Genomic DNA, 72089 nt, shown 5'->3' with positions numbered 1-72089 from the left:
TAAGACCATCACACTTATCTCTTGTACATAAGACCATCACACTTATCTCTTGTACATAAGACCATCACACTTATCTCTTGTACATAAGATCATCACACTTATCTCTTGTACATAAGACCATCACACTTATCTCTTGTACATAAGACCATCACACTTATCTCTTGTACATAAGACCATCACACTTATCTCTTGTACATAAGACCAGCACATTTATCTCATGTACATAAGATCATCACACTTATCTCTTGTGCATAAGACCATCACACTTATCTCTTGTACATAAGATCATCACACTTATCTCTTGTACCAGAGGTCGGCAACCTTTTGATTCGGAAGAGCCAAAAATTACAATTTCCATTTTTGAAAGTTTTTGAAGAGCCACAAAGTTTTTTTGTTGCCAACTATAAATAATACTCGCATAAATAAAGTTCTTTGATAAAGAAAATTGAATCTATTTATTCATAATAAAATATCTATTTATTTATATATGATTAGTGTTTTTCACAACAAATTAGATAAAATATTTATGGAATTATTAAATAATTACTTATTATGTAAGTAAATTAATTAAAAGAATTAACTATTTACATACAACACTAACTTGTACTTCAATAACAAAATAATTGAGCAAACAAATTCAATGGAAACGATGGCTTTAGTTTTAGAAAGTTTGGATACATTTGGCTCATAACTTGTTGTTTTTAGTTTCAAACAAGACTCTACATTTTCATTTGTTAGTTGGCTTCTTACTTTAGGTTTAATTATATTCATGTAAGAGAATGCTTGCTCGCATGAATATGTCAATCCGAATATAGTTAGCACTCCTATTGCCAAACTTTTCACTTAACTGTAGCAATATGGAAGACAGTTCCATGTGTCGAATATCTCGCGGCATTTCTTGGAAAGCTGTCCACTTTTGTTGCGTTACGTACAAACATTTCTGGACCTCCAACTCTTCCAGCTTGCTTTTCAAATCTGTAAATTCTCCACTCCAAAAAGCTTTACTTTTTAAAGTCCAGTATCAATTCCAAATGACTTTATGTGGATTTCGTTACTATTTGTGTTGATGATATTTATTATGAATGCTAGAATGGTTTTGTTGGTTTTGAGATGCTCCAATCTCTCAGCAAATTCATCTGCATTTAAAAAAAAAAAACCTTGCTAAAGTAATTCCTGTCAACTGGTTTTATCGCGATATTGCTTTAGAAAGTGAATATGTAGTAACTTGCCGCTCTGAATAAGTAAAGTTTCCCTTTCAGACCTTGCGATCTATAGGGCAGATGATGTAAAAGTCATCTCGTTCTGTTGTCCACGGTTAACGAGGGTGTCATGTGACCAACAAAACGACCAACCGCCTTTATTTTTCCCAACGAATGTCAGGTATCCATTAGAGCTGGATGGATTTAGAAGCGCCTAAAAATACCCAGAGATTAAAAATCCCAGTCTTCACCAAGATTCTAACATGGGACTCCGGTTTGGAAGACAAGCGCTGTACTGCTCAGCCACCGCTCTGATCTTCTACCAAAACATCGGCTGGGTTTCATTTTCTTGTAGTTTTAGATTCATCTTATTTACATTTGCTGATATATCCATCATGGAGTAACATTTGTGCAACCTTTTGTCGCCCTCTAATTCAGGGTGATTAATACCTTTATCATTTAGGAATGTATTTATTTCATTCAAGCACAAAGCTGGAAGTTTCAACAGCATACCTGTAGAAAGCCATCGCACATTATTGGAAAGAAGAATGTCGGAATATTGAGACTCCATTTCGTTTAAGAATTCTTTAAACTGACGATGGTAGAGTGCTATTGACCTGCACTTCTTGCTGGAGTAGGCAGTGAAACGTAAGAAATACGTGGAGACTCGCAGATTCTGCTTTATTTTTTGCTGTCATACTTCTGGCTCCATCAGTTGCTATTGAAATAAGTTTATTTAAATCGATCTTATTGTCTTCAGGCATTTTTGAACGGCATTCGCTAAATCTTCTCCTCTAGTTTGTCACGAGAGAGCTAGCAATCCTTGGGAAGACATATACAGGACAGAAATCCAACTTGTGCCGTGTTTTTTATGTCGCAAGACTTATCTATATCATTGATAAGGCAGAAGAAAGTTTAATATCTTTCACCTGCAAATATGTTACATTTGAAGACATGGGAAGGGGTGCGATGAAAATCAAGTACAAGTGTCTGAGAGATAGAATCGGTGCCAAATCTTACTTAATCGATTCAATTTTTTTTTCGATGAAATAAATAATATTTGGGTATGGAACTAAAGAGCCGCAGCTTAACTTCCAAAGAGCCGCATGTGACTCGCGAGCCGCAGGTTGCCGACCCCTGTCTTGTACATAAGACCATCACACTTATCTCTTGTACATAAGACCATCACACTTATCTCTTGTACATAAGACCAGCACACTTATCTCATGTACATAAGACCATCACACTTATCTCTTGTACATAAGACAGTTAGATGGTCTTATGTACTAATTTTTGATAGAATCGCAACCTTGATGCCGCTATTTGCGAAAAAACCAAAGCTTTCTTTCAAACCTTTGTATTTTATTTTTCGTTATTTCCCCAAGAGGCCGCAGTCTACAGGTTAAGCATTCCGTAGTTGTAAAGCAATTTGTTTCTTTTCCCCAAAGTCTTCTTAGTTTTTAATGTGCTTTACGTCACTTCCACTTACTTTTAGACGCGTCTAAATAAAAAACTTTAAAATAAAAACAAAAACACTCCTTATAGCATTAATAAGAGATCTTTTTCTTTTTTTGAGAAAGAGAGAGAGAGAGAGAGAGAAAGTGAGTGAGAGAAAGAGAGAGAGAGAGAAAGGGAGAGAGCAAATAATGGTACTTAGTAACCAGTGGCGTAGCTAGGGGGGGGAGGAGGTTAGAATTTTAAAATTCTCCCGCCCCCACTTGAGGGTGCTCCCAATGGAGTGTTTTATTTTTATATTTAATATTAAATATTACACAAAATGCAGGGGCCCCCAAAGAGGTCAAGCCCCTTCGCGGATATCGGTTGGATTTAGAAAGCGCCCCCCAGTGAATCCCCACCCCCACCGGGATAAACGAGAAACAACTGGCTTGCTTCGTATACTGACAAGATCAACAGATATGGCAACATTTAGTTTAATAGTCAAAGGGACATAAATGAATTTTATTGCAAATGGTAAAAGTGGACAAAAGATTTATCTGCAGGCCTATTGAGAATTGACTTAACGTTTGTTAATGACATTTGATCTTCTGTTGTAGATTATTTCTAAATATAGATTACAGATGGGTCATGTGACCAATCTTTACGACCCTTATGACCAATATTTACGCGGGGCGTCATGCACTGGTCTTAGCACGGAATCTGGATGGTCGAGTGGTGTGTTCTCTTAGTCTTATCTTGCTGTCAGGCGGATATGTCGAACAGGAGGGACACACTGTCCATTCTTTCGCTATGGACATTGACCATTTTCTCCCACAGTACTCTCACTATTACGTTGGTATCTAGTACTGCCTTTAAACATGTTAAACATGTACATTATGATTATATGCATTAGCCTCTCCTATATACAATCTGGATAAGAATGGATACATCAGATACTAGAAATGGATAATGTCATGATACAATAACGTACGTAAGCTCCGTCCCAGCCTTGACACTCCCTCATGGCGTTTGAGTGTGTGACGGGGCCACTATGGGGGGTGGTGACTGTGCTCTGACGTACCAGGATTCTTCCAACGCCGTCTCTGTATGTGTACCAGGCATAAGACCTGTTCTCAATACTGGAGGAGAGAGATGAGTGTTTTAATAGAGCGACTTTCTTCATTACATTGACAAGATAGTGTGCTGCTTGATTGGCTTATGTCAAGTTTGTGTATGTCTTATGTATGTCAAGATAGTGTCGGTCTTATATACATGTCAAGTTTGTGTATGTCTTATGTATGTCAAGATAGTGTCGGTCTTATATACATGTCAAGTTTGTGTATGTCTTATGTATGTCAAGATAGTGACGGTCTTATATACATGTCAAGTTTGTGTATGTCTTATGTATGTCAAGATAGTGTCGGTCTTATATACATGTCAAGTTTGTGTATGTCTTATGTATGTCAAGATAGTGTCGGTCTTATATACATGTCAAGTTTGTGTATGTCTTATGTATGTCAAGATAGTGTCGGTCTTATATACATGTCAAGTTTGTGTATGTCTTATGTATGTCAAGATAGTGTCGGTCTTATATACATGTCAAGTTTGTGTATGTCTTATGTATGTCAAGATAGTGTCGGTCTTATATACATGTCAAGTTTGTGTATGTCTTATGTATGTCAAGATAGTGTGATTGTCTAATGAACAAACGATAGCGCGATTCACTTATGTACAAAAGATAAGCGATTGTTTACATTTCCGGATAAGTATTTGGATATTTTTGATATTTGGCACATCGGCACAATTTAGGCCATGTCGTGTCACTAATCTCTCAAGCATTACTTTCCCTACCTGTTGAAAATAGGTCAAGCGCTGATGTACAAAAAGTTCTAAAAATATTTCTGAACTAATTGCTGCAATAACTTCAAAATTTATCACTGAATATTATGTAAGAAAGATAATCCAAACTGAATAAAATAATACTTCTAAAGCTGAGAGTTACTGCCCATAGTTTGTAATACAACGTGATTGGTGTGAACAAGCAAAGTAAAAAATAATAATAATAACAAAAAAAGTTTATCTAAGGGGAGGAACTGTATATTTATAACCATATCTATCAATACTGTAAGACTTATTTCCTCTAATCAGTACCAAACATAATTCATTAATTTCTTAATTATAGTTCTTCTTACAGACCTTGCGATCTATACAGAGTGTAACTCAGATGACATCTGTTTCTTTGGCTCCCAGTTACCGAGGGTGTCATGTAGCCAGCACAACGACCAACCGCCTTTACTTTAACCCAACCAATGTCAGGTACCAATTAGAGCTGGGTGTACTCACAGGCACCCTAAAGAACCCCAAAGTAGAAACCCCACCAGGATTCGATCCCGGGACGTACTGTTTAGAAGCCAAGCGCTTTACCACTCAGCCTCCAATTAATTACCACTTATTAATTAATTAATCAATAGGTTAATTTTGTGATTGACTCATATTTTGTTAGCAACAAAGAATAATTGCGCAAAGTTTCAACCTATTCCGAGAATTGGAAGCGATAGAAAAAACATGCACAAAAATCGTACAAGACAGACAGACAGACAGACAGACATAGTCAGTTGATATGATCTTTCTTTCTCCTAACGGACAGGCCTGGATCTGGAGCTCATCACCCTACGTCCTCAGTGAAGGTTCCACAATGAAAGCCACAAGTGGTTCGTACCTTATACATAGCTCACGGACAGCTTTAAGTGATGAAACTGTGCCAACACAGGAAATTTCTTCCCATTTGTATTTGTATTGGCCACAAAGCCTTGGATGGACCGCCACTCCAGCCGACGGATACAAATGGCGGTCCTTTTGTAGAAATGCGTTGCGGATTTGGTGGGTCAGCAGGCTTTTCTTCATACTCACCTCGGAATTCGCTGGGTTCGCTACCTGTTGTTCGGTACCTGTTGTTCGCCTATCTGCTTACACTAGCAGTCGTAGGTGCCATGTTGAGGTCAAGGGAGCTGGACCTGAGATGAACTCCTATTGAAAAATCAGAGCAGGTAGGACTCAATCCTCCCGTAGTGCTCTGGCAAGAAACTGGGCTGTCCGGCTTAGTGCTTCATGGCTACCATACAAGTCGAGTGACTGCTCAGACACGTCCCCCCTTAGCTCTCGGAGCCGGGGACACTCGTACAAGACGTGCGACACTGTTTCGACGCTCTCTCCACAGTGACGGCATCGGGAGTCATAGTTCGGTCGAACCGGGCAAAGTATGCCCTGGAAGCTGGACCAGATCACGTTACTCCCAAGTCAAGTCTGAGGGAACAGCTGGACCACATCTTGCTAATCAAAACTTAATACAAAGATATATTTAGTGTAGGGACAACTTTATTTACAGGTACTTAATTTCATTCCTCAATAATACCCAACACAGATGTATGATAATTTAATAAGGCATTTACTATCTTCAAATAACAATTTAAAAATTGATTCACCCATTAGCATATCGATGTGGCATCTCTCTTATTTGCAACTCTGATGCCGAGAGACTTCTCTGTGGGTTCAAGGTTGTGTCAGCTTTCTCTGACTCAATCAACGCTATAGGAAACAGTGCAAACATAAACTCACAATTATTAAGTTAGATCCGACATTCTTAGGTATATCTATGTCTGTTTAACAAGTCAACAGAGAATAATATCTATCTAGCCATGAAAAAAAATCGATTCTCGTATTTTAAAAATAGTGATTTCAAATTAGTAGGAATATAAAATCTAGCTAATGCATAATTTATGGTTTTAGAATAAATGGCAAGAAGGTCTATAAATACCACAGATACAGGAAGGTAATCACAGATGCATTACGTAATAACCAATCTTAATCTAAATATTTGAATTGTAAAGAAAAACGTGTACGGATGTGACGTCATTAAATGTGTACCGATGCGACGTCATTAAGCTCGTACTGATAGTGGAAGACATTTATAGATCAGCTCTACCTGACTAGTGTACAGGCAGATCTTATAAATCGCGAGGCCCAATGTATGCTCGCGAGGCCGCTCTTCTAAAATTTCTTTACAATAACAAGTATTACCTTTCAATAGATCATTATATCAACATATATATCAACATGCAAAGGAAGCAGCTCAATTGCTATAGGCGCCGCGACAGTGGGTTAATTAACTTTAAGTCCTACATCTTTAAAAGCCTGAGACAAGAGTCATAAGTGATAGTAATATGCTAAATCTAAACTGCGGGGCCCCTGACAGGCGCGGGGCCCAAATTGGAGTAATCGGTCTAATGCCGGCCCTGTTAGTGTGTAACTCTAGATGTTAAATATCATATTGTAAAAAGTTAAAATAGAGGACCCAGTCTCTTTTGTGATATTGTAAATAAGCTCTTGTGCTGTCGTTTCAACTTTGTAAGAACTTATAATCTAAACAATAGTGAAGTGCATAGTGTAGTGAATAGTGTAGTGAATAGTGAAGTGAATAGTCTAGTGAACAGTGAAGGGTTAGGGTTATTGAAGTTTAGTGAAAAAAGAATGCCAGTAACTGTCAGCTTGTATTTTTATTAAAAATACATATAGAAGGCTTGTAAAATGTTTGTAAAATGTTTTACATGTTTCGGATGTTCCTTCAGAGTTGAAGATAATTACTTCCTAGTCCAAACCTCCCGCAGGACGACGGGGGATGGGAGCGGGCAGGGTTTGAACCCGGGACCATCGATAAATCTGAACGACAGTCCAGCGTGCAAACCGCACGACCAGGCAGCCATCCAAGGCTTATCTCCAAGTCCAAATATCAAGGAGTTATGCGATGACCAAACTGTGGCCTACACATTTTGCCTTACCCTAAGAAGACAAAATCATTGTCTGGCGGTGCTTAAGTTATCTTTTTGTCGTCTTTGTCTTCTGTGATAGCTTTTTTTCTATGTATATCCCGCCGCCTTTGTAAAAAATCTGCAGCTGTTTCGGAGGCCATTTGGTGCAAAGTGTTCTTGTCTATGCAACTTAAAGAAAGCTGACAGTGAGCTCATTTTTATAAAAGATTGATTTGATTTTGCATGCCATCGTATCAAATACGGGAAAGATACCCTGCCCAGCACAGTTATCGAACAGCACATAGTGCCTCGACACTGCATATTGCACTTTTCCAGCACTACATCGCAATTTGTAGTGCAGTCTTATCATTGTACGTCCATGGCCCCATTGATAAGACGTTCTGTAAGCCTTGGTTGCTTTCTCTATGGCATCCGTGTGTCAGGCTCATACAGACGTGAAGACAAAGCCTATGATTAGAAGACAATGCTTTTTTTTTTGCCGCCAACAAAGAAGAGTGTTTCGGAATTGATCTGAAAATACATCGATAGGCTTAGTCTTACTACAGAAGTGAGGATCTAGATTGAACATCATCATCTTTTCATTGCGTTCCTTATGGAGCATAGGGCCTCAGTAAAAAAAAAAACACACTACTCTCCACGGTCTCTTGCTATTTTTTTGAATGTCTTCCCAGCTCTTTCCTGCGTCGCCACGTTCTTTTTGGTCTTCCTCTGCGTCTTGTTCCCCTGGGGTTCCACTCTAAGACCTGCCTAGCTCTGTTCTTCTATACTGCTGTATCTATACTATCTGTCGTCATCGTGAAGTACATAGAAGTCTAATTCACAAAGCGCTGGTTGTGAATGTGTATATATGTGTTTCATGTGTAAATGTTGGTTCGTATTTGCATCTATATTATTATTCTTACAATAGTTACGCTGAGGTGGTCAATTTCAAAATGTAGTCAAACTGAATTTACATTTGATTAGACCAATAAAAAATGATCTTATCTTATCTTATACTTTTAGATATAGCTCTACCAGTACAAGCTAAATTAAAAAAATGGGCTGCTACTTCTAGTGCACAACTTACCCCAGTGGTAGGGCCAATTCTGTCTGTTATCTACATTATGAGCCCAGCCACGGGCATTGTATTGGTACAGGGGATGGATTCGTTCCATGGTCACCAGATCTTGATTCTACTAAATAAATATAAGAACAAAACAACAACAACATAAAACAAACAACAAGACAGACACAACAATGTAAACAATAGCGATACTGTAAGAGTGGAGACTCGTTTACTCCAGGCACGAAATAGTGCACTATCATTTTTTGGATTTCCCGCTGGCATTAAGTGATACTGATAGTACTGATAGTACTGATAGCACTGATAGTACTGATAGCACTGATAGCACTGATAGCACTGATAGTACTGATAGCACTGATAGCACTGATAGTACTGATAGCACTGATAGCACTGATAGCACTGATAGTACTGATAGCACTGATAGTACTGATAGCACTGATAGCACTGATAGTACTGATAGTACTGATAGCACTGATAGCACTGATAGCACTGATAGTACTGATAGCACTGATAGTACTGATAGTACTGATAGTACTGATAGCACTGATAGCACTGATAGCACTGATAGTACTGATAGCACTGATAGTACTGATAGCACTGATAGTACTGATAGTACTGATAGTACTGATAGCACTGATAGTACTGATAGTACTGATAGCACTGATAGCACTGATAGCACTGATAGTACTGATAGTACTGATAGCACTGATAGCACTGATAGCACTGATAGTACTGATAGCACTGATAGCACTGATAGTACTGATAGTACTGATAGTACTGATAGCACTGATAGTACTGATAGTACTGATAAGTAGTTTTTCCTATTATCGCGTGAACTGCCGTTCTACAGACAGATTCTTCACCGCGATCTTTGTTTGATTTCAGCAACATTTCTAAAGTCTTTTTATGGCTGACGCGGAGTGGCCTCGATGTGCAGTCGAGCGTAACACTGGCGGATCCGGGGAGGTTGTAGGGCGGTAGGGGCGATCGCCTCCCCCCCCCCCACTCGGCCGACCCCTTCCCGTAGGTGGGGGGGGGACGGGCGATTTTTGTATAGAATTCACAAAATTTTTATACGAATTTATTAGTTATGTTAATAATACACACTAATTATTTATATTTCAACGTATTTTTAGATTATTTCCCCCTCCCCCCACTCTAGTATGTTGGCCGATTTGGTGGGGTGGGTGGGGACGATGGTTTCAATCCTGCCCCCCCCCCCCTATAAACTTTCGAGTGGGGGGGGCGGTCCAATTTATTACTAGAAATCACAGCTTGTTAACAGAATCAATTAAATATGATTAAAACTTGTTATTGATATTTTAACCGATCATTATATTTGATCGTTTCCCTGTTGGCCGAATGGCTGGGGTGTGTGGGGTGAATACATATACTGCCCTGTTAATCTTTGATAAAAATTTTTTTCTTTTAGTCAGAAAATGTTATTATTGGTACAGATAAATGCATGTCCATATTCTATAACACCAATTAAAGTTTATGAACCCAAAAATTAAGTTAACTTAATGGGGTTAAATCAACGATGGTATCAATAATCAGCAGAGAACGAGTTGATACGATTTTTGTTGATTCTGAGGCGCTTTATTTATCGCGGGCATACCTTAGTATAATCCTTGAGAGATAAATAATCCACCAATTACTTATCAGGCAAATATTAACCTAAAAAAGCTAAAAAATGATAATAAAAAGGTCATGAAATAAAATATTTTTTACTTCATTCAATTTCTGGAAAAGGAAATAGTTTTTAAGAGACTTTTAACATCTAATGTTTGGTAAGAGTTAGGTGAGGTACTTCTTATGGTGCGACAATTACGCTGGGCAGGGCACGTATCCGTATGGGAGACGAACGTATGCCAAAGGCAGTCTTTTTTGGTGAGCCAAAAGGTGGTTGACGTAACTGAGGCGCCCCACGGAAACGCTTCAAAGACCAGCTTAGGAGCCAACTTGCCTTAGCTGACATAGAAGAGTGCACCTGGTTGCATGCGGTCTCAGAACGAGACAGCTGGAGGTCTGGTGTGTGAGAGCGGGGGGGGGGATGTGGTCGTGGCAGTGTGGGTGATTGTAAAAAGGGTCGCCTAGCTTAAAAGGTTGGGAACCGCTGCCCTAAGCGCAAACGTTTTTAATTTTTATGCTTTTTATTTATTTCCCCCTTTTTAATTTTTTTTTTAAAATAACCGCAACTTTTGTATGAATTCACAAACATTTCTAAAGTCTTGTTCATGAACAAATAGGAGTTGCCGCCTTCATTTCAAAGCATTTCCTGTACTCTATAACGTACCTAGATGTAGCTTTCTAGGCAAATATTAGACGAACTTGAGCCTAATTTTTTTTGTAAAAGTAATTCGCATAATGTATTTCAAATAAAGAAGTTTTTTTTTTAAATCATAAGAGTAGAAGTTGTTTCATAACAGTATTTTCTCTCTATATCTACATTTAAATACTGTACAAATAAGTGGGGAATGCACAGATTGGACCCTATAGCTTTGGTCGGCAGTCAGTCTCAAAGACGGAAACTCCGATATAAAGCCTACGACTATCTGTTGTTCACAGCTGTCTCAGACTCCTGTGCCACAGTGAACTGCATTTAGTGTAAAGAGTGGTTTTGGCCTGCGCGAGCCAATTATCACTTTAAAAAAATTTTGGGCATTACAGGAATTTATATAACCAGCCCACAAATAAAACAGAAGTTAAAAAATGTAAAGCTTTAAAAATTAAGATAGAAATATTTTATTTAGCTTCTTTGAATTGTTTCGATCGACTACATTATTATTATAGCTTTTATAGAGCGCTACTTTCATGCTTATAGCATGCTCAGAGCGCTTTATTCCAATCTCATTTGTGGACCAGTTGGGGGGGGGGGGTATCTAGGAGTTGGTTTTCCGTGCTGCCTTTAGGCGCTCAGTAAACACAACTCTGCCCGAGTCGGGTGTCGAGCTTCGAGCCACCTTCTAGGTAGCCAAGCCTAGCCAAGTTCAAGCGCACTTGGCCTCTCGACGACGCTTCCCACATACTATTACTAGACTCGATGTACAGTCGAGCGTGACAAAAGTAAAAAGAAATTAATGTTACTACGCTTCACACAATAACCAGGATCTAAATACGTCACCAGATGAAAGCTTTTTTTTTTTCTCGGTTCAGGTTGAACATTTGCACAATTATTTCTTCTGCCTGACAAAACTAGAATCAATAAAAAAAATTATTAATTAGTTAATGAAATTTCGGTAATTAATTGATTTGTTTGGTATCAAAAAGGGAAAGAAATTGTACTTGGCTATTGAGGTGGTATAGTTGGATTAGTCCCTTTTATACGTTGTAGTAAGAAATAGGTCGCCGCTTTAAAGTTTGAAACTAACAATAGATAACTATAAAACCTTCTATTTTCATAAGTGCTTCGCTGGCAGAGTGGTTAGTATGTTGCCTTGAAGAAGCTTGAACCCTCGAGTTCGAATTCAGGTCGTTCAACTATTTAGTTGAATAAATGCATTTAAAAAGCGATTAAGGTAACTTTCATAAGATACCCCTTCTATATCTCCCACCTTTTCTATATCCCCACTTACCCTTTTCCAATTGGTCCAGACTTACGATAGGGTCATAGCTTAGTGAGAAAGCTAAAAGCATAAAAAAAAGCCATAAACAAAAGAAATTGCTAAGATATTCTAATTGCACAGATAAGTCTAGAGCTATTGTGAATGCAATTACATGACTTATCTAAACTGACACAAATGTATTGAATAGAAGCTTTGTAATTTTTTAAAAAATATTTCCTGTGTTTTTCTTGTTTAAACATTGGTGTAGTTCAATGTAAATACAATAAATAAATAAATTATGACTTTTTTTATAGCGCTACTTTCATGCTTATAGCATGCTCAGAGCGCTTTGGTTCAATCTCAGTTGTGGACCAGTGGGGGGAGGGGGTATCTAGGAGAAGGTTTTTCCGTGCTGCCTTTAGGCGCTCAGTAAACACAACTCTGCTCGAGTCAATGAGTTATCAGTTTAAAAAAATGAAAAAGTATGTTATGTAAAATCGGGATTTTAAACCCAGCTTGCTAACGTATTGGCTCAATCTGTAGCTTTGATAAACTTTTTTTTTTAAAAAGACTACGAAGCTGTTTTAGCTTAGCATTTTTGAAGATCAAAATTAAAGAGCTATCTCTGAGCTATTAACATCACTGTAAGATAGTACTTGGTTTTGATGGTCTCAAATTGAACTGGATCTCCAAATTCGACCTTGAACGTAAGTGCGTTATATGAACCTCAAATATCATTCGCAAAATAGTAATGAAAATTGTTGCTTCCTTCTTTATTTGATTAAATATTATATAAATAGCGCATGCTAGACGCTAGGAGAACGCATTTCTCATCTCTGACAGCAAAAAAAAACAAAAAACAAACTGTCCGATATTGGCCCAAAACATGGCTTTTTACCTTTTATTTTTACCTACATTATTTTTTCTGTGATTAAAATGAGTTGTAGACGCCAGTAGAATGAATTTCCAAAACGTTTGATAACACTTGGTGCCGGGGCCCCGCCCAGGACCCGCAAGAGGAGTTTAAAGCAATATTTAGACATCCTTGATGGCTAGAGAGAAAATGATGTCTCTCATTACTGTATCTTGAAAGAAGCTCTTGTAGTAGATAAAACACACACAGAATTAACATTATCCATGAAAAACAAAAAACAAAAACAAAAACAAAACTAAACGTACTAGCGTGGATAAGCTTTTCTTCTGCTTATTTGGAATCAACATAATTGTAAATATATCACTTTCATCTATTCCAAAGTCTGTTTAAACTGTATGGGCACATGATATGTCGCCATTTCTCTCAGCCTTTTATAAGGTTATATATGCAAAGAAAATCCGGGATTGTGTAACAAAAACATTTTTTAAACATTTTCTTTAAACTCTCCCGAACACCCTTAATGGAAGCCTACAGCACTGACCCTGACCTTCAGTTGGCTAAGGTTAAGGACGTGGCGAACGATTTTTTTTTTCTTCTAAAAGGGCGCCAATAGTAAAAGTTTGAGAATCATTGACGTGCACTATCGGGAGGTGGAGAGTGACAGATCTGAAAGACCTATGCGCCTGGCACCCTCAAAGCGCCACTGGTTTGCTACCAGTGCATTAAGTCTAGATAACTACAGGTCTATTATTACATAGTTCAGTGTGTGAATACTCAGTGGCTGTGTTAAAAGGATTAGTTTTCAGCTTCAACAAACAGGCTTGGCTAGCATACTTGAGATTTATGAGCGATCCAGGCTAACTACATCAAGGTAATAGATTCTAGCACAAGCAAGCTTGTAACATTTTTAAAGCTTTTTTTTTTCTTATCGAGTAAACGCAATATACGCACCTGACCCAAATCCACTGACAATTACTTTATTAAAAAAAAAATAGAGTTATAATCGTACACGCTATATATGAGATTTAATTATCGCAGCGTAGGAATACAACCGAGTCATTGATATATATATGTGGGACCAGAAGTAGTGCTTGACTAGTTGAAGCACTCTTACTCATAAGTAAGTTTCACATTCGTTTGATACATTGGAGCAATGTAAGTGATGTACTATTTAGAAAAACCATTTTTTTTACTATTTGTTATATTGTGTTGTGAAAATATTTTAACCAAAATAAATCATCATCATCAAACTCCATTAGAGTGAGGGCCTGAGAGGCTCAAATCCTCTCTAGCAAAAGCCCTGGACAGAAACCCTGCTGTCTTGCGTAGTGCATACATGTCGCCATACAGGTCGAGAATTTCGGGTTTCCCAGACCTGTCGAGACGGAGATCAGCAAGTCTGGGGCAGTCAAAACCAAAATAAATAAATAAATGTATTAATTTAAAATTGGTAGCTAGCCCCAACGAAACGTCTGTGATACCATAAGAGTATAAGTATTTATTTGTAAGATTTTTATGCGTTTACAATAAAATTAATTCAATACGCATACTTCATTCATTTCCTAATTTGGTTTATTTATATGTATCTCATCCCTCGCTGACGTCAAGCTTAGCCCTGAAAGTCAACAGGTTAATGAATTAACAACTTAATAACTCTGCCAAGTCGTTGGTTTTGCTGGCTTTTTTAGGCAACCCATTTCATCCTCTAATGGCACTAGGGAAGAAGGAGGACTTGTATGAATTTGTTCTAGCGTATGAAATAAGAAATGTGCCTCTATCTTTGTCTTTCTTAGTAGGCCTATTTCATTAAGGGGTTAACTCTTTCTCTCCTAACTGACGATACCAACGTTGATTCCACCAGAACGTGTTAAATAATAACAGAGAGAAAGAGTTAATGCGCATCTGTAAATTAGGGCTTAGTTACTTTATTTCTTTGTTTGTCTGGTATTTACCACATTTGTCGCTAGTAATTGTATATGTATCAAGGTTTCATTATATCTCTAGTAGCGTTCAACCTTGAACTCTTCGGAGCCCACCCTGCTTTTTTCTTTCTTTATTTAACTGGTATGGAAGTAAATTATTCATATCAACATTGACCAAGATTTATTTTTGTTTGTTGGCTCTTTTAATTTCCCTAGTCGTTATAAGGGAAACATTGTATACTGTAATGTACTAGTTTAGAGAGTAGGTTAGTTTTGTTAGTTAAATATATTGTGTATAGTTTTAGCGACGGTAAAAGTAATGACGTAGTAAGACAGACTAATGACGTAGTAGACTTAAGCGAACGAGAGACCAACATGGCGTTATGTTAGAAGTAGGTTGTGTTTTGAATAGTAGTTGAATAGTAGTTAGATATAGCGACGTTTTAGAAAGACTGGACGGATTTCCCAGTGGTTAATAAAGTCTCATTTTATAGAACTGAATGTTGTTATCAAGTATATCTATTTTGTAATGTTCTGTGGCTAATGTTAAGTAATTATTGATACATAGTCGAAGTCAGATTAGATTAGCCCACAACAATACTATGAAACACAACTTTTTCGTTCACTTAAGATTTTGTTTTAAGACTAACTGATAATAAAAAAAAAATCTTCAAAAGCATTATCAGTGTTAAAGAAAGTTGGTGATTTAAGGCAGTACAGACTGTCGGACTCACAGTGCCTAAATTGGGGGATAACATAAAGTCAAATTTCTTTATAAAAAAATGAATAATAAAAACATAATAATAGCCAAAATAACATAAAATCATTTTTTAAACAAAAAGAAAGCTTATCTAAAGGGGACGAACCCCGCCCATAAAACTATATCTACCAATAATGTACAAGCTATTTCCCTTATTCTATATAAAACAAAATAATTAATTACCATTAATAATTTTACTAATTGTTTTTCTTTTTATTTATTTTAGTTGTTAGGTACCATCAATAAGTGTTTAAAGTATCGACTTAATCAGAGAATGGGTGAGGCAGAACTAGCGTTAACGATTACTGAGCCATATCCGCGAATACCTACTAAATAGTGTCCGTTGTTGGTATCAAACAAAATTATTTTTTTACCAATAATTTACTAATTGTTTACTTTTTTATTGATTTATATCTTGCCAGTGCCAGTGAATGATTGTGCCAGATTGGGTGTTGGGGAATTAACGTGTACACACTTTTTACCAGACAGACAGAGAGACAGACAGACAGAATGAGGTGATATAAGCATTGTAAGCATTAAAATGAGATTTCCTCATATGATACATTCTTTCCCAAACTCATAAATGTAAAATGCTTTTTCCTTAAACTTATTATTATTTAATAAGGGAAAGAAGGGCCTCCACAGAGATCCCTCCCAAGGGCAAGGCTTTAGTAAATACAAATCCGTCTCTAACAACTAAAACTATTTTATGATAATCATTTTTTAAATTTATTTTATTCTCCTTTTTGTTGTATTTTAATGTTCTATATAATTTTCACTTTTTTTTTTCGTAACCACTTTGCATTTTTGAAATCCTTCTTATCACCATCCAAATTCTTTATCGGTTCCAAAAATCCCTATTTCGATTTTTTTAATGTGGGTGGAAATGGAAGATCTGGATTAGTGTATATGCAATTCAGAAGGAGCATGGGCGTAGACAGAATTTTGTTTTCTTTATCTATATCAATCTAAAAATATAGATATCTGTGTGTGCCTTTGTACGTAATTAATCTTTATCACATTCGGACCCTTCATTCTTTCGAAAGACGTTTATTGTACCATAGACTATGTTCTTTTTGGAGTTAGTGTAAAGGCTTTAGACAAGCGCCCTTGAAAGGCAGGATGTGTAAAAGAGCGCTGCATATTCTCAGGTATCTACAGTGCATTATCCTGCTATTAAAAATGTTAATTCAATAACCAAATCTGCTATTAACTGCTCTTAATTAATAGACACCTACGACTGGTAGAAATTAGTTTTCTAGGATTTTACATGTGATGCTGATAAATGATACTGGTCTGTAGTTTCCAGAGTCTGATTTTTCTCCTTTTTTAAATGCAGGGGTGGCATTAGCTTCTTTTCAGTCCCTTGGCACTCTTGGTCCTGGTTAAGAGATGCCTAAAAAAACTTTTTTGAACACTGATGCTAGCTAATTGCTAAGTTCTTTGAGTAATCTAGCTGGAATACCATCAGGTCCAGATGCTTTATTAGGTTTAATGTTGGCTAATAGTTTTTGGATTCTCTTTTCCTGTACTTCTATATCTCCTATGTTGTCTACTTGGTTTAAATTAAGTAATATGTCTTTGTCTCCTTGGGCTGAGAATGCTGATGCAAGGTATTTGATTAGGATGTTTGCTTTAGTTTCATTATCATTATGTATTATGTTATGTTCATCTTTTAATGGCGCTATGCCTGTTGTTTCCATTTTCTTAGACTTAATGTACGACCATAGATTTTTGTTGTTATCTTTAGATATTACATTGTTTATGTATTCACTCTGCAGCTGTCTGCTTACTTTGTGCGTTAGGTGTTTAATTTGTATATACTTTTTATAAACTCTTTCTGCCTTAGTTTCTTTAAATTTGTAATTTATTTATTTTGTTTAATGTGTATTTAGTTGGTATATGATTTTCTATAATGTTTTTAAGATAGTTTTTTTATGAAATTCCAGAAGTCATGTTTTTCTGATAAGAATGTTTGTTGGAAGTTTAATGCAGCTCGGTGTAGTTGTGTTAGGTTGCATTTGTTCCAGAGTAATATTTTTCTTTTGGGTTTTATATTGGCTACTGCTTCTATCTGACTGTCTATTTTTATGATCTCATGGTCTGATAGACCAGGGATAATATCATAATCTACTACTAATCCAGGTGTGTTGGTTAAGAAGAGATCTTATGTGGTGTTAATCTAGTTGGCTTTTAAATGATTTGATCTAAACTTAGGTTGTGTAAAGTTTCTATGAAAAGCTCATTTATGTCCTTAAGGTTTCGGTGTTTTTCTATGGTTAGTGTTTTCCAATTTATATCTGGTATTTTGAAATAACCCATAATCTAAAAAAAACTACATTTTTATTTGTCTCTTTAAGTGTAGTAAACAGATTACATAGTTCTTGCTTGTATTCTAAGCTAGATATTAGTGGTTTGTAAATACTGCCTATTATTATGGATGTTGAGGGGGTATTAATTTTACAAAATGTTGATTCTATATTTTTTGAGTTAAGTAATCTCTTCTGCAATAAGAGTCTTTTTTTATTGCTAAAAGAAAACCTCCATGATTATTATCCCTATCGTTTCTAAATATTTCTTAATTACCATTAAAAATTTCTGCATTATAAATTTCAGTATGTACCTTTTGTTCCTGCAATTATGTCTAGTTTCTCACATTCTTATAAAATTTCTAAGTGTGCTGCTTTGTTCCTAATGCTTTGAAAATTTATTACTAAGGTTTTAAGGTATTTTGGTATTACTTCTTTAGTAGGTTTGTTTAATGAGGGTGTTGTACTATTTTTTAGCAGATTTAACAGGAGTGGATATGGCTAGTGGTTGCTGAGTTTGGTTTGAGATGGTGTTTAGGATGTTGTATGGGTTAGAAGTGTCTGCATCAAAGGAATCAAACAGTCCTGATGTAAACTGAGGTAACCCACACGGCAAACAGTGCCACGATGTGTCTTTGTTGCCTAAGGCATAATACACAGGTGTACTCATATGGAGACATGATGCGTGGTACCATTTATCACAGGTGTCACATTAAATGGCTTTCTGTTTCAAGTTGCATATTTTTTGCAGATGTTGTATCTATCTTTAGATCTAAGCCTTAGATTTGATTTTGGGGGAGGGGGTGAATCCATCTACGCCAATGGGATGAAATTTATTTTTAAACACAAGCCCCATCGTAAGGTATCCAATTGGATTTTGTTACACTTTTAAAAATAAGTGTACTTAAAAAAGTTAACGCGAAATGGATAAGGGTATATGAATGTATGTTTAAGTTACAAATATTTGAACTCATATAATCATTATTGGTATATATGTATATGCATAATCTAAATACATTCGACTAACTTATAACTTTTGTTGTTTTATTTCAGATAGCAAGAACGCCTAGATATTCTCAAGATGGAACCTGACATGGCTCAACTATTAATTGCTGACAAAGCACTGATTGTGATCTTCATTCTTCTAATCTGTTTGATCAACGGGGCACTCATCATCACCCAAGTCAAGAAACCAATGTTTTATCAGAGCGTCAAGTTAATGATGATTATATCCTTGGCTATAGGAGACATCATCTTTGCACTCTTCCCGTTAGTAGTGCTTGCTAGAGGATTTTTTGAGGCAAATCCAACCTTCATGACCTGCAGGTTAAGCACAAATACCACAACCTACATGTCATTCTTGATTCATTTCGTCTACGGACTTGGTCTTGTGGTACTGGCAGCTGAAGTCTTCCTCAGAAACAGGATTCAAAGTATACACGACAACAACTATAAAATAATTTCTGCAGTTGGTGCGAGTAGCGTCCCTTGGATCTTAGGACTAATTATAATACTTCCGCTTTGCATGTCAAATGTAGATTATGAGAATTACTGCATAAACAGCCAGTCTTTGGAATCCATGTTTGGGGTATCAGTGTTTCTACCGGTCTCACTCTCAATAGTAATCAGTATTGTTCTCAACTGTGTCCATGGTCCTACATTGCAACAGGGACAGGTTATAGGCACTGACCTGCAGCCCATAATTGTGTCTCAACAGACTGTTTCACAGCAAGAAAATTTTCATTATAATCCACTGAACGCAAATCCATATCCACAGAATGCGGCACCCTATCCACCCCATTATCCATATCCAGCAAACCAACAGGTTATGAACCAGTCCTCAACGGTGAACATCAACTTAAACCAGGGAGCCAGCACGATACAAGTGATTCCCATGAATCAACGCGCAGAGGGTCAAAGGTTGCTTTTAATATCCATTCTCTTCGGTTTGATGGTAGTTCCCATTGCAGCAATTACTCTTAGAGCAGCCGATATTTTCTGGGTCGACTCAATGACAAAAACTGTAGTAACACAATTTGTCTTTTGGCTTATGGCGGCACGATCATGCTTAACGCCCCTGATTATGATTGGCTATTCTAATTTGTAATCTGTGCCTATGCGTTTAAACAAGGTATATGTCAAAACAAATAGAAGCACCTACAAAGAACGTAAAGTTCAACCTCTTCTTCATGTATAATAACATTTTTGTTATTTTTTTTTGTTTTCTAAACGCTTGAGTTCGAGAAGCATATAACAATTGGACTTGTTGTCTATTATATAAAATGATATAATTTCACTAGGTTGATTGCCCTAATTATTGTTTGATCTATTTACGTGTGCATTGATTGGATAGATTAAGAAATAGCTGCCAACTTCGATTTATGAATACAATGAGTTAAAGCCTGGAGTAAAAGTTATGGACTAGGAACATGGAGCAGAAGTAGATCTACGTCACATCTCTCTGTGCTTCTCAATGAGAACAGACTTTGTTAAGTTCGATAGCCAAGGTAGAGTGCAAGTTGTTTCGGAGACCCTCTGTTTCCTGCCAATACATATTATCAACCAATCTTAATGTTTAAACACACACTTACAAATTTATTCATAAACATGAAGACTACAATTTGTTTAAACCCCTCCCCCCCTTTTTTTCCCTTTACGTGAATAGGTGTTGTATCTTCAAAAGTTAGAAATACATTTTTTTTTGGTTAAAAGTGTATTTTTTGTTGCATGCTATTAACGCACGCACACACACACACACAGAGAAAGAGAGCGAGAGAGAAGGAGAGAAAAAGAGAGGGAGAGATTATTCTCACAAATCATCAGAAGGAAATATCTGTTCCTGTTTTTCTGTCAAGGGGTGCTACTACACATTGGACAGTTTGTTTTCGTGTTTCGTACTTACCTTTAGAATTGAATTAAATTAGACCATAGTCCGAACTTTTCGCTGGATGTTGGGGTGGGGGGAGGTAGAGGGCAGGTTTTGAATTTTCAACTATTGTCATGACAATCTAGAAAGCATACCACACGACCTTTGAATCATTCTTTAAATATTTAATGGCTTATTAAGAACTAGCCGACCCGCGGCGTAGCATAAGCCGCTATTTGGTGACTGGTGAACACTTCTTTAGAGACACTGTTCTCCAAATGGGGTGGGTTTGAGCAAAAGACTGTGTGCGGATGCCTGAAGGGCGAGGAAGGCGCGGGTGCATAAGGAAGTGGGCAGGATGAGGGTTAGAGATTCAGCGTGCGTGCGTGGTGTTCCGCATGGTTGGGCGACGTAGACATGTTTTTCCCCTTCCTTTTTTTCTGAGCCGCGCTCTCTGTCGCGCGAAAGTTGAGTGAGTTAACAGTAGTCCAACTTGCAGAAATGAAAGAGTTATCTTTCCATGACTTTTTCATCAAGGGTTAGAGAGTCGGCGTCCCGCTCGTAGAGAATAATATATATAGAAGATACTGAACTAGTGAAATATTGACTAAACAAGTGAAACAGTGTTCTATTTTAAATCACATGAGGTTCATAACAATATGTTATTCAATATGTTACTCAATGTTACTCAATATGCTATTCAATATGTTATTCTATAATATTCTATATGTTAAACAACTGCTGTTTTGCTTCTGCTTATTTTGATTATTTTGTTATAAAATATTTTTTTTGCTTGAATTTTATATTATATTATTATATATAACTTTATTTGTTCCCTCTATCTTTTTAACCAAAGCCTATATTTTTCTGGTACAATTTTTATACGCAATTTTACACAACTATTCGTAGTATCCATAGACATAAATAAATATAGACTGGAAGTAGGAAGTTATTTTTATTTGGGGGGAATCAAATATGTTTTATGTACTATATCTATGTGAAAAATAAATGGCGGCAATTGAGCTATAAATTCTAGGACTAACATTTCAGCCAATATATAATTATGATCTTTAGTTTTAAAAAGTACAAAACTGCCATATTCCCAATATTTTGCTTCTGTTTCATAATCATAGACATAGGCAAATATATATATAGGTTTGTGATGTGGATCTATGTTTGTTGACATGGCTTCTTTATTAATGTATGGCGGTCGTTTTATCGATTCAAATTGTTAGAATTAGTTTTTAGTCAAAGAAAATGAAAGGAATGGGAATGACAGAAAGACAGTGTGAGCTAATAAAAATGGAGCTCAGGTGTATTGTTTTGTAATAAATAATCGTTTAATAGCTTTTCAGGTACTGCTAGTTAGAATGCTATTTAATATTATAATGCAGTTTGTAATAATTATAATTCATTGTGTTATATATTTGTATTTATATTTATTTGTAAAGAATTCAGTTACTCTGTAATATTAGATATAATTTTAGGTCTTTCTGTGTTGCAAATATATTGCACTATTATTTCATTCCTAGCAGTAGATTATGTAGTTTATTGAATGATATTAAAGAGCTTTCATATATATATTAATGCTTCTGTACTTGTTATTTCATAATAATAATAATAATCTTTATTATCCAGGAGGAAAAGCATTTACATTTACAATGTGAGAAAAGTATATATTTTTAGTAGCAGGATAAAAGAGCTCTTAACATTATACTCTAAAAAATGTATTACACTTGCTTATAGCTATAAAAATATTTGATAAGATCTTTTGGAGAAAATAATTTTAAGACAAAACTTGAGATTCTGTAAATCACTAAGGGCAAAATATTACACAATTCCATTAAAGAGATTGTAATGTAGGCTTATATACTTGAATAGGACTGTTGCATTTCAGCATGTCTGCTACTAATAGTGTCTGGTCAGCAGATGTGAAGGATTTTAAAATTAAAAAAAAAGTGCTTTTCTTCTTCGCTCTCATTTTACATGTTGGATTGTTCAGATCAGTAATCCTATATCTGAGATGAACTGCGCAGTGGTTTCCAGATTAGAAGTTGCTTTGAAGGACATTCTCAGGTGAAAAAAAAGCCTTTTTTTTGCTGACGAATCTCTTGAAATATATGGAGTAGACTCTTGCTTATGTTGGTTACTGAACTCCACTGTCTCTAAGAACCAGTTATCCAATAATTGTGTGCTAGTAATTTTGTTATTATAATCTTGTTTAGTAGCCTACTAGCCCGATTTTGCATTTAGTGTGATGTCATAGGCAAAATTCAAGTTAAAGCTGAATACATCTATTAACGGATTTTCTCCAAATAAGCTACAATGAAAACATTTTATAACAAAAGATAATCAGAATGCTCGCCTGACAAAGATTTGGTAGGCACGATTAGAGATATAATAATACAGAAGGGGTTTTATCAATTATATAGGTTATGGCTGAAAAAAAACAAAACTATAAATACTTTTAATTTTACAATGCTCATAATTGCTGTATAACTCATACAAACTTATCTTTTCCCAAATGTTTCCCAAAATAATTTTTACTTTATCGTCCAGTCTATATATATATATGTCTATGGTAGTATCTAACAAAAGATGAATTAATAAAACAAAAAAGCACCATCGCTTTGAAACTTGTGAGATGAGTTTGTATTTTTAAAGTCCTATGATCAACATATCTCACTCTTCATTCCGCCAATATCTTAAAACCTTATAATTTTACAATGCAGTAGAAAGTTAATTTTAAAAAAGTAAAGGTCTCCCTTCAGAACATGCGAGTTATGTGGCAGATGATGTAAAGGTAATCTGTTTCTGTGGCTTAAGGTTAACGAGGGTGTCATTGGCCATCACATCGACTAACCGCCTTTACTTTTCCTCAACTAATGTCAGTTATTCATTTAGAGCTGGGACTCAGAGGCGTCCTAGAAGGACATAAATCAAAATCCCAGTTTTTTTTTTACCAGGACTCAAACCCGGAACCTTAAGTTTGAAAGCCAAGCGCTTTACCATTCGGCCACCTCGCATCACAGAATATCAATGCAAAGCATATTACGCTTAGATGAGTAACTGCTTTTTTTAAAGATAAATAAGTAGGATTATTGCTATTCTTCCTGGATCTATAAGTGACTTTGGACCAATCGCCTATGTGACCATCTGAAGGAGAGGTATTTGAAAATTTCCTTGATGCATTTGTGCACCATCTGAAGGAAGAGGTATTTGAAAATTTCCCTGATGCCTTTTTGCACCATCTGAAGGAAGAGGTATTTGAAAATTTCCCTGATGCCTTTGTGCACCATCTGAAGGAAGAGGTATTTGAAAATTTCCCTGATGCCTTTGTGCACCATCTGAAGGAAGAGGTATTTAAACATTTCCCTGATGCCTTTGTGCACCATCTAAATGACAAGTTATTAGATTGAAAGTTTCCCTGATGACTTTGTGTTATGATTTAAGTCAGATGTAAACGCCAGTAGAAGGAATTCCCAAAACGTTTGATAACACATGGTGCAGGGGCTCCGCCCAGGACCTGCTGGAGGAGCTTAAAGCAATCTCCAGACACCCTTTATGGCCAGAGGGAAAATGATCTCTCTCACTACTGTGTCTTAAAAGAAACTCTTGTAGAAGATAGATTATAAATATATTACTTTCACCTATTCCTAAATCTGTTTGACCGTAGGGGGCTGCATATATGATCCGTCGATCGTCTATTTCTCCAATTCCTCTCTGTATTTTGCCTTGTAGAGAAAATCTGGGAGATTGTGTCACAACTGAATGGGTTTTTTTATTATTACATTCTTAAAATTCCTCGGACCCACACAGTGGTAGCCAGTTTTCAGCACTGATCCAGACCTTTAGTAAGCTAAGGTTGAGGAAGTGACGAACGATTTTTTTTTCGTCTAAAAGGGCACCACCAGTAAACGTTTGAGAAACATTGACGTACACTATCGGGAGGTGGTAATTAAGAGACTTACTGCTCTGTGCGCCAGCCTGGAACCCTCAACACGCCAATGGTTTCCACCATTTGTTACGGTTGCAGTAAGCCTAGATAACTACAGGTCTATTTCTATATAGTTCAGTGTATAAATACCCAGTGACTGTGTTAAAAGGATTAGTCTTTAGCCTCAACAAACCAATAGGTTTGGCTACTATACTTTAGATTTATGAGCGATCCAAGGTTAATTAACTCTTTCTCTCCGTAATTATTTACCAGATTATGGAGGTATCAACCCTTGTATCGTCAGTTAGGAGAGAAAGAGTTAGGTACATCCAGGAAGTAGATTCTAGAATAAGGAAGCTTGTAATATTTTTATGTTTTTTTTTCTTATCGAGCAAACGCAATATATGCACCTGGGAGAAGTCCACCGACAATTACTTTATTTAAAAAATAGAGTTATTATCGTATACGCTATATGAGATCGATTAAATTATAGCAGAGTATGAATACAACCAAGTTATTAATATATATGTGAGACCAGAAGTAGTGCCTGCTTAGTTGAATCGCTCCTTAGTCTCACAATTCCTGGATACATTGGTGCAAGGTAAGTGATATACTATTAAGCAAGCCATTTTATTTCATGTTTTTAGCGGCCCCCGAAAGGGGAAAAGACGCTATTAGTTTTGTGCAAATTGTCTGTCCGTCTGTCCGTCTGTCCGTCCGTCCCATTTAGATCTCGTAAACTAGAAGAGATATTGAAAATCCGACTTCACAATATTTTAGACCATTCAAAGTTCTGATGCAACGGCTACATTTTTTTCCTGAAAGCGAAAATTCTAATTTTTAAAATTAATTATGCAAGCAGTTTTTTATAAGAAAAAGCTAATTAGTATGCATTATATGTTAGACCTAATTTAAAACGAATAGTAATCTTATAAACATCATTTTCGTGAACATTTTTTATATATGGCGGAAATTTTTTTTTTTTTTTTTTTTTTGAGGATTCGAATATGAGATTGAGCCTTTTCAAAACAATTAACTTATTTAGTTCGAACCGAGGGTCCCGGGTTCGAATCCTGGTGAAGACTGGGATTTTCAACTTCTGAGTCTACCCAGCTCTAATGGGTACCTCACATTAGTTGGGGAAAAGTATAGGCGGTTGGTCGTTGTGCTGGCTACATGACACCCTCGTTAACCGTAGGCCACAAAAACAGATGAACTTTACATCATCTGCCCTATAGACCACAAACTAGTTAGGCCAGGTTCACATCTAACTTCACATTCACTTTCACGTATCCTTTGATCTGCGGGACGGTTGGGGCACTACACAAGATCTGTTAACCTTCTTTCTCCATTCTTATCTCTCATTTGTCTTTGATATAATTTCATTCGGATTTTCTTTCTGAAAATATTGAAGCCTACCTGGGTGGAGCACTGGTCGTGCGGTTTGCGCGCTGGACTGTCGTTCGGATTTATCGACGATCGAAGGTTCAAACCCTGCCTGCTCCCATCCCCCGTCGTCCTGCGGGAGGTTTGGACTAGGAAGTAAACTATCTTCAACTCTGAAGGATTATCCGAATTATGTAAAACATTTTACTTCGGGGGCCGATTTTGAGTTTGTGTTTCCACACAAACTGTCTTTTGTAACCTTGTTTTTTATTGTGTTGTGAAAATAATTTAAACCAAAATAAATAAATAAATAAAATAAATTAGTTGACTACAATTTGTAGTTAACCACAATGAGACGTCTGTGGTACCATAAAAAATAAAGATGCTTTTTGTGTAGGATTTCTATGCATTTTAATAAAATTAATTCAATATGCATACTTCATTCATTTCTTTCCTAGGTATATTTTTATGTATTTCATCTCTTCTCAGAGTTAACAGTTTTGTCTTATATAATAGTGACGTTACTTCAAAATGTGTCAATCTAGTTCAGGGGTTCTCAACCTGTGGGTCACGACCCCCTTGGGGTAGATTGACGATTTGCGAGGGGTCTCATAAGACTATCGATAAATGGATTCTTATTATCAATTCTTCTATTTCTGTGTAAGTGTGGGTGGGTGGGGTAGCGGAAGAGTGGGGGGGGGGGGTTGTAAAAAGGGGTCACCGAGCTTAAAAGGTTGAGAACCGCTGATCTAGTTAGACAAGTTAATTAATTAACGACTTAAACACTCTGCCAAGTCGTTGGTTTTGCTGGCTGATTGAGGGAAACACATTACATTCTCTAATGGCCCTAAGGAAGAAGAAACATTTGTACGCATTTGTTCTAGCATATGGGATAAGAAACTTACCTCTATCTCAGTGTTTTACTTAATATTTAATTATGGGTTTATGCTGCATCTGTAAATTAGGGCTTAGTTAATTTATTCTTTGTTTGTCTGGTATCTACCACATTTGTCGCTAGTAATTTTATATGTATCAAGGTTTCGTTATATCTCTAGTAGCGTTCCAATTTGAACTATTCGGAGCCCACCCTGCTTTTTTTTCTTTATTTAACTGGTATGGAAGTAAATTATTCATAACAACCATGACCAAGATTTTTGTTTTGTTGGCTCTTTTAATTTTCATAGTCGTTATAAGGGAAACAATACTGCACACTAAACTCAACTTGTTCGTTCACTAAAGATTTTGTTTTATGACTAAGTGATAATTAAAAAATTGCTCAAAAGCATTCTTAGTGCTAAAGAAAGTTGGTGATTAAAGGCACTATTGGACTAAATTGGGGGATACCATAAAGTCAAATTTCTTTATAAAAAAATGAATAATAAAAACATAATAAAAACCAAAATAAAATACAATCATTTCTTAAAGAAAAGAAAGCTTATCTAAAGGGGACGAACTCTAATTAGAACATAATATCTACTAATATTGTACAAGCTATTTCCCTTATTCGATATAAAACAAAATAATTAATTACCATTAATAATTTTACTAATTGTTTTTCTTTTTCTGTATATTTTGTTAGGTACAATAAATAAGTGTTTGAAGTATAGTAGTGGACCTAAGACTGTTCCTTGAGGTACGCCTGAGTTTACTGTTATTGGTGTTGATTTAGAGCCATTTATTATTACAGTTTGTTCTCTCCCTATCAGAAAATCCTTAATCCACTGATGCAATGGACCATCAACACCAAAATATTTTAATTTTTTAAGTAAACTATGGTGGTGAACTTTGTCAAAAGCTTTAGAAAAATCTAGTAAAATAGCATCTATTTCCTCACTGTTATCTAAACCATTTAAAAAATCATCAATTAGTCCTATTAGTTGTGTTTCACATGATCTATATTTCTTAAAGCCATGTTGGTATGGGGTGAGGACATTATGTTTGTCTAAGTGGTTTATGATGTTGCTACATATTATGTGTTCTAGGATTTTACATGTGATGCTGATAAATGATACTGGTCTGTAGTTTCCTGAGTCAGATCTTTTTCCATTTTTAAATACAGTGGTGACATTAGCTTCTTTCCAGTCCTTTGGTACTCTGCCCTGGTTAAGAGATGTCTGAAAAACTATTTTGAACACTGATGCTAGCTAATTGCTAAGTTCTTTGAGTAATCTAGCTGGAATACCATCAGGTCCAGATGCTTTATTCGGTTTGGTGTTGGCTAAAAGTTTTTGGATTCCCTTTTCTTGTACTTCTATATCTTCTATGTTGTTTACTTGGTTTAAATTAAGTAATATGTCTTTGTCTCCTGGGGCTGAGAATGCTGATGCAAAGTATTTGTTCAGAATGTTTGCTTCAGTTTCATTATCATTATGTATTATGTTATGTTCATCTTTTAATGGCGCTAAGCCTGTTGTTTCCATTTTCTTAGACTTAATGAACGACCATAGGTTTTTGTTGTTATCTTTAGATATTACATTGTTTATGTATTCACTCTGCAGCTGTCTGCTTACTTTGTGCGTTAGGTGTTTAATTTTTATGTACTTTTTATAAACTCATTCTGCCTTAGTTTCTTTAAATTTTTAATTTATTTATTTTGTTTAATGTGTATTTAGTTGGTATATGATTTTCTATAATGTTTTTAAGATGGTTTTTAATGAAATTCCAGAAGTCATCGACTGGTTGGTTAATGTCTTTTTCTAATAAGAATGTTTGTTGAAAGTTTAATGCAGCTTGGTGTAGTTGTGTTAGGTTGCATTTATTCCAGAGTAAGATTTTTCTTTTGGGTTTTATATTGGCTACTGCTTCTATCTGACTGTGTATATTTATGATCTCATGGTCTGATAGACCAAGGATAATATCATAATCTACTACTAATCCAGGTGTGTTGGTTAAGAAGAGATCCTATGTGTTGTTTAATCTAGTTGGCTTGTTAATGATTTGATCTAAACTTAGGTTGTGTAAAGTTTCTATGAAAAGCTCATTTATGTTATTTAGGTTTTGGTGTTTATCTATGGTTAGTGTTTTCCAATTTATATCTGGTATTCTGAAATTACCCATAATCTAAAAACAACCTACATTTTTATTTGTCTCTTTAAGTGGAGTTAACTGATTACATAGTTCTTGCATGTACTCTAAACTAGAATTTGGTGGCCTGTAAATACTGCCTATTATCAGGGATGTTGAGGTGGTGTTGATTTTACAAAATGTTAATTCTATACTTTTTGAGCTAGGTAAGGTAATTTCTTCTGCAATAACAGTGTTTTTTTATTGCTAAAAGAAAACCTCCATGATTATCATCCCTATCGTTTCTAAATATTTCTTAATTACCATTAAAAATTTCTGCATTATAAATTTCAGAATGTAGCTTTTGTTCCTGCAATTATATCTGGTTTCTCACATTCTAATAAAATTTCTAACTGTGCTGCTTTGTTTCTAATGTTCCATTGAAAATTTATTACTTAGGATTTAAGGTATTTCGGTATTACTTTAGTAGGTTTGTTAAAGGAGGGTGTTGTATTATTTTTTAGCAGACTTAAAAGGAGTGGATCTGGCTAGTGGTTGATGAGTTTGGTTTGGGATGGTGTTTAGGATGTTGTATGGGTTAGAAGTGTCTGCCTCAAAGGAATTAAACATTCCTGATGTAAACGGAGGTAACCAGCACGGTAGCCAGTGCCATGATGCGTCTTTGTTGCCTAAGGCATAATACACAAGTGTATTCATATGGAGACATGATGCGTGGTACCATTTATCACAGGTGTCACATTAAATGGCTTTCTGTTTCAAGTTGCATATTTTTTGCAGATGTTGTATCTATCTTTAGATCTAAGCCTTAGATTTGATTTTGGGGGAGGGGGTGAATCCATCTACGCCAATGGGATGAAATTTATTTTCGAACAGAAGCCCCATTGTAAGGTATCCAATTGGATTTTGTTACACTTTTAAAAATAAGTGTACTTATAAAATTATAACAGGCATTGTGTACAGATATATGAATGTATGTTTAAGTTACAAATATTTAAACTCATATATTCATTATTGGTATATATGTATCTGCATAATTTCAGTACTTTAGACTAACTTATATTTTGTTGTTTTATTTCAGATAGGAAGAACGCCTAGATATTCTCAAGATGGAACCTGATAAGGTTCAACTATTAATTGCTGAAAAAGCGCTGACAGTGACCTTCATACTTCTAATATGTTTCATCAATTGGGCACTCATCATCACCCAAGTCAAGAAACCAATGTTCTATCAGAGCGTCAAGCTGATGATGATTATATCCTTGGCTATAGGAGACATCATCTTTGCACTCTTCCCGTTAGTAGTGCATGCTAGACAATATTTTGAGGCAGATAAAACCTTCATGACCTGCACATTATTAACCAATACCACAACCTACATGTCCTACTTGATTCATTTCGTCTACGGACTTGGTCTTGTGATACTGGCAGTAGAAGTCTTCCTCAGAAACAGGATTCAAAGTATCCATGACAACCGCTATAAAATAATTTCTGCAGTTGGTGCGAGTAGCGTCCCTTGGATCTTAGGACTAATTATAATACTTCCGCTTTGCATGTCAAATGTAGATTATGAGAATCAGTGCATAAACAGCCAGTCTTTGGAATCCATGTTTGGGGTATCAGTGTTTCTACCAGTTTCACTCTCAATAGTAATCAGTATTGATCTTAACTGTTTATATGGTCCTACATTGCAACAGAGACAGATTACAGACACCGACCTGCAGCCCATAATTGTGTCTCAACAGACTGTTGCACAGCAAGAAAATTTTCATTATAATCCACTGAACTCAAATCCATATCCACAGAATGCAGTATCCTATCCATATCCAGCAAACCAACAGGTTATGAACCAGTCCTCAACGGTGAACATCAACTTAAACCAGGGAGTCAGCACAATACAAGTGACTCCCATGAATCAACGCATAGAGGGTCAAAGGTTAATTCTAATATCTATCATCTTCGGTTTGATGGTAGTTCCCTTTGCATCAGTCGCTCTTAGAGCAGACGATATTGTCTGGCCGGACTCAATGACAAAAACTGTAGTAACACAATTTGTCTTTTGGCTTATGGCGGCACGATCATGCTTAACGCCCCTGATTATGATTGGCTATTCTAATTTGTAATCTGTGCCTATGTGTTTAAACAAGGTATATGTCAAAACAAATAGAAGCACCTACAAAAGACCTGAAGTCCAACCTCTTCTTCAATGTATAATAACATTTTTGTTATTTTTTTTTTTTGTTTTCTAAACGCTTGAGTTCGAGAAGCATATAACAATTGGACTTGTTGTCTATAATATAAAATGATATAATTTCACAAGGTTGATTGCCTTAATTATTGTTTGATCTATTTACGTGTGCATTGATTGGATAGATTAAAAGATAGCTGCCAACTTCGATTTATGAATACAATGAGTTAAAGCATGGAGTAAAAGTTATGGACTAGGGACATGGAGCAGAAGTAGATCTACGTCACATCTCTCTGTGCTTCTCAATGAGAACAGACTTTGTTAAGTTCGATAGCCAAGGTAGAGTGCAAGTTGTTTCGGAGACCCTCTGTTTCCTGCCAATACATATTATCAACCAATCTTAATGTTTAAACACACACTTACAAATTTATTCATAAACATGAAGACTACAATTTGTTTACCCCCCCCCCCTTTTTTTTTCCCCATACGTGTCATGGGCGTAGCAGGATTTTTTTCGGGGAGGGTTTTGGGGGGGGATTCCCCCCCCCCCGTCTCCCTCTTCTTCCGCGGTAAAAAATTATATATATATATATATATATATATATATATTTATATGTGTGTGTGTGTGTGTGTGTACATAATTAATCTTTATTACATTCTGACCCTTTCGGAAGACGTTTATTGTGACCTAAAATTGGTTCTTCCTGGAATTAGTGGAAATCTTGTAAACTAGCAAGGGGGTCTGAGGGAGCTCGCTGTGCTCCCCCAGCGCGGGGGGAGCCCCGCCGCCTAGCACTAATTCTGGTATTGAAAGCCAACAAAATGCATATTCTGAGGTATCTACAGTGCATTATCTTGCTATTAAAAACCTAATGTGCTATTCTTACTGACTTAGACCCTCTCGCGCCGTTCGGGGCATTTTCCGGCAAGCTGTTTTCGCAACTCTTATTATGCGTAATTCATTTTGTCGGAGAAATTGTCACAACGTTACTAAGGGTTCGACTCCCAGTTCAGCATATGATTTATTTGATTTAGACCCTGTCTCTATAACTGACTCCTAAAATCTGTAGATGCCATCTTTGTTGAGCCACATTTAGTGTTTTTCAATTTTGGCAGATGACTATTCACACTTTATTAATGGAGCCCCGCCACTGGTAGAAATTTGTAACCTCTCTGGACTACGCTCTTGGAATTACATGCCTGTATTTCGCTTTAGATTTTATATTGAAAAGGAAAGTTTTATTGTCAAAATCATCTGTTGAGGGGTTTTAAAATAAAAAAATCTCTGGAGTTTTTTTTTTTTTTAAATTCAAAAATCAATTTAGCTATGGTCATAGAATTTGGTGACTGTAGTTTGCTTTAAAATAATATTGAAGAGAGAGGTTTTCAATTAAAAACGCTCTGTAGAGGAATTTTAAACTCAAAACCATCTGAAAGGGTTTTTAATTTTTTAAAAAGCCATCTGGAGGAGGGGTATTTAAACTCAAAACACCTCATTAGTTTAGCTAGGCTCAAAGAATTTTAGTGTGCAACTCGCTTATTATTTTGAAGAGGTATTTTTTAGCATCAAAACACTCTGAAGGGGGATTTAAACTCAAACCCCCCTTTGGTTACGCTCATAGCATTTTGAGTACGTAATTTGCTTTTTTTTTTGTTTTTTAGTATTAAAGAGTTATTTTTCAGCTTCAAACCCCGCTGGCAGGGGGTTTTAAACTCATATTCCCTTTGGCTACGCTCATAGATTTTATAGTGTGTAATTTTCTTTGTTTTTATATTGAAGAGGTACATTTTAGCTTCAAACCCCAGCTGGAGGGGGTGGGGGTTAAACTCAAAACCCCTTTGGCTACGCTCATAGATTTTTGAGAGTGTAATTTTATTTTTTTAAATTGAGATGGGGTTTATCGTAATTTTTGGAGGCGGTTTTAAAGTCAAAATCTTCCTTAGCTGTTTTCTTGGAATTTGGGGATTGTCGTTTGCATTTTTTTTAGTTTTGTTGATAGAAGAGGAGGATTTAACTGCAAAACCCCTGGTAGGGGGTTTTAAACTCAAAACACCTGTAGGGGGTTTTAAACTCAAAACCCCATGGTAGAGGGATTTTTATCTCAAAATCCCCTGATAGTTTTTTTTACTCAAAACCCTCTGGTAGGGGGTTTTAAACTCAAAACCTCCTGGTAGAGGGTTTTTAACTCAAAACCCCCTGGTAGAGGGTTTTTAACTCAAAACCCATTCGGCTGTGCTGTGGTAAGTGATGAGCTAGTATTACAATCTCACCTAAAATAAACAAAATGAAAGCAAAAAATCAGTCACTGAATTCCGTCCCCACCCCTGCTATTAACGCACGCACACACACACACACACACAGAGAAAGAGAGAGAGAGAGCGAGCGAAAGAGAAGGAGAGAAAAAGAGAGAGAGAGATTATTCTCACAAACCATCAGAAGGAAATATCTGTTCCTGTTTTTCTGTCAAGGGACGCTACTACACATTGGACAGTTTGTTTTCGTGTGTCGTACTTACCTTTAGAATTGAATTAAATTAGACCATAGTCCGAACATTCCGCTGGATGTTGGGGGGGGGGAGGTAGAGAGAAGGTTATAAATTTGCAACCATTGTCATGACAATCTAGAAAGCATACCACACGACCTTTGAATCATTCTATAAATATTTAATGGTTTATTAAGAACTAGCCTACCCGCGGCATAGCATAAGCCGCCATTTAGTGACTGGGGAACACTTCCTTAGAGACACTGTTCTCCAAATGGGGTGGGTTTGAGGAAACGACTGTGTGCGGATTGTTGAGAGTCGGCGTCCCGCACGTAGATAATTATATATATATAGAATATACTGAACAAGTGAAATCTTGACTAAACAAGTGAAACAGTGTTCTATTTCAAATCACATGAGTTTCACAACAATATGTTACTCAATATGTTACTCAATGTTACTCAAATAAGCTATTCAATATGTTATTTTATATGTTAAACAACTGCTGTTTTGGTTCTGCTTATTTTGATTATTTTATTATAAATTGCTTGAATTATATATTATATTATTATATATAACTTTTTTTTTGTTCTTGCTATCTTTTTACCAAAGCCTATATTTTTCTGGTACAATTTGTATACACAATTTTACACAATTATTCGTAGTATCTAACAAAAGATGAATTAATAAAAAAAATAGCACCATTGCTATGAAACTTGTGAGATGAGTTTGTATTTTTAAAGTCCTATGATCAACATATCTCACTCTTCATTCCTCCAATATCTGGTCACTTTATAATTTTACAATGCCGTAGAAAGTTAATTTAAAAAAAGTAAAGGTCTCCCTTCAGAACATGCGAGTTATGTGGCAGATGATGTAAAGGTAATCTGTTTCTGTGGCTTAAGGTTAACGAGGGTGTCATGTGGCCATCACATCGACTAACCGCCTTTACTTTTCCTCAACTAATGTCAGTTATTCATTTAGAGCTGGGACGCAGAGGCGTCCTAGAAGGACATAAATCAAAATCCCAGTTTTTTTTTTCACCAGGACTCAAACTCGGAAACTTCAGTTCAAAAGCCAAGCGCTTTACCATTCGGCCACCTCGCCTCACAAAATATCAATGCAAAGCATATTACGCTTAGATGAGTAACTGGTTTTTTTTAAATAAATAAGTGGGATTATTGCTATTCTTCCTGGATCTAGGAGTGACTTTGGATCAATCGCCTATGTGACCATCTGAAGGACGAGGTATTTGAAAGTTTCCATGATGCCCTTGTGCCCCATCTGAAGGAAGAGGTATTTGAAAGTTTCCCTGATGCCTTTGTGCACCATCTAAATGACGAGGTATTTGAAAATTTCCTTGATGCCTTTGTGCCCCATCTGAAGGAAGAGATATTTGAAAATTTCCCTGATGCCTTTGTGCCCCATCTGAAGGAAGAGGTATTTGAAAATTTCCCTGAGGCTTTTGTGCCCCATCTGAAGGAGGAGGTATTTGAAAATTTCCCTGATGCCTTTGTGCCCCATCTGAAGGAAGAGATATTTGAAAATTTCCCTGATGCCTTTGTGCCCCATCTGAAGGAAGAGGTATTTGAAAGTTTCCCTGATGCCTTTGTGCACCATCTAAAGGAAGAGGTATTTGAAAATTTCCCTGAGGCTTTTGTGCCCCATCTGAAGGAGGAGGTATTTGAAAATTTCCCTGATGCCTTTGTGCCCCATCTGAAGGAAGAGATATTTGAAAATTTCCCTGATGCCTTTGTGCCCCATCTGAAGGAAGAGGTATTTGAAAGTTTCCCTGATGCCTTTGTGCACCATCTGAATGACAAGTTATTAGATTGAAAGTTTCCCTGATATCTTTGTGTTATGATTTAATTCAGTCAGTAGAATGAATTCCCAAAACGTTTGATAACACTTGGTGAAGGGGCTCCGCCCAGGACCCGCTGGAGGAGCTTAAAGCAATCTCCAGACATCCTTGATGGCTAGAAGGAAAATGATCTCTCTCACTACTGTGTCTTGAAAGAACCTCTTGTAGAAGATAGATTAAAAATATATTACTTTCACCTATTCCTAAATCTGTTTGACCGTAGGGGGCTGCATATATGATCCGTCGATCGTCTATTTCTCCAATTCCTCTCTGTATTTTGCCTTGTAGAGAAAATCTGGGAGATTGTGTCACAACTGAATGGTTTTTTTTTTTATTATTACATTCTTAAAATTCCTCGGACCCGCACAGTGGTAGCCAGCTTTCAGCACTCATCCAGACCTTCAGTTAGCTAAGGTTGAGGAAGTGGCGAACGATTTTTTGTTCGTCTAAAAGGGCACCACCAGTAAACGTTTGAGAAACATTGACGTACACTATCGGGAGGTGGTAATTAAGAGACTTACTGCTCTGTGCGCCAGCCTGGAACCCTCAACACGCAAATGGTTTCCACCATTTGTTACGTTTGCAGTAAGCCTAGATAACTACAGGTCTATTTTTATATAGTTCGGTGTATGAATACCCAGTGACTGTGTTAAAAGGATTAGTCTTTAGCATCAACAAACCAATAGGTTTGGCTACTATACTTTAGATTTATGAGCGATCCAAGGTTAATTAACTCTTTCTCTCCGTAATTATTTACCAGATTATGGTGGAATCAACCCTGGTATCGTCAGTTAGGAGAGAAAGAGTTAAGTACATCCAGGAAGTAGATTCTAGAATAAAGAAGCTTGTAATAGTTTTATATGGTTTTTTTTTCTTATCGAGCAAACGCAATATATGCACCTGGGCGAAGTCCACCGACAATTACTTTATTTAAAAAATAGAGTTATTATCGTATACGCTATATGAGATCGATTAAATTATAGCAGAGTATGAATACAACCAAGTTATTAACATATTTGTGAGACCAGAAGTAGTGCCTGCTTAGTAGAATCGCTCTTTAGTTTCACAATTCTTGGATACATTGGTGCAATGTAAGTAATACACTATTAAGCAAGCCATTTTATTTCCTGTTTTTTTTTTTTATTGTGTTGTGAAAATAATTTAAAACCAAAATAAATAAATAAATAAAATAAATTAGTTGATTAAAATTTGTAGCTAGCCCCATTGAGACGTCTGTGGTACCATAAAAAATAAAGATGCTTTTTTTTTTGTAGGTTTTCTATGCATTTTAATAAAATTAATTCAATATGCATACTTCATTCATTTCTTTCCTAGGTATATTTTTATGTATTTTATCTCTTCTCAAAGTTAAGATTAGTCCTGAACTACAACTGATTTGTCTTAAAAATAGTGACATTACTTCAAAAGCGTTTCCTGTGTCAATCTAATTAGTCACGTTAATTAATTAACAACTTAAACACTCTGCCAAGTCGTTTGTATTGCTGGCTGATTGAGGGAAACACATTACATTCTCTAATGCAGCGGTTCTCAACCTATTTAGCTCGGCGACCCCCTAAGACGAATTCCCACTAAGCGGCGACCCCCAACCGTAAAATTTATTTCGTTCATAGAGGAGGTAGAGCCTAAATATGATTTTGCTAATGTTATAAGATCACAGTCAAATTTTTAATGTATATATATATATATATATATATCTGGCATCCTTGATGTATTTACATAGCAAAGCATTATCTAATTTTACTAAGTGTAAAATAAATGTGTGCTTAAATTATAAAAAAACTTTTAAACGTGTGCTTGTTACAACACTTCAGAAATCGCATGACAAAAAAAAACAAAAAAACTTTCACTGAAAAATAGACGAGAAACCGAAATTTCCGATGGTCTTAGGCGACCCCTGGCAAATGGTCATTCGACCCCAAAAGGGGTCGCGACCCACAGGTTGAGAACCCCTGCTCTAATGGTACTAGGCAAGAAGGAACATTGGTACGCATTCGTTCTAGCATATGGGATAAGAAATGTACCTCCATCTTAGTATTTAACTTTGTATTTAATTATGGGTTTATACTGCATCTGTAAATTATGGCTTGGTTACTTTATTCTTTGTTTGTCTGGTATCTACCACATATGTCGCTAGTAATTGTATATGTATCAAGGTTTCTTTATATGTCTAGTAGCGTTCAAACTCATAGTCTTAGGAGCCAACCCTCCTTTATTTTTCTTTGTTTGGTATAGAAGTAAATTATTCATATCAGTCACACTGGCGGATCCAGAACTTTTGAGTGGGGGGGGGCGATTTTTTTCCAAACCCTAACCCTAATGCCCAGTAAACCCTAACCCTATGCATAAACGTGCGTGTATATATATATATATATATATATATATATATATATATATATATATATATATATATATATATATATATATATATATATATATATATATATATATATATATATATATATATATATGAGAATTTTTAAAAAGAAGCATTTCTCAACCTTTGGTAAAAAAAAACCCACTGAGGCAGAGCTATAAGGTTCCCAAGTGGGGTTCGGGGCGACAAAAGATCTTTTCTTGCTTTTTTCACTGCAGAAAAGTATTCTCCTGACATTTACAGCTAATTATTCATCAATGGAGTTCGGGGCGAAGCCCCGCCGCCAAAAGCGTTTTCTTGCATTCTTCACTGTAGAAACGCATTCTCCTGACATCTACAACTCATTATTTATCAATGGAGTTCGGGGCGAAGCCCCGACGACAAAAGCGTTTTCTTGCTTTTTTCACTGCAGAAAAGTATTCTCCTGACATTTACAGCTCATTATTCATCAATGGAGTTCGGGGCGAAGCCCCTCCGCCAAAAGCGTTTTCTTGCATTCTTCACTCTAGAAACGCATTCTCCTGACATCTACATCTAAATATTTATCAATGGAGTTCGGGGCGAAGCCCCGCCGCCAAAAGCGTTTTCTTGCATTCTTCACTGTAGAAACGCATTCTCCTGACATCTACAACTCATTATTTATCAATGGAGTTCGGGGCGAAGCCCCGACGACAAAAGCGTTTTCTTGCTTTTTTCACTGCAGAAAAGTATTCTCCTGACATTTACAGCTCATTATGCATCAATGGAGTTCGGGGCGAAGCCCCTCCGCCAAAAGCGTTTTGTTGCATACTTCATTGCAGTAACGCATTCTCCTGACATCTACATCTAATTATTTATCAATGGAGTTCGGGGCGAAGCCTCGCCGCCAAAAGAGTTTTCTAGCATACTTCACAGAAGAAACGTATTCTCCTGACCTAAAACTCATTATTCATACTATTAAAAAAGGACCTTTTGAATAATGTTGTACTTGAAAAATATTCTAATAATACATTGCAAAAAATCCGATTTGTTCCTTGAAAAGATTAGATACCCCACATATTTAGATTTTGGCTTTGAGGATCTCCGCCGAAAAAAAATTCTTCAATAAATAATATTCAATAAAATCAAAGTATCAAATCAAAATAGTGAGTTTTAGTCCCAAATTTATTTAACTAGAAAAATATCAGATTGAGTAAAGTTTAGAAAAAGGCGACTATGAAAAAATGATTAGGGTTTAGAACTCATCTCAATCGTGACTCTTATACTGAAAAATTTCGTTTGAATTCTAATTTTTTGAATGCAAAGTCTTTCTTAAAATAGTTATGATAAATTCATGTGAAATTACATAAACTCTGTCTGGAAATGAGAGGGGCGGTAGAGTGAAAACAATTAATCCTCGCTCCTTTAATAATTTCTGCTAAAGATTGCATTTGGCATTAAAGAATAGGGGTGTGGCGACTCGATATAAGAATTTAATTTATAGTATATATAAATTATATTAGTGACAGATGTTTTTGTTTTGTAATTTCCTAACTGTAATACAAAAAGAAAAAATATTGGTTTGTCCGAGGGGGAAATGGCGATTGCATGAATCGCCCCTCCCACCTGGTACAACCCTTTTTCATTTAAATTTTACTAATGATAAAATTTGAGATTAGAGTGTGGTACGACATAATATACAATGAGTTCACATATCAATATGTAGTTTATATTATATAGATATTCAACTAATTTTATTTACAAACTATGATTCTCCATAAAATAGGACCGCCCCCCCCACTCAGAGGGCTAGAGTGGGGAGGGCAGTACATGCAATTTCCCCCTCCCCCAACCTCACCGAAACGGCCAAGATACAAGAAGCGAGCGACATAATATAAATCTATATATTAATTCAACTAATTTTGTTCACAAACTATGATTTCTCCATTAAAGTAGGACCGCCCCCCCCCTCAAAAGGTTTAGGTGGGAAGGGCAGTAGAGATAAATTGGCAAACAGGGAACGACATAATACAAAGATCGGTTAAAATATCAATAACAAGTTTTAATCACATAGATATTTAATTGATTCTGTTAGCAAGCTGTGATTTCTACAAAGAAATTGGACCGCCCCCCCCCACTCGAAAGTTTATGGGGGGGGGGGGGGGCGGGATTGATACCATCGCCCCCTCCCGACCCCACCAAATCGGCCAACATACTAGAGGGGGGGGGCGAAATAATCTAAAAATAGGTTGAAATATAAATAATTAGTATATATTATTAACATAAGTAATGAATTCGTATACAAATTGTGTGAATTCTATACTAAAATTCGTCCGCCCCTTGGGGGGGGGGGGTCGGCCGAGTGGGGGGGGCGGTAGGGGCGATCCGCCAGTGAATTCAGTCATGACCAAGATTTATTTTGTTAGCGCTTTTAATTTCCATAAGTCGTTGTAAGGGAAACGATCCATACAACAAAACACAGCCTATTCGTTTACTAAAGATTTGTGTTTTATGACTAACTGATAATAAAAAAAAATGCATTCTCAGGGCTAAAGAAAGTTGGTGTTTTACGGAAGTGCGAACTGTCGGACTCACAGGGCCGAAATAGGGGGATACCATAAAGTCATATTTCTTTATAAAAAAAAAATCCATGACAAAAACAAAATAACAAGCAAAATAAAATACAACAACAACAGAATACAAAGCTTATTTAAAGGGGACGAACGCCGCCCTTAAAACTAAAACTATTTATAATGTTCACAATATTATCCTTATTCTATATCAAACAAAATAATTAATTTCCATTAATAAATTTACTAATTGGGTATTTCTTTTTATTCATGTTTTGTTAGGTACAGTAAATAATTGTTTAAAGTATAAAATTGATCAAAGAATGTGTGAGGGAGAAATAGCGTTAACAATTATTTAAGGGGACAAAACCTAACAAATTTAGCTATATAAGCAAATACCAAACAATTAGTGTCCCTTGTCGGTATGAAACAAAATAATTATTTACCAATAATTAATTGACTAATTGGTTACTTTTTAGCTGCCCCTGTAAGGGGAAAAGCCGTTATTAGGTTAGTGCAAAATGTTCGTCTGTCCGTCTGTCAAACTGCAAAGTTTAGGTGCAACGGCTACTTTTGGTTTTCTAAAAGCATACTGTTTAGTTTATAAAATTAATTATGCAAGCGATTCTTTTTAAATAAAATAAACAAATTATAAAACAATTACATAAATGTAAGGGAGATAATGTTACAATATGTTAACAAAGAAAGATTATCTTTTGTGTATCAGATATGTTTTTAAATGTACAAGAAATGTTCACAACAAATATAAATATTAGTTAAAGATGTTTTTTTCTGGTTAACTAGCTGTTAAAATTAAAAGAAAAGATTTATGTTTGTTTATAAGGCTAAAAATGCACTTTGTACGTAAATATCAAGCAATTTTTTTAAAATATACTTTTTATGCAGCGACTTTCGTGCAGTAGCGTAGCAAGCAGCGGCAATACATGGTGCTAAACTAATTCCCTCAAAAAGTTTTGAATTATCAGATTTTATTTATTTTTGTTTAGTGTCCCCATCAATATAAAAGACGCTTATTTTTTTGTGCTTTTTGTCAGTTGATCGGTCTGTCCGTCACGTTTATTGTACCATAGATTATGTTCTTCACGGAGTTAGTGAAAAGACTTTAGACACCCAAAAGGAAAGTTTCATCTTCAAAACCATCTGTTGGGGGGTTTGAAACTAAAAAAATATCTGGATTCTTTTAAAACAAACTCAACACCCTTTTATTCAGCCTCATAGAATTATGTGACTGAAGTTTGCTTTAGAATAATAATGAACAGGGTATTTTTTAAACCACTGTATTGGGGAGTTTTAAACTTAAAAACATCTGGAAAGATGATTTTTAACTCAAAACCCCCTTGGCTACGTTAATAGAATTTTGGGACTGATTTTTGCTTTAATTTTATAATGAAGAGGTGGTCTTTAGCATCAAACCCGCAGGAAAGTTTTTTTTTTTAAACTCTAAACCCTCTGGAAGAGGTTTAACTTAAAGCCTTCTGGAGGAGAGTTTTAAACTCAAAAGTCCTCTTAGCTACGCTCATAGATTCTGGTGACTCGTTTTTGCATTAGTCTAATATTGTAGACGGGATTTTATTGTAAAAAACGATTTGGAGGGGGTTTTAAGCTCAAAATCCCCTTTGGCTACGCTCATGGCATTAGGTGACTGTCGTTTGCGTCATTTTTTGTTTACAGAAGATGAAGGGGCTTAACCTTAAAACCCCTAGAGGGGGATTTTAAACTCCGAAACCCTCTTAGCTGCGCTGATGCATAAGATGGCTTTAAATTAACATTTCACCTAAAATAAATAATAGTAAAGCAAAAATTTCACCCCCACCCATTCGGAGAAGGGAGTTCATTTCGGGGGAGGGGGTAAAACCAATCCGCCGTTTACGTCCATGTGATGAAATTTATTTTAAAAAAAGGCCCATCGGGAGGTATCCAATCAGATTTTGCCAGAAACGTAACAATAAGTGCAGTTTTTTTTTAGTTAAAAATGTTTAAACTCATACATTCATTATTGGTATAAATGTATCTGCATAATTTCCGTACATTAGACTTACTTATATTTGTTGTTTTATTTCAGATAGGAAGAACGCTTAGATATTCTCAAGATGGAACCTGATAAGGTTCAACTATTAATTGCTGACCAAGCACTCAATGTGATCTTTATTCTTCTAATCTGTTTGATCAACAGGGCACTCCTCATCATCCAAGTCAAGAAACCAAAGTTTTATCAGAGCGTCAAGCTGATGATGATTATATCCTTGGCTATAGGAGACATCATCTTGGCGCTCTTCCCGTTAGTAGTGCTTGCTAAATTTTTATTTGAGGACGATAAAACCTTCATGACCTGCAGGTTATTCACCTATGCCATAACCTACACGTTATACTTGATTCATTTCGTCTACGGACTTGGTCTTGTGGTACTGGCAGCTGAAGTCTTCCTTAGAAACAGGATTCGAAGTATACACAACAACTACAAAACAATCTCTGCAGTTGGTGCAAGTAGCGTCCCTTGGATCTTAGGACTAATTATAATACTTCCGCTTTGCATGTCAAAGGTTAATTATGAGTCTCACTGCACCAACAGCCAGTCTTTAGAATTCATGTTTGGGGTATCCGTGTTTCTACCGGTCTTACTCTCAATAGTAATCAGTATTGTTCTCAACTGTGTCCATGTTCCTACTTTGCAACAAGGACAGATAATAAGCACCGAACAGCAACCCTTAATTGTGTCTCAACAGACTGTTAACCAACAAGAAAATATCATACAATACCCTCCCCAGGGTTACGCCCCTGGTAATACTCATTATAATTCACTGAACTCAAATCCATATCCACAGAATGCGGTACCTTATCCATATCCAGCAAACCAACAGGTTATGAACCAGTCCTCAACGGTGAACTTAAACCAGGAAGATAACACAATACGGGAGACTCCCATGCATCAACGCGCAGAGGGCAAGTTGCTTATAATATCCATCATCTTCGGTTTCATGGTAGTTCCCATTGCATTGATTACTATTAGAGCTGCCCATATTGACTGGGATGACTCAATGAAAAAAACTGTAGTAACACAATTTGTCTTTTGGCTAATGGTGGCGCGCTCATGCATAACGCCCCTGATTATGATAAGTTTTTCTAATTTGTGATATGTGCCTATACTTTTAAACAAATATTGTCAAACCAAACAGCTCTACCTATATATAACGTAGTGTTAAACTTTTTTTACAATGTATAAAAAAATATTGTATTTTGTTCGCTGAAAGCTTGAGTTCGAGCAGCATATAATAATTGACTTGTTGTCAATGATATACAATGATATTATTTCACTATAGGTATTGTTTGGTCAATTTATGTGTGCATTGATTGAATATAACGTTGTGTTATAATGCAAAGACTTAAAGCCTGGATTTAAAGCTATGGACTAGCGTTACTAGATGTCCTTCGGCAGGCATAGGACTAAAATGTGAAATTCCACCTATCACCCTATTGTTTACTGCCACTACATTTTATCAACCAATCTTAATGTTTTAACAAATACTTGCAAATTTATTCATGAACATGAAGACCACACATTTGTTTAGAACTCATTTTTTCCCCTACGTGAATAGGTGTTAAATCTTACGGAATGGGGTATACATTTTTTTGGGGTTAAAATCAGTATATTTTCTGGTGCATGCTATTAACACACACCCACACACAGAAAGATAGAGAGAGAGAGAGAGAGAGAGAGAGCGAGGAGAGAATATTCTCACAAAATACCATCAGAAGGTAATTTCGTTCGTAGATTTCTACAATGTCTAGGGATTAATAAGTTACTGCGAAATAAGCAAAATTTTATTTTTAAAAATATTGGGTAAAAATTTTAGGAGAGTGGACACAATTTTAGGAGACTTCTGGCATTTTTTAAGGAGAAGTTCAGGATTTTGAAATTTAATATAATGTACGACAGAAGTATGATTTTCCATAAATAAAGTTGGAATGTTTTTCAAAAAAATCTGGAAAAGCCGCGTAAATGAGAAGAAGATTATTTGTTTTATTTATTAGAAGAGGGATTTTCAACAGTTATTTGTGTTAGCAGACTTTTCATATAAAATTCGTAACAATTTTGACGATGATTTGTAAGAAAATTTAAGTAATCTAGGTTGATTTCGTGTTCAAAACCAAATCCGGAAGATACTTTACAAATAAAAAAAACTTCGCTTTGTTTCGGCAAGAAATTTCAATGTTAGTCTAAAAATTGTTTTCCAATAATCGTTTTAAGTGAATTACTTTCTTATTTTAAAATCCTGAACAACTTAACTTTATTGTATTTTTTTTATAAAGTCATTTGACATAAATTTGTTTTAAGTTGAAAATACAGAACAATTGGATATCGATAATTAAACTATAGTGATTTATTGTCCAAGAATATAAGTTTAATTCAATGATGCTATTTCAAATAATCATTTTGAAATTTTTTTTAATAAAACAAAATCCGGAACAACTTCATAGTTCTTCATAGTTCATAGGAAGGAAATGACATGTAATATAAGCTAGAAGAGCAAACAAACATTTGTTGGCATTGATTTGTTTTTCACAAAAACATCTGGAACAATCTAATATAGATACTTAAAACTATTGGAATGTTTTGGAAGGTAAAATCAGATTTTCAATAGCGTTTAGTGTTGTTGTTGTTTTTTATATAAACGTGACGGACCAACAAACAAAACACAAAAAAATATATGCGGCTTTTATCCTGATGGGGGCACAAAATAAAAATAAATAATATCTGATTACATAAACATTTTTAAGGAATAAGTTTAGCACCACATCATACCGCGGCGTTACGCTACTTCACGATAGTCGATGTATAAAAAGTCCATTTAAAAAAATGTGCGTGACATTTACATGCAAAGTGCACTCTTTTTACCTTTACCCTTTACCTATCCCTTAGTCTGTTGGACCGTTGGGGCACCAGGCATGATTTGTCGACAGTCTTCCTCCATTCCTCCCTTTTTTTTTTGCCTTGTTTAGAACCTCTCTTAGCCTTTATAAACAAACATAAATGTTTTCTTTTAATTTTAGCAGCTAGTTGACCAGAAAAAAACACATTTAACTAATATTTATATTTGTTGTAAAAATTTCTTGTACATTTTATAAATATATTTAACTTTATGATACTTAAAATACACTAGCCGGCTCTTTTGTTCGTTAACATATTGTAACATTACCTCCCTTACATTTATGTAATTGTTTTAGAATAGGTGTATTTTTATGAAAAAATCGCTTGCATAATTAATTTTATAAACTAAACAGTTTGCTTTTAGAAAACCAAAAGTAGCCTTTGCACCTAAACTTTTTAAGCCGCATCGCATGGTGAAATAATATTTTTCATTTCTCTTCATGTTTTCGAGATCTGATTGTGACAGACGGATAGACTGACAGACGGACATTTTGCACAAACCTATTAGAGGCTTTTCCCCTTACGGGGGCCTCTAAAAAAGTAAAGTTATGTGGCAGACGATGTTAAGGTCATCTGTTTCTGAAGCTTAAGGTTAACGAGGGTGTCATGTGGCCTTCACAATAACTAACCGCCTTTTTTTCCCCCATATAATGTCAGGTATCTATTTAGAGCTGGAATTCAAAGGTGCCCAAAGCGGTGGGCTTACTCCCGTAGTACGTGCAGACCGGTCCTGGGACTTCAGCCTGGAATGCGTCAGTTCTGGTCGAGGGTGATGAGTGGCTCACCCTCAACGGGAATGTGTGGAGAGCTGCTGAGGTCTGCTTTCAGGCAACCAAACACGCCAGCCCTGATTTAGGAGGCTATTAGATGAGATGTGAGAGGAGCCTGAATTATTAAACAATACAGGCTGGTTGGCGAGGGGCGCATCCTTGGTAGGAGCGTCTCCCTCGGACTAACTAAGATAATCAGCATTTTACTAGGTCTAATAATAATTGTTCTTCAAATAATATAGTAATAATAATACAAATAGATATATATATATATGTACAAGGCAGGGGCATAAATGAGGAGGGAAACAGGGTGACCTCATTGACCCACAGGTAAACAATTCCACGGTCGCTCGTGACCAGAGGACCGTGACAAGAAGAAGGGAGGGGGGGGGGGTAGAAAAGGGCACATAACTAATGCAGGCCGACAGACACGCGTGACTAATTCTCGGGCCTAAGGATGCATGGTAACAACACAGTATGTGAATAGCAAAAACAAGCATAATTATAGGTATATATATGTGCACATATATAGGTACATACGCACAGGTAAGGAAATAATCAGGACGCGAGTAGGTCCAGATGAATACGAATATGAATAAATAACAAATGCATAAATATACAATAGGATTAACTAAGTTGTAGGGTGGATGTCCCCCGTTGGGAGTACAGTCAACATTGACGAGTAAATGAGGTACACATATTCATAGAGATTTACAAATGTAATATTTTGAAGCAAACAAGTATGAACATGGTAATGATACATGAACATAAATGTTACAGGCGAAGACACACTAAATAATAATGATAAAGTTTTTGCAACTCACCCGCTTTGCCTTACACAAGTTCCCAAACGAAGTTGACTTGAGAGTCTTCTGACTTCTCAGTGATTCTGATCTAGAATGGCATTAACCTGAAACTTTCGTCTCCGGCTTTTATAGGTTCCCGAGTGGTGCGTTAGAATAGTGACGATCCAATGGCCATCGAGTCTTTCGAACTTAGAATTGTTAAATTGGACCAATCTTTTCATTTGGGTCTCACTCACCTGACTTCTTTAACCCGCGACCTGGGGGGTGGGGTGGGGGGAGGGCAAAGGAGGATGAAAGAGGAACAATGCAACGATTATCGGGCTGGACCATCGCTGGATGGCACAGCGGACGGGAGCGATTTGAATAGCCATGGGTGTTAGGAGTGTCGACTCAAAGTGGTGTACTTGGACACCAAATTTTAATGTTCTTGGACTTTACGACTGCGTGTGTTTGTTCTGGCGTTTGGGGCGTAACTTTCAATTTTAATGTTCCTGGACTTAATGGCTGCTTACGTTTGTCTCGGCGTTTAGGGCGTAACTTGGGATGTGTGTTTATGGCCTATAATTTGGTGGTTGGATCTAACCTTGTTGTAATAGGATATTTGTGTTCTACACCTGCAAAAGAGCTCACAGCTCAGCAGCAATAAAGCTGGCTAGAAGAAGAAGAAGAAGAAGTGTTCCACACTGGTCAGTTTAATGTTGAGGGGAGGCTATACAATGCTAACTAGTGGTAGAAAAAGGGGGTGGGGTAGTTCCGCACTGGTCGCTTCTGTATTGAGAAGGGACGCATTTCTGTCACACGTCAGCAACTGTGGGATTACTCAATAATGTTACGTGTGCACATTACATTCGTCACTAAGGAACTCGTAAGAGCAGAAGATGTTGCCAGCATATATAAATAGCTCACGGGAGATAATCAAAATGGAAAATGTATTATCACTAAATGGATGATTCGCACATTGTCTAGAACTAAAATTACTTTAAAGAGTACCAACACGGGAGTCAAAAATTGTGTTGTTAGTCGTATAGCGTGCTTTATACTTTAATAATTTTAAATGTGGATTTATTCATTACAATACCTCCATTTAAGAACTTCATTGAGATACCTGGATGGAATCTGGGTGCACCGTGAACACCTATACCAAAAATCATTCCAAAAATTTTCCTTTATTAAATTTTTTAGTTAATGTATATTGATAGTTTCAATGCCAGATAGTCTCTCAGCCATAACAGACATGGTTATTTTGAAGTTATAATTTTTAAAAGTTTAGGAATAAATAAATTATTTTTTTTAACTTCTTAATCTAGATCCACTATCGGTATTTAAAGGACTACAGCGTTCGGGAATTCCCGAATGTACGGCATTATTGATTCAGAAGCTGAATACATTTACGAACAATTGTAAGTCTGCTAACGAACACCAAGCTTTGATGACGCAGTACAACTCTTTACAATGAAATCTACATCTATGCAAAATAATGGCTCCATAAGAAGCAAATTCGTTTTTTTCGTTCTGCTCTATAAATTTCACTTATCATTAATCTTAGGACTCTAAATTGGACTTATCATTAATCTTTGAACTCAAAATTGGACTTATCGTTAATCTTAACACTCAAAATTGGACTTATCATTAATCTTTGGACTCAATATTGGACTTATCATTAACCTTTGGACCTCAGAAAAAGAAAGTATTTTTATACGCTTTCTTGCTTATCTTGTAATATCTAAGCATTATTTTTTGCGAAAGGAAAATCCAATTCGACAACCTGCAGACAATGGTTATACCTGCGCTGATTGTGGTAAAATGTGTAGGTCGCAGCTGGGCCTGCTTAGCCACGGAAAATACTGCACTCCTCATTAATCTTCGGGCTCGAAGACAAGCCTTATTATTAACTATGTGTATTTTACATTGAGCAATTTAGATTTTACAGTTTTATCATATTTGATCTATACTATTCTTATAAGGTTGAAACACTGCACTCATCCTTTTTCTTCGGAATCAAAGACATTGCCATTATTGTTATTTTACGTTTCGAAAGTCCTTTTAGAAAAAAAACAACATTTTTACATCCTGTGCACACTTCTTCTGGTGGAAAATCCATGACCTTTGTCTAAAATTCAAAGCACAGTTCCGTGCAGTCATATATTTAATATTTTATTGCGTTCCGCGAATTCTCATAATCGGATTTCCGTCTCTACGTTGGAATGTTGTATTACTCCCGTCATGGTTGGTTGATTTAACCTTGGCTCATTGGCCCATGACATTGTACACCTTTGAAGTGCAGGGTCGGAAAGGGGAAAAGACGCTATTAGTTTTGTGTGGAATGTCTGTCCGTCTGTCCCGTTTACATATTGTAAACTATAAAAGAAGTGAGAATCTGACACCATAATTTTTTAGCCCATGCAAAGTTCTGATGCAACGGCTACTTTTTTCTTTTCAGAAAGCGAAATTATTAATTTTTTAAATCACTTATTCAAGCATTTTTTTAAATAAAAAATACACCACTTTTACAACTATTCACTATTAATATTAACAAACACTGGAGGCTATTTAGATGGGGAGATGTTCGTACACAATATTTTTTTACATATTTAAGCAAATTATTTTTTGTCAATAATTTTTTTATTAAAACTTATATTACTTAGCTATGTAAGTTATGTCACATTAACTACTATTTTTACACACAAGAATTTTTTTAACAGAAAAAAATCTATTTAGAATGCATAAAAGTTGGGTTTATTTTAAAACAACAATTAATAAGTAGTCTTGCATATTATCGCGTGAACTGCAGCAGCGCAATATGAAAACTATGCACTAAGGGACTAAACTATTTTTATTTTTTTTACGGAAATGCCTATATCTTGAGGATTTGAATAAGAGATTGACCCTTTACAAAACAATTAGAGCCATTAGATATTCATTATACGACATCAGTTAGGCCAGGTTCACGCCTAACCCTGCTAGAGGCATTACAAGAGACCTTGTTAAATAAAATTCAGCCATGCGTTGAAGATTTTTATACACGGAGTAAACCAATAATTAGTACAAAAACATATTGGTGTATCCGGTGATAAAAATGAAAACTATTAATAAGCAAAGTATTTTTTTTTATATAAAACCACGTATAATACGCACTTTTCGGCAACGAGGAATCACATTGCCATAATATTTTGCTTGTAGCTCAATTTAAAAAACTAGTTGACAACAGTAAACTTTCAACATTACTCTTTTCAGTTTTTAATGTTTTTTCTCTAGGCCCATTATATCACTACAACATTTCTCCATATCGTTTTTTCTTTCTAACCCCAACTTATAACTGTAAGAACGTAATTGGGATCTTAATAATCAACGCGAAAACAAGGTCAACAGTGCGGCTGGTGAAAAAGGGAGGAAACTCCTCAATACTGTGAATAGATGAAAGCTGAGCTGGTTTGGTCCTATTGTAAGACATGACTCACTATCAAAAGTCATTCTTCAAGGTACAGTGGTGGGAACACGAGGAAAGTGTCCAAAGAAAATCTGGTTGGATAACATAAAAGAATGGACCGGCCCCTCTCTTGATATCCTGGAAAGAGTAGCCGCTGACTTTAACTCCTTCTCTCCTAACTGACGATACCAGCGTTGATTCCACCTTCGATGAAGTCCAGTAGGGAATCGGCGCCAGAGGCGCCATTATCCCGTTGATGGTTAGAAAGGCTTTCATTCAACCACCAGGCCTGGACATTGGGCTCTTCACCCCTGTCCTGTCTGAGGGCACACAGCGGTAGACGGCCATATCGATTGACTGGGCCAGACCGGGCCGTGCCGCGTACACAGCGCACCGTCCTCGCTCTCTGCCCACTCGCTATAAGTGGCCGAGAACAGTACTAACTGCGGGGAGCTTGTCTCATATTCCTATACTGTAACCGCCACAGTTCCGTGCGAGGGTCGCCCCTCCAGGCTCCTGGTACTGATGACGACCCCCTTTGTGGAACGGCGTGGCGACTTTTTGGACTGGGTTGCAGGTTACTTGTTCCATCCCCACGCCGAGTGAGATAAAAAAAAACAAAAGCTCACCTAGGGAGACCTGCTAGAAGGCCTGGTTCGCTACTCGTTCTTAGCCTGTCCAGATCCACCTCTGGATGTTTCCACCGGAGGGCCACGCTGAGGCGACGGGTAGCTGGAATATCCTCCGGCGTTGATTCCACCAGAATGTGGTAAATAATTACGGAGAGAAAGAGTTAAAAAGTGGAGGGATGTGGTCACGTGAACTGACACAGCACCCCTACGACGAAAGTTAAGGGACTGTTGAAAAGAAGGAAACAAACAAACAAACACAAAGATGACTGCGTTCAACGTCTGGTGTACAAATCCCCAATACAAAAGAAAGTAGTTTCCCTACTGATGGAACGTCTGTAGTTTTATAAGATTTCTTATAAGATTTCTGTGGTATTTTAAGTCTCATGGAGTAACATCTCCCCTTTGCAAATTCTCATGTGACTAAACAGGCCAATCCTTGATTAACATCACATGTTCAGAAAGACACAAATATAAAGGCACATTCCTCGTTCCATATGCTAGGACAAATTTGTACAAATGCTTCTTCTTCCCTAGTGCTATTAGAGCATGGAATGGAATGGGTTGTCTGAGCCAGCCAGGAAAACCAATGACTTTGCTGAATTTAGGTCATTGGTTAACATACATGACAAAATACATGACGCATAGGACGTAATCGTCTTCTTTTTTGAAGCAACGTCTATATTATAAGACACGAGGCGTCATAGCATTTTCACCATTCTTTCTGGTGTGTACACCCTCCGCAATCCTGGACCCTTCCTTTATGTTTGCTCCTCATGTGGATCTTTCCAGTGCTTTTTCCTCCCAACTGTATCGATTCTGAAGAGCGTCATGTCATACCTCAGTATAAACCTTAAGTAAAGTAATTCACTGATAAATAATCAACCAGTTACTCTTCAGACCAATATTGACCTAATATATAAAAAATAGTTAAATAATAATAAAATGACCATAAAATAAAATATTTGTTGCTTCATTAATTTCTCGAAAAGGGAATAGTTCTTAAGATGATCTTAACATGTAACTCTAAAATATGCAAGAGCTTAAATACCATAATTTTATCGAAGTTGGTTGATAGCTATATAAAAGGCTAAACCGAAAGTCAAGCTACGAGCATACACATAGTTAACAACTGACTTTATCATTTCGACTGCTAATGAAATATGACCTCGGTCTACGCAGTGATCCGTAAAACTGTTGAAAGGCTAATGTGTTAAGTAAGACAAGGTTGTCTACTTGTTCTATGGGAAACAAAGCACAGAAGAAATCAAAAGTATTTTTAGTTTTTCCTTTAGGTCCTCGAGATATTGAAACTTCTAGTTTTCTTGGAAATGTTTCTAGGTTAAGCAGAATATTTGCATTTCTTAAAGTCAAAGTCTTAGCCAGTAAAGTCCTATCCCTAAGACAACGTCAACAACTGTACTAACACAACTGAAACATAAAACCAGAGAATACGCCTAACAAGTCTATTTGAAATTAGAAGTCTTTGCAAGAGACAGAGGCGTAGAGAGAATGGGGGGGGGGGGTTAAGGAGCACGATGCCCCAGGCGCCAGCTCCGTGGAGGGGGGGCACACGCAAACAGGCGACTAAAAAAATAAAATGAGTAGTGTGCCTTTATCTTTGTGTCTTTCTGAGTATTTAAGATGATCTTAACATCTAACTCTAAAATATGCAAGAGCTTAAATACCATAATTTTAACGAAGTTAGTTGGTAGCTATATAAAAGGCTAAACCGAAAGTCGGCGCCAGCTCCCCGTGCGCACGTCTTGCTCAGTACGCCTCTGGTAAGATTTGAAAAGCCCTAAGCCCAAACGTTTTTTTTTGTTGCAGCGCTTTCATTCCTCCCCCCCCCCCCGCCCCCCATTCCTCTTTAAGTTTTTTTTTGTTTTGTTTCAATAACCGCTTTGTTTGAATTCACCAACACTCCCAAAGTCTTCTTCATGAATGAAGAGGAATAGTGGGCTTCATTTCAAAGCATTTCCTGTACTCTAAACAAATACCTAGTTCTAGCTTTCTCTACAAAAACCCTACTAGACGAACTGTTTAATTTTAGAGTAATACCTTAAAAAAAAAACACTTAACATGATTCAACTACGTGGGCCGAGTTTCGTAGTCTTGAGCGTAATTCTTTGCTATAGTGATTTGCATAATGTCTTTCATATAAAGAAGGTTTCTTTGAAAAAATCGAAATAGCAGAAGTTGTTTCACAGCGAGTCTCACAGTAATTTCTCTACATTTTATCTTTTTTACCTTTACCTATCCTTTAGTCTGTTGGACCGTTGGGGCACCATGCAAGATTCGTCGACCGTCCTTTTCCATTCCTCTCTGTCCTTAGCTTCAGTTAGAGCCTCATTCAATGGCAGGCCCGTCCATTATTTTATGTTGTCCTCCCATCGCTTTCTCTGTCTGCCTCTTCTTCTTTTTCCTGGTACTGTTCCTCAAAGGAAGGTCTAAGCGAGCCGCGAAGATCTTGTGGTATGGCCATAGGTTTTTAGCTTGTTTTTTTCTTTTTTTCTTTTTTTTTTTACAATAGTCAGCAGGTCATCGACATATAAACATTTAAATACGGTACCAATAAGTGAACATGGGCAGACTTGGTCAGCAGTCTGTCTTAATGACGGAAACTCCAATATAAAACCAATTATCATCTGTTGTTATGTAATATTGTGGTTTTGAATCCAGCCTTGTTAACGTATTGGCTCAATTTATAGCTTTGATAGACTTTTCCAAAAAGACCACGAACCTGTTTTAATTTGAATTTTTGAAGATGAAAACTTTAGAGCTACCTCTAAGAACACTAAAATTACTGTAAGATCAAACTTGGTATTGATGGTCTTAAATTGTATTGGACCTCCAAATCCGGCCCTGGAAGTAAGTGCGTTATATGTACCTCGAATATCAATCGCATAATAATAATGAAATTACGACATCCTTTTTTATTTGATAAGATGAGACAAGTGTATTTTTTTCCTTGGATAAGTAGCGCACGCTAGACGCTAGGAGAACGCATTTCTCATCTCTGAAAATATTCCAATATTGGCCCAACTTATCGCTTTTTACTTTAAACTTTTATTTTTACCAACATTATTTTTACAGTAATTAAGTGAGTTCTAGATGCCAGTAGAATGAATTACTTAAACGTTGAAAAACTTTTGGCGCCGGGGCCCCGCCCAGGACCGACTGGTGGAGCTTAAAGCAATCTCCAGACACCCTTATAAGCTGGAGGGAAAATGATGTCACTCACTACTGTGTCTTGAAAGAACCTCTTGCAGTAGATAAAACACACACAACAAAATAAACATTATCCCTGATGTAAAAAAAAAACAACAAAAAAACGCTAAAAGTGCTAGAGTAAATTTACACTCTTAGTTTTTTTTTTGGGATTCAACACAATTGTAAATATATCTCTTTCACCTTTACCTTAGTCGGTTTGAACCGTTGGAGAACTATACATGATCTATCGACCATCTTTTTTCTTTCATTCTTTTCTATCTTTTGCCTTGTAGGATATATATATGCAGAGAAAATCCTGGAGATTGTGTCACAAGTGATTTAAAAAAAATTACATTCTTAAAACTCTCTCGGTCCTACACAGTGGAGCCCTAAAGCACTGACCCAGACCTTCAGTCGGTTAAGTTTGAGGACATGGCGAACGATTTTATTTTTCGGTACGCCACTGGTTTGCATCATTTTTTACCGTTGCAGTAAGCCTAGATAACAACAGGTCTATTTCTAGTTAGCTCAGTGTGTGAATACTCAGTGACTGTGTTGAAAGGATTCGTCTTGAGCTTCAACAGACCGATGGGCCTGGGGCTTGGCTAGCATATTTGAGATTTATGAGCGATCGCAGGTTAAGTACATCGAATTCTAGAACAAGTAAGCATGTAACATTTTTAGAACTTTTTTTTTTCTTATCGACCAAACGCAATATATGCACCTGGCCCAAATCCACTGAGAATTACTTTATTTAAAAAATGATATAGTTATAATCGTACACGCTATATGGGATTGATTTAATTATCGCAGGGTATGAATACAACTTAGTCATTAATATATATATATTGAACCAGAGGTAGTGCCTGCCTAGTTGAAGCGCTCTTACTCTTGAATTTCACATTTGTTGGATACATTGGTGCATCGTAAGTGATATGGTAGTAAGCAAGCCATTTTATTTCCTGGTATCTTAGTGTCATAATTTAAACCAAACAAATGCATTAATAAAATAAATTAATCAATGAAAATTGGTAGCTAACCACAGTGAGACGTCTGTGGTTCCATAAAAAAAATATAGGTATTTATTTGTAGGATTGCTGTGCATTTACAATCTAATTCGTTCAATGTGCATATTCCATTCATTGAATATCTTGGTATATATTTCCTCTCTTGTTAAAGTCAAGCCTTGCCTTATATGTCAACAGTCTTATCTTAATAATCTTATATATTATAGACGTTACTTCATAAAAGAATATAATTACGTCCTACACATTTCCTGTGTCAATCTAGTCAGTCATATTAATTAATCAACGACGCTCTGTCAAGTCATTGGTTTTCCTGGCCGATTCAGGCAACCCATTCCATCCTCTAATGGCACTAGGAAAAACAAGCACTAGTACGAATTTGTTCTAGCATATGGAATAAGAAATGTGCCTCTATCTCTGTGTCATTCTGAGGTTTTTTTTTTATTTGATAATATAGGTCACACTGTAAATTATGGTTAAGTGTTCAATTTATTATAGTTATTTTTGGTGTTTTTTTTTCTGGTATCTACAACATTTGTAGGTTTTATTTCAAATGTATCAAGGTTTCGTTATATCTCTACAATCGTTCAAATTTTAACTCTTTGGAGCCCACCCTCCTTATTTATTTTTTTATTTAATTGGTTTGGAATTAAATTATTCATATCAATCATGACCAAGATTTTGTATTTGTGGCTCTTCTAATTTTCCTAGTTTTTAAAAGGGAAACAATTCACAGAATGTAACATACGTCGTTCGTGTACTAAAAATGTGATTTTATGACTAACTGATAATAAGAAAGCAATGCTTAAGCATTTTCAGGCCTAAAGAAAGTTGGTGATTTACGGCAGTGCAGACTGTCGCACTCCAGGAGCCTCAATAGGGGGATACCATAAAGTCATATTTCTTGACCAAAAAAAATGCATAATAAAAACAATATAACAAGCAAAATAAAATATAATCAGTCTGTAAGGACAGTGACAACAAAAAAAAAAGCTTATCTAATAGGGAAGAACTTCGCCCTTAAAAACTATGTCTACCAATAATATACACAATATTTGCCTTATTCGATATCAAACAAAATAATTCATTACTATTAATTAATTTACCAATTGGGTTCAGCCATATCTGTGAATACTTGAATCATTACTGTTTTTTGTTGATATCAACCTAAATAATTAATTACTTGACTAATTGGTTGCTTTTTCATTTTACTGATTTGTGTCTTATCTATGCCAGTGAATAAGTGTGCGAGAATGGGTGTGGGAGAAATAACGTGTACACACTTTTTACAAGACAGACAGACAGACAGACAGAATGAGGTGATATAAGCTTTGTAAGCAGGAAACTAAGATGTAACCATATGATACATACTTTCCCGCACTCATAAATGTGGATTACTTTTCCCTTAAACTTATAATAGTTTAATAAGAGAGGGGTAAGGTTTTCCACAAAAATCCTTCCCAAGAGCAAGTCTTTAGTAAATAAAAATCAGTCTCTAACAACTAAAACTATTTTATTATAATCATTTTTAGCTGCCCCCGTAAATAGAAAAGCCGCTACTAGGTTTGTGCAAAATGTCGGTCTGTCGGTCTGTCCGTCTGTCACACTCAGATCTCGAAAAGTAGAAAAGAAATTAAAAAATATTATTTCACCGTTCGATGCGGCTTGGTTTAGGTGCAATGGCTACTTTTGATTCTCTAAAAGCAAACCGTTTAGTTTATAAAATTAATTATGCAAGCGATTTTCTTTTCATTAAAAAATACACCATTTCTTAAACAATACATAAATTTAAGGGAGAAACTGTTACAATATGCTAACAAAAACAATTTTCTGTGTATTTTCAGTATCACTAAGACAAACGTATTTATACAATGTAAAAGAAATGTTCACAACAAGTATAAATATTAGTTAAATGTGTTTTTTTTCTGGTCAACTAGCTGCTAAAATTAAAATAACACATTTATGTTTGTTTATAAAGGCTTAGAATGCACTTTGTATGTAAATAACTCGCATATTTTTTTAAAATAGACTTTTATGCAGCGACTTTCGTGCAGTAGCGTGACAAGGACGAGGCACGGTACTAATCAATTCCCTCAAAATTTATTAAATAATCAGATTTTATTTATTTTTTCTTTAGTGCCCCTATCAGAATAAAAGACGCTTATTTTTGTGCGTTTTGTTTGACGGTCGGTCTGTCCGTCACGTGTAGATAAAAAAAAAAAAAACAACTCCAAAAGATATTGAAAATCTGATTTAACTTTTAATGTTCCTTCTGAAAAATCTCAATAGTATAAAGTATCTATAATATATTGTTCCGGATGTTTTTGTAAAAACAAATCAATGCCAACGAATGTTTGTTTGTTCTTCTAACTTATATTACATTTAATTTCCATGCTTAAACGTTGCAAAAACACATGATCAATAATATGTTGTTCCGGTTTTTTAAAATGTAAATAACATATAATGCTAAATCAAAATCTCTATACTGACTTATAATTTTTAACTAAAACGTTGTTCCGGATATTGTTTTATAAAAAATAAATTATCTCAAATGATTGTTTGAAATCGCAAAATTGACTAATATTACACTTATATTCTTTGACGATACGTCACTATAGTTTAATTATCAGGATCAAATTGTTTCGTATTTGCATCTTAAAACAAATTGATGTTAAATGACTTTATTTTTGTAAAAATAATGACAATAGGTTGTTCAGGATTTTAAAATAAGAAAGTAATTTACTAGAAACGATTATTGAAAATTACTTTTAAGACTTATTTTACATTTAATTTTCTTGCTAAAACATAATCAAATTTTTTTAATCTGTAAAGAATGTTCCCGATTTTGTTTTCAAAAAGAAATCTACCTACGTTACTTTAATTTCCTTACAAATCGTCGCCAGAAATTTCCGAATTTTATATGAAAAATCTACTAACGCCAAATAACTGTTTGAAATCCCTCTTCTAATAAATAGAACAAAAAATCTTCTTCTCATTTACGTATAACGGTTGTTCCGGATTTTTCATGAAAAATATTTTAAATCTATTTATGTAAAATCTCACTTCTCTCTTACACTACATTTAATTTTCTAGCTAAATCGTTACAAAATCTAATTATCGTTAATATTATGTTCCTAATACCAAAGTGTGGTATGAAAATCTCTCCACAAGGCTACTGTACATCTAATTTTCATACGACATTTAAATTTAATTAACGGCAGTAGAACAGAAGACCACCTCTTTCGTTTTGTCCAGGACACATTAGAAGGGTTTCATGAAAACAAGCACACTACAGCAGTATTTAAAGATTTGCCAAAAGCCTATGATAGAGTGTGGAGAAAAGGTCTATTTTTGAAGATGAAAAAAATGAGCATCCATGGAAAAATGTACAGCTGGATCAGGGCATTCTTAAAAAACAGAACCATCCAAACCCGATTTGAAGGTGCCATCTCTAGTAAAAAAAAAAGTTTGGAAGAAGGACTACCACAAGGTTCAGCCCTTAGCTGCACTTTCTTTTTAATCTTCATGAATGACCCCCCGGGCCTCATTTCGGTCAATAAGGCACTTTACGGAGACGGCCTTTTAATTTTGACTACAGAGACATATCCAGTGCTGACTAGATCCAAACTAAACAGAGCTCTCACAACTATCTCCACGTATTCAAAATTATGGAAAATGGAAATAAACAAAGAAAAGTCAGTTTATTCAATCTTTAGCCACAGCAACAAAACAGCAAAAAGAAACTACATCCTAAAAATAGACTCTCAGCCAATAAATAAAGAAGAAAATCCAACATATCTTGGTGTAAAACTAGACCAAAGACTGTCTCTAAAACACTTTATGGCAGATTTAAAAGAAAAGGCACCACAAAGATTAAACATAATAAAACACCTAGCAGGAACATCCTGGGGAGCTGAAAAGAAAACCTTAAGACAGTTATACACTGGATATGTCAGATCTGTAATGGATAACTGTCTCTCCATACAAGTAGCTGCCAATAAAACCTATCAATCATCTTTAGACACAATCCAAAACCAAGCCTTGCGGCTAAATAGTGGAGGTATGAGAACTACTCCCACAGCATCCTGTGAAATAGACTCCAATATTGAACCTCTTAAGTTAAGGCACAACAGAGCAGCATTAGAAGCTATTGAGAGATACAGAAGGTTGGAGAACGATCATTCTAATAAATTACTAACACAGAAAAATAGGAAAAACAACCAAAAAAAAGCAAAGAACTCTAATTCAACTTACTGACGAACTAGCCCTAAAACACCACCTACCCAATAACAGAGAAAAAATTACCAGATTTTCAAACATAAAGCCCGGACTAAACTACAGACAACCAACCATTAAAACACATTTACTAAATAACACCATAACAAAAGAATCAAATCCACTGGAGCTCAAAGTAGGCACACTCTAAACAATTGAAAGCTATCCAAAAACAGCTATCCATATATATACCGACGGATCGGCCTTCAAAGCCACCATCAATGCTGGTCTTGGTGCCTTCCTGGTCTTCCCTAAAAATAAACACTTTGAAATAAGTGCACCCTGGTGCGATTACTGCTCAAACTTTCAAACCGAAATTGAGGCAATTACTATAGCACTGCAGAGTGGAAAACAAATTATATGAAGGAGTGCAATCACCATCAGATATTGTTGTCTTTACAGACTCCCAATCCACTCTGCAAGCACTTAACAGCAGCTTCTCAAACAGCCCAAGAGAGTTGACAACACTAATTGTGATAATCCATCAGATGATATCAAAATTAAATATCAATATCACACTACAGTGGATCCCTGGACACATTAGCATCATGGGAAATGAAAAGGCAGGTTCATCTATGGAACAACCAGACAAACCTGTAAGGTACCTCACCCTAAGGTCAATGTTAAATCAACAATCACAAAGAGTAATGACTCAACCAATGGGCAACAGGAAACAATTGTAGAGCCATGTACAAAGAAATGACTACGCCTAACAAACTGGACAGTATTGACTTCCTCCTTAGCAAAGAACAATCTACAATTTTACTTCTAAGAACAGGACACACACGTCATAGAATTAGGTTACTATAGTTTGCTTTATAATAATATTGAAGAGGTTTTTTTTAAACCACAAAACTCTCTGTAGGAAAGCTTTAAACTCAAAACCATCTTGATGGGAGGAGTTTAAATTTAAATACGCTAATAGAATTTTGTGACTGTATTTTGCTGTAATTTTATATTGAAGAGGTAGGTTTAAGCTTCAAACCCATCTGAAGCACTGGCGGATCCAGAACTTTGGAGTGGGGGGGGGCGATTTTTTTCCAAACCCTAACCGCCATTAAACCCAAACCCTAAGCATAAACGCGCTTACAGTATATATATAACTCTCAAAGTTATGCATATATTAGAATGTTTAAAAAAGCAGTGTTTCTCAACCTTCGGCGAAAAAAGCAGACAAAAACAGCAACGTTAAGGCCTTTCTCTTGACAGCTGTAAGCTCCCCAAGTTGGGATCTGGGCGAAGCCCCGATGCCAAAAACGTTTTTTTTTTTGCTTTCTTCACTGCAGAACAGCATTCTCCTGACATCCACAGCTCATTATTTATCCTATTCAATAAAAAGGATCTTTTGAATAATGTTTTACTTGAAAATATTCTAATATGAATGTATAGGACCTTACTACCGAATACAACCGATTTGTTCCTTGAAACAATAAGATACCTCACATATTATTTCGATTCAGGCTTTTGAGGATCGCAGTCGAAAAAAAAAATTAAAAAAAAAAACAACAGCCATGTTGATCCTTTCCCTAGATAGCTTGGGGGTCTGGGGGTCTGAGGCCTTTCTCTTGACAGCTAGGGGGTCTGAGGGTCTGATGCCTTTCTCTTGACAGTTAGGGGGTCTTAGGCCTTTCTCTTGACAGCTAGGGGGTCTGGGGGTCTGAGGCCTTTCTCTTGACAGCTAGAGGGTCTGGGGGTCTGACACCTATAGAAATCAGGTGTGCCAACAGTATATAGATATAAAAATGCAAATATTAAAAAAAAAACAGCGATATAAATTATTGAAACTGTCTCATTATAAAAAGTTTTCAGTAAACGAAGATTAACACCTCGGCGGGCCGCATGTGGCCCGCGGTTCGTAAATTGTCCACCCCTGATTTAAAATCATACATACACTATTGGTAAATATGTATCTGCATAATTTCCGAACATTAGACTAAATTATATTTTGTTGTTTTGTTTCAGTTAACAAGAACACAAATAATCTCAAGATGGAACCTGACATGGCTAAACTATTAATTTCTGACAAAGCGCTGACAGTGATCTTCATTCTTCTAATCTGTTTGATCAACGGGGCACTTATCGTCACCCAAGTCAGAAAACCAATGTTTTATCAGAGCGTCAAGTTAATGGTGATTATATCCTTGGCTATAGGAGACATCTTCTTTGCCCTATTCCCGTTAGTAGTCCAAGCTAGATTATTATTTGAGGCAGATCCAACCTTCATGACCTGCAGGTTAAGCACAAATACCACAACCTACATGTCATTCTTGATTCATTTCGTCTACGGAATTGGTCTTGTGGTACTGGCAGCTGAAGTCTTCCTTAGAAACAGGATTCAAAGTATTCACGACAACCGCTATAAAATAGTTACAGCAGTGGCTGCCAGTAGCGTCCCTTGGATCTTAGGACTAATTATAATACTTCCGCTTTGCATGTCAAATGTAGATTATGAGAATTACTGCATAAACAGCCAGTCTTTGGAATCCATGTTTGGGGTATCAGTGTTTCTACCGGTCTCACTCTCAATAGTAGTCAGTATTGTTCTCAGCTGTGTCCATTTACCCACATCGCAACAAGGACAGACTATAAACACCAACCAGCAACCCATAGTGGTGTCTCAACAGACTGTTACACAACAAGGAAACTTAACACAATACCCTCCCCAGGACTACGCCCCTGGTAATGTTCATTATAATCCACTGAACTCAAATCCATATCCACAGAATGCAGTATCCTATCCGTATCCAGCAGACCAACAGGTTATGAACCAGTCCTCGGCAGTAAACATCAACTTAAACCAGGGAGTCAACACGATACAGGTGACTCGCATGAATCAACGCGCAGAGGGTCAAAGGTTGTTTTTAATATCCATCATCTTCGGTTTGATGGTAGTTCCCATTGCAGCGGTTACCCTTAGAGCAGCCGATATTATCTGGCTGGTCTTAATGGTAAAGATTGTAGTAACGAAATTTGTCTATTGGCTAATGGTGGCAAGATCATGTTTAACGCCCCTGATTATGATTGGTTATTCTAATTTGTGATTTGTGCCTATTCGTTTAAACAAGTTTGGTCAAACCTTATTTGCAATGTATAAAAACATTTATTCTTTGTTTGTTCGCTATAAGCTTTAGTTAGAGCAGCATATAACCATGGTCTGGTGGTCAATGATAAAAAATAATTTTATTTCATTAGACTGGTCGCTCTTGATAAAGAGTGAATGGTCTAATTATACTTGCATTGATTGGATAGATTAAAAGATAACTGTCAACTTCGTGTTATAAATACAATGACTTAAAGCCTGGAGTGAAAGTAATGGACTTGCAACATTGAGCAGAAGTAGATTTACGTCACATCTCTCTGTGCTTGTGAACGAAAATGGACTTTGTTAAGTTTGAGAGCCAATGTAGAGTGCAAGTTGTTTCAGAGAGCTTTATCTTCAGAGTTCAATCTTCACAAGTGTTACCAGACGTCTTTTGGCAGGCATAAGACTAAAATATGAAATGTCCTCCTTTCACTCTATTGTTTACTGCCACTGCATATTATCAACTAATCTTAATGTTTTAACACAGACTTACACATTTATTCATAAACATGAAGACTTCATTTTGTTTAGGGACCCCGCCCCCGAACCTTTCCCCAACGTGTGTTATATCTTCAAGACTTTTAAATACATTTTTTGGTTGAAAATCAGTGTATTTTCTGTTGCATTTCAAACGCACACCCCCTACATTCACACACACACAGAAAGAGAGAGAGAGAAAGAGAGAGAGAGGGGGGAGAGAGGTTATTCTCACAAAATACCATCAAAAGGAAATCTTTTGTGTAGATTTCCACAATGTCTTGCGATTAATGAGTTTCTGCGAAATGTCTTTTGTTTAAATAAAACAAAGTGTGTTACTTATTATAGTAATATGAGACTTTTGACATGTTTGACCAACTAGTCTACTATTTCCATTGCCTTAAATTTTTGGTCCTTATTTACAAGCCTTTTTCATCCTTTTTGCCTTCCTACGGCTGCGCCTATTTCTGTCATAATCGAAACTTTCACACCTAACTTTCTTCCGTCCACTATGACAAAACAGAATGACCACTTTGTAATTACATGTACATCCTAGAAATAACACATTTTGAAGAGTTTTCATAATCTCACCAGTGACATCGGGTTCATTAATTAGAACAAACAGTCAAAGAATGTTTAGACAATTAACATAATACTAATAGAACGACCTGACGTCAATGGACTGAACTTATAGTCCACCCAGTTCCCTCCACGTCATGTGTTCCAGCCCTGGTCAAACAGCTCATGACAAAGGGACCTAACAAGATTGAATCTCTATTTTATTCCTGTTTTTCTGCCAAGGGCTGCTACTACGCCATTGGACAGTTTCTTTTCGTGTTTCGTATGTTCCTTTCGAATTGAATTTAATTACACTCTAACTTTCCGCAGATGTCCTGGAGGGGGTAGAGGGCAGGTTCTGAATACGTATTCATTGATACGACACTCTAGAACGCATACCACACGACCATTGAAGCCTTAAGAAAACATATAATGGCTTATTAAGAATATATATATATATATATATATATAATAATTTTATTTATAATGGCTTATTAAGAATATATATATATATATATATATATATATATATATATATATATATATATATATATATACCGGTATATATATATATATATATATATATATATATATATATATATATATATATATATATATATATATATATATAAATATATATATATATATATATATATAGTTCGTCCATCGTGGTTCGATGATGACCACTTTGTCCTCCAGGGGGCTGATGGCTTTGCACTAATCCTCCTCATACTGAGCACGTTTAAATATTGAATAATCACGTGAAGCAGTGTTCTATTTCACATCACCTAAGATTCAAAACAATATGGTACTCAATATGTTATTCAATATGCTACTCAATATGTTATTCAATATGTTACTCAATCTGTTATTCAATCTGATATTCAATATGTTATTCATTGTTATTCAATATGTTATTCAATATGTTACTCAGTATGTTAAAAAACAGCTGCTTTGCTTTTGCTTATTTTGCTTATTTTGTTCTATACTGTTTTTTTAGATTCACTTTCCAAAAAAGATTTCATTGCGAAAAAAAAAAATAATTTCATGGTATCACAACAACAAATGTAAAAACTTTGTTCAGAAATTTCTTATCTTATCTTATATAATACAGACGTTACTTCAAAAAAAAAGATGATTACGTCCTACGCGTCATGCATTTAGTCATGCATATTAACCAATGACTTAAATTCAGCCAAGTCACGATATTGTGCCGATGTGCCAATAACTCAAAACTCAAGCTCAAGCTCAGAAAGTTTTCTGAGAAAGAAAGTTCTTGCGTTCATTTGCTTATCTTATTACTCCACACTAGACAAGTGGAAGCCCGCATTTATCTTCATTGCTTGATTTTTATATTATATTATTATTATATGACTTTATTTGTTCTTGCTATCATTTTACGAAAGCCTATATTTGTCAGGTACAATTTTCGTACAAAATTTTACACAATTATTCGCAGTATCTAACAAAACATGAATTAATTTTAAAAAATTAACCAATTAGTGAATCAATTATTGGCAATTAATTATTTAATTTTGTATTATAAAGAGAAAAAAATGTACTGCGATATTATAAGTTGATATATATGTTGAGTTATTCCCCTTTGAACATTTTGTATGAACACGTTGTTTTACCTCCCACTTCCCAGTCTAGGATTAAGTTGAAATGTCTCGTCATCATGCATACTTGGCGACAACACACGAATCAATTTTAAAAAATATCCAATTCATTAATTAATTAGTGTTAATCAATTAATTTTGTGTTTTTTTTTTTAAAAAAGGGAACATATACCTGCAGTATCGAGATATATGGCAGTGATTTTGCCGTTCTTTACCTAAGGCAATCTTTTTTTTTTTTTTTAAAGCTTTTTTTTTTTAATTTTCAAATAATTGTTTAATAGGCCCTATTACCTATTTCTCTAATTTCTTCTTTAATTTTTTAAGCTATTTTTTTTCTTTTAAGTAATTTTATGCTTATTTTGTTGACTCTATACAAAATAAAAATCAATTGCTTTTATTTGATCGGATGTTTATTTTATTAACTACACACTATGACTGGGACAGCCCAAGATGCATGCGTCAATTACACAATTGCACAAAAATAACAAGTGGCGCGTTTCACCCCTGTTCGCAAAAAAATAATTTTAGCCTATTTCTAGAAAAAAACAACAACCTCCACAGCAATTTAATTGACTAGCTATTACGACTCCAAAATTGATCGAAATGTTTAAAAAACTAATCAGACCAAAAAAAAACCCCACAGGAAACGTTGTTTTATGAAATTGTTTGCATTTGATTTATATAATGCGTTTGGAGTATGTACTCTTTTGTTATTGTTTTTTCGTTAGTCACGGACATTTTTTGTTACTTATTTAAGCTTTTCATTTTTTATAAAAAAAAATGTTAATAATTTCAACATTTTAAATAATTTATTTGGGCCTTAATTCGAGGAAAGTGAAGACATGGACATCCTTGTGGGCCACACTTTCATGGACACCAGGTGGGAAGATGCTTCAGATATTGCCAGTGACAGTTTCTTTGTGGAGACAGCCTGCCGTCCAATGCGCCGGACGGCGAGTGAGAATGCAAGTCTAAGACCTAATTAAGTAAGAATAACAGATACGGTTTTTAAAATAAACACTTTTAATAGCAGGATATGCACTGTAGATACCTCAGAACATACTTTTTTTTGTTGTTTTAAATACTCGGAAATAGTCCACCGCTAGGGGAGCTCACTGCGCTCTGCCAGACCCCCTTGCTGTCAAGGGCGGGGGTTATAGAGTTTTTCCACTATTTTCAGGAAGAACCTATTTTAGAGTACAATATACGTCTTCCAAAAGATTGAAGGGTCAGAATGTAATAAAGATTAATTATGTATACACATATATACATATTTATATATATATAAATATACAACCTAGGTTTAGATCAAACCATTAAAAAACCAACTAGAATAAACAACACATTAGATCTCTTCTTAACCAACAGACCTGGATTGGTAGTAGATCATATTAACCCTGGTCTATCAGACCATGATATCATTAAAATACACAATCAGATAAAAGCATTAAAGCATTAAAGCATTAAACTTTCAACAAACGTTCTTATCAGAAAAAGACATTAACCAACCAGTCGATGACCTCTGGAATACAGAGGAATTTCATTCTCAACCCCAGGAGACAAAGACATATTACTTAATTTGAACCGAGTAGACAACATATGAGATATGTGCGAAGCGTGGTCGAGAGGCCAAGTGCGCTTGAACTTGGCTTGGCTTGGCTACCTAGAAGGGGGCTCGAGGTTCGACACCCGACTCGGGCAGAGTTGTGTTTACTGAGCGCCTAAAAGCAGCACGGAAAACCAACTCCTAGTTACCCCCTTCCCCCCACTGATCCACAAATGAGATTGGACCATAATGCTCTGAGCATGCTATAAGCATGAAAGTAGCGCTATATAAAAGCTATAATAATAATATAGAAAATACAAGAAAAGTGGATCCAAAAACTATTAGCGAACATTAAACCAAAATATACGTCTGGACCTGATGGTATTCCAGCTAGATTACTCAAAAAACTAAGCAATGATCAAGCACCAGTGTTCTAAATACTTTTTCAGGCATCTCTTAACCAGGGCAGAGTACCAAAGGACATGTAAAGGACATGTAAAATCCTAGAACACATAATATGTAGCAACATCATAAAACACTTAGACAAACATAATGTCCTTACTGCATACCAACATGGCTTAGGAAATATAGATCATGTGAAACACAACTAATAGGACCAATTGATGATTTCTCAAAAGGTTTAGATAAGGTTTAAAAGCTCACCACCATAGTTTGCTTAAAAAAATTAAAATATTTTGGCATTGATGGTCCATTGCATCAGTGGATTAGATATTTGCTGATAGGGAGAGAACAAACTGTAATAATAAATGGCTCTAAATCAACACCGATAACAGTAAGCTCAGGTGTACCTCAAGGAACAGTCTTGGGTCCACTACTATTTTTAATTTACATAAATGATTTACCAAATTGCATTAAATCAGTAACAAAAGTCAGATTATTCGCAGACGATTGCATAATAAATAGAACAATAAAAACAACACAAGATACAGAAATTTTACAAAGAGAATTAGATGAATTACAGAAATGGGAATCAAATTGGAGCATGTCTTTCCACCCAGAAAAATGTCAGTTGCTAAGAGTAACAAAAAAAAAACTAAAACAAATTAATTCCACTTATCTTATTCATGGTAAACCAGTAACACAGACTAAAAACGCAAAATACCTAGGTGTTATAATAAATGAAAAACTGTCATGCATATTGATGAACAATCAAAAAATCAAACAAAGCATTAGGGTTTATTAAAAGACACAAAATAGAGCAGTGAGATTCATAACAAACGAATATTCACATTTGACTAGAGTTACACCTTAGTAAAATCACTAAATTTAGAAAGCCTTCAGGACAGAAGACTCAAAAGTAAAGTAGCAACTATACATAAATACTGAACCATAATTTTCAAATACAAAAACAAAATTTAATAAAATACTCAGAAAGACACAAAGATAAGGTCACTTACATCGTTCCATATGCTAGGACAAATGTGTACAAATGTTCCTTCTTCCCTAGTGCTATTAGAGCATGGAATGGGTTGCCTGAGCTAGCCAGGAAAACCAGTGACTTGGCAGAATTTAGTGAATATGACTGACAGAATGCATTACGCGTATGACGTAACGTCTGTATCATATAAGATCTTAGATAAGATAAAAAAAAATATGGCTATACACATGAGTCACTGAGTAATCAGTGGCTATACAAATGAGTCATTTAGTGATCCGTGGCTTTAAACATGAATCATTGATTTATTAATGGCTATTCACAAGAGTCATAGATTAATCACTAAAATAATTTTTAAAAAAATATGCTCTTTAATACCGTGATTTTGAATCCAGCCTTGGTAACATATTGGCTAAATTTGTAGCTTTCATAGACTTTTCCAAAAAGACTACTGTTTTTAAGTTAGCATTTTTGAAGATCAAAATCTCATAACATTATTATCAGATCGTACTTGGTTTTGATGGCCTCAAATTGTACTGGACCTCCAAAGCCGGCCTTGGAAGTAAGTGCTTTATATAACCCTTAAATATCAATCGCATAATAATATTGAAAATTGCTGCATCCTTCTTTATTTGATTAAATTAGACATGTGTATATTATTCTTTGGATAAAAAGCACACGCTAGACGCTAGGAGAAAGCATTTCTCATCTCTGGTAGCAAGACAAAACAGTCCAATATTGGCTCAACACATGGCGTTTTACTCTAACCTTTTAGTTTCAAACTTCATTATTTTTATTCTGTGATTAAGATGCCAGTAGAATAAATTGCTAAAACTTTTGAAAACATTTGGCTAAGGTTGAGGACGTGGGGATCGATTTTTTTTGTCGTGTAAAACGCTGTTACCAGTCAAAGTTTGAGAAACATTGACGCACACTATCGGGAGGTGAAGGGTGAGAGGTCCGAAAGACCTTACTGCACTGTGCGCCTGGCACACTCTGTACGCCACTGGTTTCCATCATTTGTGACCTGTGTAGTAAGCCTGGACAACTATTGTCCATTTCTATCTAGTTCAGTGTGTTGAATACCCAGTGACTGTGTTAAAAGGATTAGTTTTCAACAAACAGGCTTGACTATCTTACGTGAGATTTATGAGTGAGCGATCCCAGGTTGAGTGCATCAAGGTAATAGATTCTAGAACAAGCAGGCGTGTAACATATTTAAAACGTTTTTTTTTTCTTATCCAGTAAACGCAATAGTGCACCTGGCACAAATCCACCGACAATTTCTTTAAAAAAGTTATTATCGTACACGCTATATGAGATGGATTTAATTATCGCTGCGAATTAATACAACAGAGGCATTACATATATAGGCCCTATGTGGGTTGGGTAGTGCCTGTCTCGTTTAAGCTCTGTTAAGTAAGCTTCACATTCGTTGAATACAGTGTTATAATGTAAGTGATACACTATTAAGCAAACCATTATATTTCATCTTCTTATAATGTGTGATGTGTAGATAAATTAAACCCAAATTAATAAATAAAATAAAAGTAGGCAGCTAACCGCAATATATGAGACGTCTGTGTTACCATAAAAAAGATAGAATTATACAGTGGTTATTATAAATATATTACTCAAATGTATATATATATATAATAATAATAATAATAATAATAATCTTTATTATCCGTATGCAAATTTGTCTTACACTTTGTGCATTACACCAAACAAAAAACATTATAACTATAAGAAACCAAAGTGTACATTCACACCAGACTCACTCATAGTTTACATGTGACAAAGTTTATACCAGATTGTCCCTATTTAATGATTTGATTGCCAGGGGAACAAAAGAGTTTTTGTGTCTGTTTGTCTTTGCCATCGGTGTCTTGTATCTCTTTTGTGGTGGTAAAATCACAAAGTCCTGACACAAAGGGTGAGTATGTATGTATGTATGTATGTTTGTATGTATGTATGTATGTATGTATATGTGTGTGTGTGTGTGTGTGTGTATTTATGCCATATTTTCTTTTAGTAGCTAACACGGTAACACCCCACTATCTTTGTTAAGATGAGCCATTATTTTGATAGCTAGGACGAAACTAGTCTATTGCTTTTGTTTATACTCCATTTCTTTATCGACACATTTAGTTTCGTATACTCTGAAAAAAACAAGGGTTTTTACACGGGTTCAAAGAAATTTTTTTTTTCTTCTAGTACAGAAGGAGGGTAGGTCCTGGGCGAAGAGATTTCTTTTATAGAAAATTTAGATACCAGATATAACCAGCTAAACAAGACTTATCTAAAATTATTCTAAATAGGACCTAAAACATATACATGCTATAACCTTTGGTGTAAATAGGGGGTGTTCACTAATATTCCTTTATTACTAGCAATTAACGAAGAGTCTTTATCATTATCAATGACACTAACGAACGCTAGATCTACAGTTTGTTTTTTTTACACTATTTTATTACTATTTTCCTACACATCCCTAAATGCTCTGCAAATGTAAAGACAATCCAAAGTGATAGGTTACTAAGACTGAACCAAATATATATATATATGGCTTCTTCTGTCTCGTAAGACAATGGATGCGCCCAGATGAGTCACTGGCTTTGGTTACGTCTTGAGACGGGGCAGAATCTGGAGTGGCTGATCAAGCCAATTCTGGATCGGCAGAGTTTGCCACAGTTCGAGCATTTATATTCATACGCCAATCAAGTTGGACTTATAACCCGTAACTGTTGTCTCCCGTGTTGTTTTAGCCAAAAACGTAGCGGGAGGGACAAATATTGATCGATCAGATACCAAATTAGGTCACATGTCACTGAACAGGGTAAGCGGGCTAGACAAGTGTGGGGTCGCACAGTTGTTTTGGGGGGTCAACTAGACCTAGGTAGGCTACAGTGCACAGTAGATTTTAAACTTGTGTCTAATCGGCACCTTCGATATGGGTCACGGAGGTCACGGTCTAATGGCCTTGTTGTGGCGTCCGTTAAAAACAGATGGAAGGGGTTGTTCCGGATTTCTGACCTACTTTAACCTAAGTCACGTGCCATGGTGGTTGGACAACAAGGAGGAAAATGGCCATGTCTTCCTGTATATCCATTGCTGTTGCTCCTCTATTTTTACGAAAATTGTACATTTACAAACAGTTTAAAATATACAGAGTACATCAATGAAGTTCATGAATGTTCAAATAACTATACGAATGTTTTCATAAAGGGCCAAGAACTGTGTAAGAATAGGTTGATCAGTGATATTTCTTTCATAGTCTTGACAAGCGTCAACACATTGCTGATGATACATTCACACACAGATGTTTTTACTAACGTTCTTGCAAGATTTAAAAAAGGGATAATATGCATATTAGTTGAAACCAGGGGCGGACTGGCTACATGGGCTTTCGGGCAAATGCCCGGTGGGCCGGTACCCAAATGGAAAAGGGATTTTATACTTAAAAGAAAAGTGGAGGGGGCTTTAAACTCAAAATCCTCATTGGCTACGCTCATGGAATCAGGTTATTCTAGTTTGCATTATATTTTTTTGTAGAAGATGGGAGTTTGAACCTTTTAACCACATGGAGGGGAATTTTAAACTCAAACACCCCCTTGGTTCCTTTGAGGCAAGTGATGGCTTACCATTAAAATCTCATTAAAATCTCACCTAAAATAAACAAAAGTAAAGCTAAAAATCTGTCACAAACCCCCCCCCC

The 72089-nt window shown here is 35.9% G+C and overlaps 4 protein-coding genes across 12 annotated transcripts in view; 3 read left to right on the top strand and 1 right to left on the bottom strand.

Moving 5' to 3' along the window:
* The window catches only part of LOC129928165 (uncharacterized), a 55382-nt gene extending 46662 nt beyond the window's left edge, over window positions 1–8720 (bottom strand). The window contains exons 1-3 of the mRNA XM_056041164.1: window positions 8529–8720; window positions 6119–6221; window positions 3628–3775 (exon numbers count right to left, since the gene is read on the bottom strand). The gene's annotated coding sequence lies outside the window, so the exon portion shown is untranslated. The remainder of the gene's footprint in view (window positions 1–3627; window positions 3776–6118; window positions 6222–8528) is intronic.
* A 4861-nt stretch (window positions 8721–13581) lies between these two features.
* On the top strand, window positions 13582–34119 carry LOC106068279 (uncharacterized). Of its 6 annotated transcripts, none has more exons than XM_056042752.1 (3): window positions 13611–13815; window positions 16049–16155; window positions 18989–22382. In XM_056042752.1, exon 3 carries the CDS (start codon window positions 19017–19019, stop codon window positions 20040–20042), a length of 1026 nt encoding a protein of 341 aa, XP_055898727.1. In that variant the 5' UTR covers window positions 13611–13815; window positions 16049–16155; window positions 18989–19016; the 3' UTR covers window positions 20043–22382. The 6 variants fall into 6 exon arrangements, with proteins under 6 accessions (XP_055898728.1, XP_055898727.1, XP_055898726.1 ...); XM_056042757.1 differs by lacking the exons at window positions 13611–13815; window positions 18989–22382 and adding exons at window positions 13852–14099; window positions 30227–34119 and having other exon boundaries at window positions 16049–16141; XM_056042753.1 differs by lacking the exons at window positions 16049–16155; window positions 18989–22382 and adding an exon at window positions 30227–34119 and having other exon boundaries at window positions 13582–13815.
* A 2090-nt stretch (window positions 34120–36209) lies between these two features.
* On the top strand, window positions 36210–43935 carry LOC106050422 (melatonin receptor type 1A-like). Its single transcript, XM_013205383.2, has 2 exons — window positions 36210–36768; window positions 42684–43935. Exon 2 carries the CDS (start codon window positions 42712–42714, stop codon window positions 43750–43752), a length of 1041 nt encoding a protein of 346 aa, XP_013060837.2. The 5' UTR covers window positions 36210–36768; window positions 42684–42711; the 3' UTR covers window positions 43753–43935.
* A 10767-nt stretch (window positions 43936–54702) lies between these two features.
* Window positions 54703–62770, top strand: LOC106050423 (uncharacterized). 4 transcript variants are annotated; one of them, XM_056042745.1, is made up of 2 exons: window positions 54703–54848; window positions 61656–62770. In XM_056042745.1, exon 2 carries the CDS (start codon window positions 61682–61684, stop codon window positions 62732–62734), a length of 1053 nt encoding a protein of 350 aa, XP_055898720.1. In that variant the 5' UTR covers window positions 54703–54848; window positions 61656–61681; the 3' UTR covers window positions 62735–62770. The 4 variants fall into 4 exon arrangements, with proteins under 4 accessions (XP_055898720.1, XP_013060838.2, XP_055898719.1 ...); XM_013205384.2 differs by lacking the exon at window positions 54703–54848 and adding an exon at window positions 54855–55056; XM_056042744.1 differs by lacking the exon at window positions 54703–54848 and adding an exon at window positions 55147–55319.
* The last annotated feature ends 9319 nt before the right edge of the window (window positions 62771–72089 follow it).

The sequence above is a fragment of the Biomphalaria glabrata genome, chromosome 9 (genome assembly GCF_947242115.1).
Source record: "Biomphalaria glabrata chromosome 9, xgBioGlab47.1, whole genome shotgun sequence".
In the NCBI taxonomy this organism is placed as follows: Eukaryota; Metazoa; Mollusca; class Gastropoda; family Planorbidae; genus Biomphalaria; species Biomphalaria glabrata.
The sequence above is the reverse complement of the archived record's forward strand: the minus strand, read 5'-3'. Positions and strand labels throughout refer to the sequence as shown.

Excerpts from the sequence above, each read along its gene's own strand:
- LOC106068279 (XM_056042751.1), top strand. The coding sequence starts at position 19,017 with ATGGAACCTGACATGGCTCAACTATTAATTGCTGACAAAGCACTGATT.
- LOC106050422 (XM_013205383.2), top strand. The coding sequence starts at position 42,712 with ATGGAACCTGATAAGGTTCAACTATTAATTGCTGACCAAGCACTCAAT.
- LOC106050423 (XM_013205384.2), top strand. The coding sequence starts at position 55,017 with ATGAGCGATCGCAGGTTAAGTACATCGAATTCTAGAACAA. Across the intron at positions 55,057-61,655 it reads TACATCGAATTCTAGAACAA|TTAACAAGAACACAAATAAT; the intron begins GTAAGCATGTAA and ends GTTTTGTTTCAG.